Source organism: Oryctolagus cuniculus, chromosome 7 (genome assembly GCF_051225735.1).
Source record: "Oryctolagus cuniculus isolate XC-2025 breed Fujian yellow rabbit chromosome 7, ASM5122573v1, whole genome shotgun sequence".
Classification (NCBI taxonomy): domain Eukaryota; kingdom Metazoa; phylum Chordata; class Mammalia; order Lagomorpha; family Leporidae; genus Oryctolagus; species Oryctolagus cuniculus.
The window spans coordinates 129,409,361-129,479,713 of record NC_142873.1 but is presented as its reverse complement, the minus strand read 5'-3'; the positions used below and the strand labels follow the sequence as shown (position 1 = coordinate 129,479,713).

Genomic DNA, 70,353 nt, shown 5'->3' with positions numbered 1-70,353 from the left:
CTGGCCCTGATAAAGGGTCTGGTCACCAGTTGGTGAGTTCATCTGGCCCACAAATAGGGTCTGGTCACTAGCTGGGGTGTTCATCTGGCCCCCATAGAGGGTCTGATGGTCACCACTTGGGGCATTCATCTGGCCCCCATACAAGGTCTGGTCAGCAGTTGTCAAGTTCACCTGGCCCCCATAGAGGGTCTGGTCACCAGTTGGTGAGTTCATCTGGCCCACATACAGGTTCTGGTCACTAGCTGGGGTGTTCATCTGGCCCCCATAGAGGGTCTGATGCTCACCACTTGGGGCATTCATCTGGCTCCCATACAAGGTCTGGTCAGCAGTTGTCAAGTTCATCTGACCCCCATAGAGGGTCTGGTCACCAATTGGCGAGTTCACCTGGCCCCCATAGAGGGTCTGGTCACCAGCTGGTGAGTTCATCTGGCCCACATACAGGGTCTGGTCACTAGCTGGGGTGTTCATCTGGCCCACATAGAGGGTCTGATGGTCACCACTTGGGGCATTCATCTGGCCCCCATATAAGGTCTGGTCACCAATTGGCGAGTTCACCTGGTCCCCATAGAGGGTCTGGTCACCAGTTGGTGAGTTCATCTGACGCACATACAGGTTCTGGTCACTAGCTGGGGTGTTCATCTGGCCCCCATAGAGGGTCTGTTGGCCACAACTTGGGGCATTCATCTGGCCCCCATACAAGGTTTGGTCAGCAGTTGGCGTGTTCACCTGGCCTCCATAGAGGGCCTGGTCACCAGTTGGGGCACTCATTTGACCCCCATAGAGGGTCTGGTCACCAGTAGAGTTGCTGATCTGACCCCTATAGAATCTCTGGCCACCAGTGGTGTTGCTTTTCTGGGTCCCATCGAGGATCTGGTCACCACCGGGAGTCCTCCCATGCCGCTCTGTAAGAGTTGTCATCTGAGCTCCATGGATAGTCTGGTTCTCACTGGCGGTATTGATCTGATCATCACATGTCATCTGGATCATGCCGAGGGTCTTCAACTGGCCGTCTTCACTGGACACTGTCAGCTTGCCAGCAGTGCCAGCTGACTTCTGACCATCAGTCGGTGTCATCTTTGGAATGTCAGTGACACCTGTCATCTGGGAGTCTGCTGTGGGTTTGGTCTGATCAAAGGTTACTTCCTGGTCTGTGAAAAGAGTCTTTCTTTGGTCCTCAAGAGGCCTATCAAGGTCCATAACAGAGGGTTGTGTGGAGTTCTGGATGAGGACAGTCCCAGGGATGTTCGGACGCTCAGAAGGCACTGTGGGGGTCAAGGTCGGCATCGCCAGGCTCTGGGCTGACTCTTGTTGGCTTCCCTCACCACAGGCAGGCAGAGGCACTGCCGGTGTTTCTGCCTCTTCCTTATGTGGCTCACAGAGGTCCTGCAAATACTCCTCGATTTCCTCAAGTGTGGGAGGGGTGTACCTCTCTCTGTTGTTGTCTAGTAACTGAAATAGATATTCAGCTGTAGGATCCTGCACAAAAAAATTAGAAGGTCAAGAGTCCAGCCCCACTCAAATTCCTCACAGCCGTCTCCCTCCCTGCTGATCTCATCCTAGTCCAGCTCTTCCCCAGCCCTCGCCTTGAAGCCTGCAATCGCCTCAACTGGCCTGATACTAGAATGGACTCCAACCAGTGCACCCTCCACACAGGGAGTAACATTTCTAAAGCACACATTCTTTTAAAATTGTTGCCTCGTGTTTTATTTAAAAGACAGAGAGACAGGGACAGCGACTCAGAGAGCACATTTTTCATCTGCTGATTTCCTCCCCAGATGCTCACAAGAGCAGAGACTGGGTCAGGTGAAAATCAGGAACCTGGAACTCAAGCTAGGCCTCCCATCTGTGTGGCAGGGACTCGAGCACTGGAGTCATCGCTGCTGCCTCCTAGGGTGTGCGTGAGCAGGAGCTGGGAATGGAAGTGGAGCCAGGACTCCAACCCAGGCATGGTGCTGTGGGATGCAGGGGTCCCACAGCACTCTGCCTGTCCTCAAAATGCAAGCTCTTCCTAAGCTATTTCTATCTACCAGTGCAGCTAGGAGTCTAGAGGAATGCTCCACTATGCCCTGCCGAGATCTCACTCCAGGGACTCTTCCAAAGATGGCCCGCCGCCCCAGACGTCTTCCTGGGATTCAATGAAGTGGATGCACTTTCTAAGATTTTTACCTCATTTCTTTTCTTTCCTATCATGACTCCAGAAGACAACTTAATCTCATGTAAGAATCCAGAGGTCCACGGAGGTGAAGTGAGTTGGCCCAGGTGGAAGACTGTTAACCACCTCTCTGGCACCCAGCAGCTTGAGCTTCCTGAGAACCTAGCAGGGACTGAACTATGTCTCCCCCAGATTCCTAGGCTGAACCCTGATCCCCAGTGTGTTGGGTCTTTGGGAAGAGATTAGGCCACGAGAGGAGAGCTCTCATGAAAGAAGTGAGTGCCTTCAGGGAGGCAGAGACCAGAGTTCTTTACTTCCCCCACAGGAAGGTACAGTGAGAAGATGGCTGTCCACAAGACAGCCAGCAAGCCCTCACCAGCCAGCGAATCTGCTGGCACCTTGAACTTGGATGTCCCACACTCCAAAACTGTGGAGGAATAAATTTCTGTCACTTATAAGCCACCTAGTTTATGGGACTTTGTTTCAGCAGCCCAAACAGAACTCTCTTTTATTTAATGAACATAAATTTCCAAACTACAGCTTATGGATTACAATGGCTTCCCCTCCCCCATAACTTCTCTCCCACCTGCAGCCCTCCCCTTTCCTGCTCCCTCTCCCCTTCCCCTTCCATTCACATCAAGATTCATTTTCAATTCTCTTTATATACAGAAAATCAATTTAGTATATATTAAGTAAAGATTTCAACAGTTTGCACCCACACAGAAACACAAAGTGTTTGACTACTAGTTATAGCATTAAATCACAATGTATAGCACATTAAGGACAGAGATCCCACATGAGGAGCAAGCACACAGTGACTCCTGCTGTTGACCCAACAAATTGACACTCTAGTTTATGGTGCCAGTAACCACCCTAGGCTCCCGTCATGAGTTGCCAAGTCTATGGAAGCCTTCCGAGTTCACCAACTCTGATCATATTTAGACAAGCTCATAGTCAAAGTGGAAATTCTCTCCTCCATTCAGAGAAAGGCACCTCCCTCTCTTTTTTTTTTTTTTTTCAAGGGAAAGGTTTATTGGGGAATACCCAACAGACCGGAAAGCTGATTCCAGCCAAGACTGGAAGAAAAGTCACTCATCTTTTGTAGGTAGAGGGGTTTGAATGTAGAGAGGTTTTGAACAATTACACAGCATTAACTGGGAAAGAGGACCATCAGTACACACAGGTTGGGAGTAGAGCCATTGGTGGTAGAGTAGAGGTTATGATTACAAAGAAATGAGGCCCAAGTGCGCTAGACAGGGTCTAGAACAAAGGACAGAGTCATTATTAGAGGAGCTAAGAAAGGTGCTGTCTAGCATACAATTAAGTTTTCTGATTGAGAGGCAACTAGAACCTGACAGAAGGGGCTTGAGAGTAATCTGGTGGGCTTTAGGCCTTGGAAGTTAAGAGGCCCAGACCTATCAATCTCTCCACATGGGGACATCCTAAGGGAGGTGTGAACCTCCTAGGGGAAGGCACTCTGTTGACTTTCATTACTTAGCTGGCCTGGGAGGAGAGCTGGCCAGGTAAAGGCAGGTGGCATCTCCAACAGGAAATCTACAGTTCTGCCTGCAATGTTGCTGACCCTACTTGGCCGTCCCCTCAGCTGCGGTGGTCACTTTGGAAGCTGGGCTGAGTGAAGGGCTTTTCAGCTTAGAGCCAATAAGATCTGTGGCTCTGACCTAGGCATCCTTCGACTCCAGGGCAGGTCCATTTCAGTGATCCAACTCTTGGCAGAGCTGCCAGGGCTCTTCACAAGCTGACTTCTGCTGCAGTCCAGGCTTACCCCATTGAAAGCCACTGCAGTGGACTGGCCTGGTGGGTCTCCTTGAGGGCAGATCACTGTACAGAATAGCCATTAATAGGCCTGCCACCCATTGCTTCTGATGCCTGGCTTTCTTATCCTCCTGAGTTTTGTTAAAGCAGACCAGAGGATGCAAGTCAAGGGAGTGCCCAAGGCCCATCTCTAATCTTCAGTGGCCTAAACTACAAGTCTATAGTCACAGGCATGTTCTGTAGGAGTTTTCCTAAGGTAGACGATGCCCATGAGGAAAATAGTATTCTCACTTTAAAACTTTCTTTCCCTCTGGTCTAAAAGGGAGGTTTTTATCTACTTACTGTTTACTTCACTGCTGGCGAAATCAATCTGGCTAGGAAATGATCATTTAAGCTCTTATTTTGGCTATGCTATTACAGAAAAGTGTTAGCCATCTCTTTTATAAGGTCTAAAGATTAAATGGTGCATCCTACAGATTCCTTCATAATAGAATTAGTTTCCTACCTTGAAGAGAATAGAGAAATGAAAGAACAAGTGGGGCTTAGAATAGAGAAATAAGGGAGCAAGTCCTAGATCGCTTGCTGGCAATAGCAATATCACATGAAAACTTAGCAAACAGTTTCAACCATTAGATAACAACTTAAGAAAACATTTACCAGAAGGTCCAATGCCGTCTCTAAATTTTAAGAATCATGTATTTGGAAACGCCTCTTAAATATCTAACATGGTGTAGTTTGTTGAACCAGTCAACTTAAGCACACACACATAAAATGTTTTTAATTTCTTCCTACCAGCAAGTTTAAAACATGATACAGAGAATCAGGTCCCACGAATTAAAACGTATCTTTGATTAATTTTAGCAGCTTAAATTTACGGACACTCTTATTTATAAGCCAATTAAAATAAAACTCTTAATACAGAGTTTTATTTAATAAAAAAATAAAGAGCACCTTCTTATGCAAAGTAATGAATGCAAGATGAAATCACAAGAATTTGGAAAAAACTTAAGCGGTGAATGAAACCACAACCCGTCATGCCGAATATTATGGAATACAACAAAAGCTGCACCAGAGGGAAATGTCTAGCTATAAAGAAAATAAAAGCAAGAAAACTCCTACATCAACAACCTCACTACAATTTCAGGAACTAGCAAAACAGCAAACTAAACCCAAAGTTAGCAGAAAGAAATAATAAAATTAGAAGCGAGGCGAGGGCCATCACTCTAATGCCAGCAGCGCTCCAGCTCCCTGCTCATGAGCCGGCAAAGGCAGCGGAAGGTGATCCAAGTCCTTGGGCCCCTGCACCCATGTGGGAGCCCTGGATGGAGCCAACAGGGCCATCTGGGGAGTGAACCAGCAGACGGAAGATCTTTGTCCCGCCCTCTCTCTCTGTACCTGTCTTTCAAATGGAAAGAAGAAAGGGAGCCAGGAAAGAAGGAAAAAGAAGAGGAAAATAGAGAAAAAGCCTAGGAACCACAACAAAAGGCTTTCCCGTCGCTGCCTCCCCAGTCACTGCCGCGCCTCCTGAGTAAGGGTGTCTTAACCCAGCAGCCTCCCACGCCGCCAGGCCTCACGGAATAGTCACGGCAGGCAGCTGGCTTGGAAGTGTCCTTCCACCGTCCACAGCAGAGCGCACTGAAGCCCAGGGCCGAGGTGTGGCCTGGGGACTCCTGCCGAGCAGCCAGGCCCCAGCCCCGCAGCCAGGGGACGCCAGCACCACTGCCCTCAGCTGGCCCGCCTTCGCCTGGAGGAAGGTGTGCCCTCGGCCGGACCGGTACGTGCAAGTGCCCAGAAAGGATGGCCCGAGAGCCTGACGCGAATCGAGCGCCCTGCAGGACCCCTAACTTCGTAGGCAGCGTTGCACTGCTGGGCCCCCCACACGCCAACCGCAGCGTTTCCAGTCCCCTCCCCACTGTGACGCTAGAACCCTGGGCTGGCGAGTGTGGACGCAGACTCACCATAGTGGACGCAGAAAGAGCCCCTGGAGCAAACAGTGCGCTCTGTGGCAGAAACACAGCAGGGCAGGCTGGAGAAGCAGGAGCGGACCACCCACCGAGGCAGCCAGAATTGACCCTGTCAGCAGCAGGAGGTGCGGCCCTCCTTTTATAGCACTAGCGGGGCGGGCCGTGTGCACACCTGCTCCAGATTGGCTCCAGGCCCCGGCTACGCCTCCCAGGGGCGGAGCCCTGTGCTCCCGCCTCGCTTCTGCTAATTTCCCCCTGACTCTAGCTTGGTGATTAAGTCACTTGCCAAAGCCTATCTACCTGGCCTTGACCTTGATTTTGACCTCTGGCCTTGAGCTCCGGCCCCTCCCCCACAGCCCACCGTGAGTCTCCCATTGCAGCCCCAGGAGTGGGTTTTGTTGTGGCAGTCATCACGCACTGCGGGAACCGAAGATTGGCAAACAGGGTTTACCAGGAAGTCGGAGAGACCAGAGCTGACCTCCAGAGTTTTCTGTTACTATGTTCTGATCCTTATTTAAACACGCTCAAGGCCACAGCCTCTGAAACCAATCAACCCTTCAGTGACAGTGGAGTCCACCGCCTTCACCACGGCAGACTTAACCAAAATTACTTTGAGTGCCGGATCCTGTGGATTCGGTCAGGTCACCCTAAGAAATGCAATGCCGAGGCGGCACTGGGGTGCAGTGTGTACAGCTGCCGCCTCGGACACCTGCATTCCGTATACCCGTGAGTTCAGGTCCCAGTTACTCTACTTCCACTCCAGTTCCCTACTAAGGGCCTGGGGAAAGCAGTGGAAGATGGCCCACGTGCTTGGGCCCCTGCACCCGCGTGGGAGACCTGGAAGAAGATTCTCTCTTCGGCCTGACCCATCTTGGCCACTGCGGCAATTTGGGGAGTGAACCAGCATTGGAAGATCTCTCTCTCTCTGTAACTCTGACTTTCAAATAAATAACTAAGTCTATAAGAAAGGAAGGAAAATGTATTGTTTTCAAAGCTTTCTTCATTTGAAAGAGTTATATAGAGAGAAGGAGAGACGAAGAGAAAGGTCTTTCATTTGCTGGTTCACTCCCCAAATTGCCGCGACAACAGGCACTGTGCTGATCTGGAGGCAGGAGCCTAGAGCTTCATCCGGGTCTCCCACATGGGCACAGGGGCCCAAGCACTTGGACCATCCTCTGCTGCTTTCCCAGGTGTGTTAGTAGGGAGCTGGATGGGAAGTGGACAGCTGGGACTAGAATTGGCATCTACACCAAGCAATAGCTTAACCTGCTTCACCAAATGGCACATGCATATGAAGGGTTTCAAAAAAAAAAAAAAACTCTTCAGTACTAGGAACCTATTTTTAAAAAATATTCATTTATTTGGAAATCAGAGTTAGAGAGGGATAGAGAGTGGTGATCTTGCAAGCACTGGCTCACTCCCCAAGTGTCCACAACCGCCAGCACTGAGCCAGGCCCAAGCCAGGAGCCTGGTGAAGCAGCCAGGACTCTCACCTGCCCCCATATGGTGCCAGCATCCCTATGCCAGAATGCTAGCCTCAGTACGACTTTTAACTGGGATTTAGAAAGTACTGAAAAGTTCATCAAGTACATTAAAATTAAATCAAAGTTAATAAACAAGCAAAGAAAACCTCTGAAAGACTGCTTAGAGAGGAGTGTGAAAAATGGCTGATTTCCGGATTTTACCACCATAAGGAATAGACAGACAGCCATGTCACGCTAATTCAAGCAAGGCTCTGGGTTTTGTTGAAATAAAATGGCTAACTTAAAGGAATCGCGGTTGGAGGGGGAGGGACAAAGAGCAGCGCTGCTGGCTCCCTGTGGGCCTGGGGCTGGATTTGTAAACGTTATCGCCTAAGGCTGGCTGGTGCCTCCAACCCAACGACCCTGGCCTGCGGGACCGCCTCGGGGCACCGCGGGGCCCTCAGTACTGCGCCCAGCATGGCCCCTCGTCCGCGGCCCAGGACCAGGCTACTTCAAAGATGCTTCACAGAAAACGGGGCCCATGTCTTGAACACTGGCTCAGCCACGTTTCAGCGAAAGAAGCCATTTGTTAATCGTGGGACAGCAGCCCATGCTTGGCGGCAAAGTGCCCAAGACAAAGCGCCACTGGCGGTTAACCAAGCTGTCACCTCCACTGGGCCTTCTCCACGCCGCCACGCCGTAGAACCAAGGCAGATAGCGACGCGGACTTTGCGCCCTGGAGCCGGCGTCAGTGCGAAGCCCTCCACCAAAGAAAATCAAGTTTTAGATGAGGCCACAGAAGCGAAAGAGTGCATTACGTTTAACCGTGAAGAGCTGAAGATGGAAAAGGCTGCAATGCAACATGTCTGCAGCTCAGAAGCCTCGGGCTGAAGTTGGCCGGAATGGAAGGAAAAGTATCGACATAGTTTTGGTCCAAAGATTGTTTATTGGAAATTTTCAAAATTTGTATTTTGTTTAGCACATGTATCATTTTCATCCTTTCTCCAAGCTGTTTCCTTCCTGATCGTTGATCACCACTTTTTGAAAAAATAAGAAGAGGCAATTTTCAGAATTTCCTGAACATTTCTTGATATTTGATTTTTGTGTTCCTGAACAAATACGGGGAAGTGATTTTAGAAACTTCTCAGCTGTGACCTTTGGAGTCCCAGTTCACATCATGCAAGGTCATCAAGTGAATAGGATTAACATACAGCATACAGTTTTCTCAATAAACTGACCTGCAACAAGTTTTTTAAGTGAAATACCTAATTTCTTTAAAATTACCTGAGTTATATAATTTTATTATTTAGACTTATTTTTAAACACTTTTTTGTTTAATAAATGTGATTTTACAAAGTGCAACTTTTGTATTGTTGTGGCTTCTCCCCCCAACCTCCTTCCCTCCCACAGCCCTGCCCTTTCCCACACTCTCTCCCATCCCACCCTTCACTGAGTTTCATTTTCAATTACCTTCAGATACAGAAGATCAAATTATTCTAAGTGGAAACACAGGTGTGCAATTCAGTTGAAACATACTTTTAATAACTACATGTTGTACTTGTAAATTTCAGACAAAACCAAAAATTTTGTGAACCTGTCAAGTTATTGCACTACAAGACCTGGATCAATCAGAGTTTTCTGCCAGACTCCAATTATTAATAATGATTGTATTATTCTGAAATGATAATTCTGTTACTTAAATCGATCACTGACTGTAGGGTTTTGGCTAATGCAATCTTCAGATACTGCATAAGTATTGTTTATCCTGAGCTCCAAAAATGTAAAATTCAATGAGGAGGAGAAAGGGAAATTCACAGTTGTCAAGCAAAATCAATCTTCAAAGGATTTAAACCCATGTATTCTTGTCTATGTGTTCTTCATAATGCTCAAAGTGAGAGGGTAATTCTATCCCAGACTTGAAATAATTGCTCTAGGAGCCTGCATCGTGGCGTAGCAGGTAAAGTCACCACCTTCGGGACCAACATCCCATAGGGGTGCTGAATGGTGTCCTGACTTCTCCACTTCTGATGCAGCTCTGTGCTAATAGCCTGGAAAAAACAGCAAAAGATGGCCCAAGTTGTCTGGGCTCCTGCCACCCATGTAGGAGACCTGGAAGAAGCTCCTGGCTTTGGCTTGGCCCAGCCCTGGCCATTTCAGCCATCTGGGAGAGTGAACCAGCAGATGGAAAATCTCTCTCTCTCTCTCTCTCTGACTTGCAAATAAATGAATAAATCTTTAAAAAAAATGATTGCTCTAAAATAGTGCATCTCTGCATTTGCTTCAGTGTTTGTCAGTGTCACCTGGAGAGCTTATTAATGTCAAGACCCCTAGGTCCCACCTTGGAATTTGTGCCTCAGGGGTGTGGGCTGGGCAGGGAGAATTTGAACCTAATAAGCTCTGAAGGAGTGCTGCCACTGTGTGTCCGAAGATGGCTTCATGTATCTGCCCCAGAACAAGACTGATAATATTTTTAAGATTTATTTACGTGAAAGTCAGAGTTACACAGAGAAAGAAGGAGAGGCGGTTGGGGGGGGGTCTTCCATCCACTGGTTCACTCCCCAGTTGGCCGCCAACAGCCAGAGCTGCGCCAATCAGAAGCCAGGAGCTTTGTGCTGGTTTCCCACGTGGATGCAGGGACCCAAGGACCTGGGCCATCCTCCACTGGAATGGAATACGGTGTTGCCGCTGATCAACAGCACAGGCACAGGTGTAGCAGCCATTCTCCGTCTCCGTCACCTGGGGACTTTTCTGATGCTGCCTGTCTCTGGGCTCCTGCTCTCCCCGGCACCATGGCAGTGTTTGCCTGTGCCCTGCCCAGAAGTGTATTCATCTCATATGTTCTGCTTCCTTATCTTTTTGGGCATCCTGGAGCTATGCATCCTCAACAGGTCGAGGGAAAACATTTGCTGTGCTCCAAGTTCTCCCAGAGTTGCTAGCAGTGCAATGAGTTGCCTCATTCCCACTATGAGGGGAAAACGGTCAAGACAAAGACAAATTCAGAGTTGCTGTGAGGTTGTTCCACGAGTCATGTTCATGTGATGCCCTCCTGCTAGCACACGCTGCCTCTGCGGATTCTTCCTCCACATCCATAGCCTCCACGTGTCCATGACACAGGCAAGTGGAGAACATTCTAGCAAACACCTGAGCAGTCCTCTTCCCAAGCACCCAGGGCAGCACAGAGAAGCTCTCGTGGATTGGAGGAGACAGGGAGCAGTGTGGCACCCTGCTCTGGATCTGGGAATGACAATGGACATGCGTGGAAAGACTGTCGTAAACCAGGCAGTCCTCCCAGTCACTGGCTGAAGACGCGCCGGTGTTAGAATCTGTTAGATGAACTGTTTGGTTTCACTGATGTTTCCCTACTTTTTCTGTTCTCGTTTTGTTTGTCTCATGTAATCTTTATTACTTCTTTCCTCTTGCTAACCTGGAGTTTAATTTGCTCTTCTTTTTCTAAATCCTTCAAGTGTAAACTTTGTTTATTTGAGACTAACAGCTATGGATTTCTCCCTTAGCACTGGTTTTACTACAGCTCATAAGTTTTGATATCTTCTTTTCTTTAAAAATATTTATTTTTTATTTATTCGAAAAGCATGAGAGAGAAAGAGAGAGATAGAGATTGATTGATTGATTTCCATTTACTGGTTGGTGCCCCAAATGCTTACAACAGCTGCAGCTGGGCCATGCTGAAGGCAGGAGCCTGGAACCCAGTCCAGGTCTCTGACATGGGTGGCAGGGACCCGAGTACGTAAGCCATCAACAGGGTGCATATTAGCAGAAAGCTGGAGTTGGGAGCAGGGCTGGCACTGAAACAGAGGCACTCTGATATGGAATGTAGGTGCCTTAAGCAGCATCTGAACTGCTGTACCAAGTGCCTGCCCCAAACAGTATGTTTTCAATTTCTTGTGTAGCAAAGCAGGATTAAACACCAGAATTTTAACTCAGTATAGCCCAGCTTACCTCATCTCCTAGGACACAAGTATGCATCCTGGCTAAGTTGCTTCCTCGTATCCAAAGAGTGTTGGTCATTTCTGTTCATGCTTCTTGGTGAGTTGCAGCTTCCTTTACATCATTTTCTAGCAGACTTGTATTTTCCCAGCTTCCTACTTGAGATTTCAGCAAATATGAAATCTATTTTATATCTACTGCTTGAGGTCACCAGTAACCTAGTACTAGCAGAACTGACAACATTTCTAGGAGTTAGGCAAGCATCTATGTCTTTCTTATAGAAAAAAACTTTCTTTTTTAAGATTTATTTATTTATTTGAAAGACAGTTACAGAGAGGCAGAGAGAGAGAGAGAGAGAGAGAGGTCCTCCATTCACTCCCAAATAACTGCAATGGCTGGAGCTGAGCCAAAGCAAAGCCAGGAGCCAGGAGCTTCTTCTGGGTTTCCCATGCAGGTACAGGGGCCCAAGCACTTGGGCCATCTCCCACTGCTTTCCCAGGCCATAGCAGAGAGCTGGACCTGAATTGGAGCACCCAGAACTCAAACCGGCATCCATATGGGATGCTGGCACTGCAGCCAGTGGCTTTACCCACTACGCCATAGCGCCAGCCCAAAAACCTTTCTTTTCAACAATATTTGCCTTCTACTGGATAACAAGTATCTGACAAGAGATTAAAAATCAAAATGGGAAGAAGAAATAACTGAGCTGATTTACCCATTATATTTCTCCCAAGAGATGTTGGTAACAAAATGTTACTGTGAAAACACCCAGTTGTTGATCATTCAAGAAATGTTTCCCTGTATTAAAAAAAATTGTCCTATAATTGCTTGTTTGATCCACTGGTTGTTTAAGAGTGTGTTGCTTGGTATGATTCTAATTTTTTTTAAATTTGCTGAGACTTGCTTTATGGCCTAGTATGTGATCAATCCTAGAGAAGGTTCCATGCACTGCTGAGAAGAATGTGAAGTCTGCAGATGTAGGGTTGAAAGTTCTGTAGATATCTGTTAGATCCATTTGGGCAATAGTGTCAATTAAATCTGCTGTTTCCTTGTTGATCTTCTGTCCGGATGATCTGTCTATTTCTGAGAGTGGAGTATTGAAGTCCCCCAGTACTATTGTATTGGAATCTAAATCTCCCTTTAAGTCCCTTAACATATCTTTTAAATAGACCGGTGCCCTGTAATTAGGTGCATATACATTTATAATAGTTACATCTTCCTGTTGAATTGAACCCTTAATCATTATATAGTGTCCCTCTTTGTCTCTCTTAACAGTTTTTGTATTAAAGTTTATTTTGTCTGATATCAATATGGCTACACCTGCTTTTTTTTTGTTTCTGTTGGCATGAAATATCTTTTTCCAACCTTTCACTTTGAGTCTGCATGCATCTATGTTAGAGAGATATGTTTCTTGTAGGCAACAAATAGTTGGGTTGTGTTCTTTGAGACAATCAGCCAAACGGTGTCTTTTAACTGAAGAATTCAGACCATTAATGTTCAATGTGACTATTGATACGTAGTGACTTTGCCCTGCCATTTTCCCGGAGATATTTTCTAGTATATGCTTTGAGCTTCCCATGCTCTTTTACTGGTGGTTTTTCTTCCTTTACCTTCTTTCATATTGATGCCGTGTTTCTGTGTTTCTGAGTGTAGCACATCTTTAAGTATCTTTTGCAGGGCCAGACGAGTGGCCACAGTCTTTCAATTTCTGTTTGCTATGAAAGGTCTTTATTTCACCTTCATTCACAAATGAGAGCTTAGCAGGATATAATATTCTGGGCTGGCAATTTTTCTCTCTTAGCACCTGGGCTATGTCTCGCCATTCCCTCCTAGCCTGTAGTGTTTCTGGTGAGAAATCTGCTGTGAGTCTGATTGGAGATCCTCTGAGAGTAATCTGACGTTTCTCTCTTGCACATTTTAGGATCTTTTCTTTATGTTTCACTGTGGTAAGTTTAATTACCACGTGGCGTGGTGAGGATCTCTTTTGGTCATGTTTATTGGGGGTTCTATGAGCTTCCTGTACTAGGATGTCTCTGTCCTTCTCCAAACCCAGAAAGTTCTCTGCTAGTATCTCACTAAAAAGGCCTTCTAATCCTTTCTCTCTCTCCATGCCTTCAGGAACTCCTAGAACTCGAATGTTGGTTTTTTTTAATAGTATCCTGTAGATTCCCAACAATATTTTTTAGATTTCTAATTTCCTCTTCTTTTCTTTGGTTTGACTGTATGTTTTCCTGTGCTCTGTCTTCTAAGTCCGATATTCTCTCTTCTGCTTCACCCATTCTGTTTTTAAGGCTCTCTAATGTGTTTGTCATTTGATCTATTGAGCTCTTCATTTCATTTTGATTTCTCTTCACTATCACACTTTCCTGTTCTACTAGTTTCTGAGTTTCATTTTGATTCTTCCTTAAAATTTCATTTTCACGAGAGAGATTTTCAATCCTGTCCAATAAGGATTTCTGTAGTTCAAGGATTTGCTTTTGAAAACTTCTTATCATACATTTTTTGAAATCCGAATCTTGCATTTCTTCTATCTCATCATCTTCATAATCTTGGCTTGGGGTGTTTGGTTTATTTGGAGGCATCATAGTGTCATCGTTGATCTTGTTCCCTCGATTTCTGTGTTTGTTGCTTGGCATAGTTAATTCTTCTTGTCACTGTGCGTTTTTTTTTTTATATACTATGTCTGTGTTAAGTGGACTGCCTGCTGTTGGAGGAGTCTTGGAGGCTTGAGATGGGCGTGGCCTGAGAGCTCTGCTTGGTTCTTCCGGGTTACAGGTGTGCAAAGGTGAGACCCTCAGGTTATGCGTGGTAAATCTCTCTCTTTTTATTTATTTATTTATTTATTTATTTTATTTTATTTATTTATTCAGGAGTTAAGTAATACCGCACTGCACGGCTGTGCAGAATTGATGGTATTTAGCTTCCAATCTCTGGCTTCTACCCAAAGAGTCTGTGCATGCTCTGTTTCTCCTCTGGACTCCACACTGGGTTGCCTAGGCTACTGAATCCTAGTGACTCAGTTCCTTAGCTCTCCCCTGTTGTTATGTAAATCCAGAGTGGGGGCCTGCTCTTTGTCTCTTGCTCTCCTTTACAAGGTTGGCAGAGAGAGAAACTCGTCTGTACCAGTACCCCCACCATGTTTTTTCCTTCTCTCCTGTAGTCAGTCTGGCGAACTATCCCGCTCCCCTCTAGATTCTGACTGCCGTTTCCCCGCCCATGTCTCGGATTACTGAGCTCACCTCTCCTTCCAACGCCGATGTGTGGACTCGGAGCCCTGGGCGTCCCTGCTCTCCCCGCTGGTGTCTGTGTGACATCCACTCCCCTTCCTGCACTGGCGCGCAGACCCTGCGGCTCCCACGGCTCGGCTTCCGCGCGGTGGGCAACCTTATTCTCCCAGTAGGTCCTCTGAATCACAGCCACTTGATCCAGAAGAGTTTCCTCTGCAATTTTTTCCTGATCCTTTTTCTGAGGCTACCATAACTCCACTTTTATTAAACTAAATTTTCCCGGACTATCGGTGCGCGCCCTCCCTATTCCGCCATCTTGGCTCTGCCCCTCAGACGGAAAATTTCACTGTGCCTCTGCCACTCTGTAACTCTGCCTTTCAAATAAACAGGTCTCTTTTTTTTCTTTTTTTTAAAGTTTTTTGGGGCTGGCGCCGCGGCTCAATAGGCTAATCCTCCACCTAGCGGCGCCAGCACACTGGGTTCTAGTTCCGGTCGGTGTGCCGGATTCTTTCACGGTTGCCCCTCTTCTAGGCCAGCTCTCTGCTGTGGCCTGGGAGTGCAGTGGAGGATGGCCCAAGTGCTTGGGCCCTGCACCCCATGGGAGACCAGGAGAAGCACCTGGCTCCTGCCATTGGATCAGCGCGGTGCCCCAGCCGCAGCACGCCAGCCATGGTGGCCATTGGAGGCTGAACCAACGGCAACAGGAAGACCTTTCTCTCTGTCTCTCTCTCTCACTATCCACTCTGCCTGTAAGAAAGCAAAAGTTTTTTGGAAGTTCTTTTTGGGTATAAAATCAATTTATATTCTAATAATAAAATTCCCAGAACTTAAATCCATCCTAATATTTACAAAGTTTTTTTCTTTTCTCATGTATTTATTTGAGAGGCAGAGAGAGATCTCCCATCCTCTGGCTTATTCTGCTAATGGCTGCAATAGCCAGAGCTGGGCCAAACCAAAGCCAGGAACCTGAAACTCAGTCTGGGTCTCCCTCATGGGTTGCAGGGACCCAAGTACTTGAGCCATCATCTTCTGCCTCCCAGGGTGCATGTTAGCGGGACATCAGGATGGAAATTGGAGCTGGGACTCCAACAAGGCCCTCTGATATGGGATGCAGATGTCTTAACCCCTGGGCCAAATGCCCACCTCACTAGTTGTCTTTTTGTCATGTAAAATACTTTTCTTTCCAAGCAGCCAATTTTACCAACTCTCCAAGAGAGTCACAGTTAGAAAGCTTTCTCTAAGTTCTGGTTATGGTTAAGAACTCACCAATTGTTTTCTACTACTTGAATGTTTCTTATTTTACTTCCAAATGCCTGTTGCACTTGGAGGTGGCTTTTGTGTATGAAATGAGGTAGAGATCTAATTCTGGCTTTGTAGTTGTCCCAGCATAATTTCTAACTGTTCACCTTTGCTTCAGTGATTTAAGTTGTCACTCTAAACATCTAGGGGCTCCCCAAACACACTTGTGTCTGTCTGTCTGTCTACTTACTGCACAGTTGTTAGTCTATCCATCCATCAGTTCCACAGTATTCATCGACCTTGCAGCCCAGCCCAGCTGAGTGCCCACCATCCCACAACCTTCCCAATACAGACAGTGCAGGACTCGGCCTCCCACCCTCTGCTTACCACCCAGGCTTGTCTCCCCGGATCTTCCCAACACCACAGCCCTTCCGACTCAGATACTGTGTCCCACGCCTGCTGCCCACACCAGCATGTCTGTTCTCTCCCACAGCTCTCTCTCTGCCTGGACCAGATGGATGCAGTCACAGAGAATGAAGTTCTGCACTGTTATCTTGTAAGCCACACACTACCATGTTGACTAGTAAACCAAAGCCACCCAGAGAACTGCCAGGCTCCGCCATCACCGGCCTGCCAAGCTCGCATGCAAGCTGCATCCCAGCCCAGGCGCCTTCATTCAAAGGTCTCCTTATTGGGCCCTCAGCTGAGAAACCTCCCAGGGGCCTCCACCAAGGCTTCCTTATCAACAGCCTTGGCCAAGGTACCTACCTCCTGCCATCAAACTCGCCTTCGCCACTCCTGTCATTCTCCCCTCTTCCTCCTCTCCGGCCTGACTTCACTAGACAAGTAGGAATCCTCCTTCAGATAGGATTCTCCTGTCTGCACTGTCACTCAGAACATTAGTGAGCCAGCCCCTCTTCTTTTTGCCTCTTGCTTTTACCATGGGGCTGCGAGTAGATACGATCATTGCTTCCAGCTTGGCTCGCTGTCCTCACTGGCCATGACAACACCTAACTCTTGCAGACACTCATTTTGAAAACACATGTAACTTACACACATTTCTGTTTCAAAAGTTATTTATTTAAAGGGCAGAGTGACATTGTGTTTTCAGGAATTCTCTGAGACACAGAAGCAGGACATCGCCAGGACCTCCCAGCTCTGCTTTGTTCGGGTCTGACGTAGGGGACGCCATTTCCCCCTTGTGCTCGATCTTCTTCTCCAAAAGCATTGTCGACTACCCAATCTCAAGTGTGGTTTTGACTGTCCCTCGACACCAGGATGGACCTGTTCTGGTTCATTCGGGAATGGTTGGAAACTGAGTTGATGTCAAGCCTTTGCCCATGTTTGAGTGACAAGGTCCAGAAAAGTGGCTCGCAGAACCCAGGCTGCCTGGAGTTCATTAAAATCACTTGGGCCTGTTCCATGGGCATTGGCTATCCTCTCTCAGAGCTGGACCAGCATTATCCAGTTAGGAGTTGTACTTCAGAGACTTTCAAGGATCAGGTACAATGTTCAGAAATGACCATGCAAAGTAAAATTAATAGTCAAATGATAAATTCAGTTTGTAAAATGGTTTAAAATCATGAACTCAAGCCTGAAGGGGAACCAGCTAAATAAATCAAAGAACCGGGTGAGACTAACTGTAGCCACTCAGCCTACTCTCAGCTCCCCCAGAATTTACATGAGTCTAGCCATCTTGTCTGCCTACTAGAGAATTAAGACTAATTCTGTTACCTAAGACTACCTCAGCAAAGAAATTGAGTGAGTGTGTTGAGTGACAACAGCCATTGAAGTTGAATCTGTACGGGCATTTAATGTAAATTTCTAGTCATATTTGCATCAGTGACAAACTAGAATTCAGATGTCCAAACAAATCTTGTTTGGCTCTTGGATCTAAGAGGGAGCTCGTGAAATGATTAGCCTGATTATGTCTTATAACACAGTCCTCTTCCTAGCTAGAGAGTGGTAGCCACATATTAGGGGAAACCAGAAGTCAGGATCCAGTCCAACATCTAGAGAGAGAATAACTCTAAAACAACAGACAGGGTTACACTCTAACAGAAGACAGACATCGTTTTTCTCTAAACCACTTTTCTACAGTTTCCCCTAGTTTTACAAAAGAGAATAAGAGGTCTTTTGTTTATAAACTAAATTTAGTTTCAACAGACAAATCTGATTATTTACACAAGTGCTTCAAAAATAGCAATTAACTACATAGGAATCTCTGAATTAAAAATCTGTTGAATGGCATGGGCCTTGGGCTGAGCAGTTAAGATGCAAGTTGGGATATTCCCATCCCCTAGCAGAGTGCCTGGGCTTGAGTCTGACTGCACCTTCACTCCGGGCTTCCTGCTGGTGCACACCTGGGAGGCAGCAGGTGATGGCTCGAGCACTTGGGTCCCTGCCAGCCCAGGTAGCAGACCCAGGGCGAGTTTCCAGGTCCAGGCAGCAGCTAAGCCCAATCCAGGCTATCACAGGCATTCAGAGGGAGAATCAGTGGACAGAACTCCCACTGTCTGCCTTCTACATAAATAAAAATGAAAATAAACTTCTTTGGAGGCTGGGAAGCCAAACCCAGGCAGACTTCAGCCTTCCTCTGCTCTCATCCCATGCCCGTGCTCAAAACCTCAGTGACACAACCAACGTGGGTTGTTTTCTTTCTTTTTTTTAATTTAAAACCTTTAACAAGAGCTGATTGAAGTTCACTGTTTCAAAAATCAAGTTGCAAACTTTTACTGCAAATATAAAAATGAAGTTCTTAAAACATCTCAGCTTGATCAGACAGGAAACAATTTAAAACTCTTTAAAGGTGTACTGAAGAAAACTAGGCTTTTCTTCTTAAACACATTTGTTATTACCAAAAAGGGACATCTTCAGGAAAAAGATAATAAAAATCCCAAGCTGCCTTGACAATGTGCTCCAGTAATCAGGAAGGTGCAGCTCCAATTGTCTGTCCACTGCTGGGGTGGGGACAGCCGCGGGTGCTGGAGTCTCTGGCTCTGCTTTCGTTCCCGCCCCTCCTCTGGGCGTCGGTGGGAACCGTGGTGGGAGGCGGCCTTGGGTCAGCTGCTGGTGCTCCTCCGTCCTCTCCAGGCTGTCTTCGGTGAGGAGTGAGTCCTGCTCCCCATCCCTTGCCCATGGTCTCGCTGCTACGCCTTCTCCCGCCCCCTGCCCGCCGGCACCTTCCATCACTTCTGCACGGGAGGGTGGGAACACCCTGGGCCATGTCTTAGGGGCTGCACCTGCAGAGGGTAGCGAGAACCCCTATGCGTGGACCTTGTGTGCAACCGTACGGGCCCCACGCCAAGGGCTGAATCCACAAGGGTTCTCCCCACGGTGCAGGCGCGTCCTCAAGGGTTCTCCCCAGTGGCAGCATGGGCAGTGTCTACAAAAGTTCTCCCCATGGTGGGGGTCGCGTCCCAAAGTGTTCTCCCCAGGGCGGGGTCCGTGTCCACACAGGTTCTCACCCACGGCGCAAGCCGAGTTCACAAGAGTTCTCCCCGTAGCGGGGGATGTGTCCACAAGTGTTCTCCACAAGGCGGGGGCCGTGTCCACAAGGGTTCTCCCAAAGGCCCGACCGTATCTACACGGGTTCCTGGCCGCAGCACGTTGGCCGCCTTGCCCTGGAGCTGCACCAGGGTCTGCACCCTTTGCTGCCCACACCCCAGTATCGCCCCACACTGCCGAGACCCTCCCTGGGTAATTCTGCTTTATGCAGGCCGGGTACAAACACGCTTCCTCCGTGCTCTTCCCCTGGATGAACCAGAGCCGTTTCGCACATGGAACCAGTTCACTGGGTCCACCGCCCTGCGCGCTTGGTTTCAGGGGCGTCGTGATGATGGATGTGGGTCTCGGCCTCGCTGCTGGCGGCTGCGGCTCCTCCTGGGCGTGAGGGTGGCGCTGCTCGGGTGCTCACGGCTCTCTGGGGTCCGCTCTCTGCTGCTGCTAACTCGCTGTTTGGAATTATGCACTAGTAAAAAGAGAGAAGATCCTTATTGAACTTAGGCAAGTAAGTATATTGTCACAAAATAAGAATAGTCACAGTTTCAAATTTTGGCGGGACCAGACAGGGAAAAATAAAAAAGTTACCATTCTTCTCACAAGAATATTTATCGAATCCGTACAAGCTATAGATAGTTCAAGCGAAAAACTTTCCTTAAATTTAGAACACAGAACATCCTTAGAAAACCCACATCCTTGGGTATCTGTACCCACATGGGAGACCCAAAAGCTCCTGGCTCCTGTCTTCAGCCTGCCCTAGCCCCAGCCCAGGGCAGCCATTTGGGGAGTAAACCAGCAAACAGACGATTGCCTGCTGTCTCTGCTTCTCTTTTTGTAACTCTGCCTTTCAAGTATATAACATCTTTTTTTAAAAGATAAGTATTAAAAAAAGATCTTCATAGAAGCAACTTACATGGAATTACAGAGTTCTTGTAAGAGCTCTTCTAGGCGTAAGGACATTCAGGAGTCACGGCTCTGCTCTCAGACACGGAAGCACGAGGTCCCCTCCTTCATGACCTCCATGGTTTGGGTCTGATGTGACTGCACCTTGGCACGGGCAGCTTTCATGGCAGTTTTGCAAGTACAGCCAAGATCTAGAAGGATTCATAGCACCCTCATAAAAGCAGTTACCCTGCAAGAGGGGAACGAATGAAGACTGTTTCTGATTCTATGAAGTTCTGTTTGATTCAGTTTTTTGTATGAAAATCCACACATCTTAGAAAAAATAACAAATGTTTTAAAAAGCTTACCAATAATATTAAGCATGCACCGTGTTGGCACAGTGCTGATGATCAGGAAAGCAAAAATAATAAGGGAGAAATTTTCAGCCCTATGTATTTCCTCTCGGGCTGAGGAGTTCATAGTTCTGGGTGGAAATCATCTATGGACTTTCTGATGCTGTCGCAGGTGATCAGATCGCGCAAAGCTCTTGTCGCACTTGGTACACGTGTAGGGCCGCTCCCCAGAGTGCTTCCTCTTGTGTCTGCTGAGCTCGTCCACGCGGGAGAATCTCCATGGGCATCCTTCCTCACTGCATTCATAGGGCTTCTCCCCTGCAAGAGAGACAAGGAGAGACTCCTATCTCAGGGTCATGGCGGGCAGCGCTGTGGGAAGTGACCAAGAATAACAGGGTTTGGGGCATGTTGGGAGGAAGAGTCAGAGGAGAAATGCCTGGAGGGGGTGAGTAAAAAGGAGATGGAGGGACAGAGGAAAACCATGAAGGAGGAGAGGAAGAAAGGAAACGAGGAGAAGAAAGAAGAGGAACAAGAGTGAACGGAGGGCGTCCAGGGCTGTTAGTTCTAGAATGGGGTCCATGAAGCCACAGTCCCCGTAGAGGCAGGGTCAAGAACCTGCAGAAGGGGCCAAACATATTCCTTCCTTGTTCCATCACCTGCATACAATCCATGCCACAGAACAACTCTGGCCCACGAGCAGAGCCTGTCCTAGGACTACTTTATTCACCCTGTCCTTTCTTTTTTTTTTTTTAAGAGCTATTTATTTATTTGAAAGTCAGAGTTACACAAGAGAAAGAGAGAGAGGTCTTCATCCATTGGTTTGCTCCCTAATTGGCCACAATGGCCAGAGGCATAGTGGGTAAAGCCACTGCCTGAGACACTAGCATCCGATATGGGCACCAGTTTGCATCCTAGCTGCTCCAACTGCGATCCAGCTGCTTGCTAATGATCTAGAAGAGGCAGTGGCCCCTGCACCCATGTGGGAGACTCAGATGAAGCTCCTGGCTTTGGCCTGGCCCAGCCTTGGTCGTGGCAGCCTTCTAGCGGAGTGAACCAATAGATGGAAGATATCAGTCTTTCCCCATCTCTCTGTAACTCTTTCTAAATAAATAAATAAATAAACAAATTTAAAAGGCCCCAAACCCCTTACCCTATGTCTGGGTCCTCACTCACCTGTGTGTTTACGCTTATGGATCTGGAGGTAGGAAGACTTTGAATAAGATTTCCCACAGTCAGGATATGTACAGACATAAGGCTTCAAAAGCTCAGGATTCTTCGGAGGCTGATAGCGCTGGGTCTGTAGGTTCCAATTCTGCTTTTCTAAGAGTTGTCCTCGAACCAAAGAAGAACTTGAAAAGTACTCTGGAGGTTGTCCTTGCATCAAAAGGAAACTTGAAGCATATACAAATCCTGGGTGTGGCAATGAGAAGGACTGATGGGGCATCATTTGAGTCCCATAGACTTGGCTACTATTGGTCATCATCTGGCCCCCATAGAGGGAGCAGTTACCAGTGAAGGGCATCATCTGGCCCCCATAGAGAGTCTGGTCACCAGTTGGCAAGTTAATGTGGCCCACATATAGGGTCTTGTCACCAGTTGGAGAATTCATCTGGCCCCCATACAGGGTCTGGTCACTAGCTGGCGTGTTCATCTGGCCCACATACAGGGTCTGGTCACCAGTTGGTGAGTTCATCTGGCCCACATACAGGGTCTGGTCACTAGCTGGGGTGTTCATCTGGCCTACATACAGGGTCTGGTCAATAGCTGGGGTGTTCATCTGGCCCCCATACAAGGTCTGGTTAGCAGTTGGCAAGTTCATCTGACCCTCATAGAGGGTCTGGTCATCAGTTGGTGAGTGCATCTGGCCCACAAATAGGGTCTGGTCATTAGTAGTGGCGTTCAACTGGCCCTGATAGAGGGTCTGGTCACCAGTTGGTGAGTTTATCTGGCCCACATACAGGGTCTGGTCACTAGCTGGGGTGTTCATCTGGCCCCCATAGAGGGTCTGATGCTCACCACTTGGGGCATTCATCTGGCCCCCATACAAGGTCTGGTCAGCAGTTGTCAAGTTCACCTGGCCCCCATAGAGGGTCTGGTCACCAATAGGCGAGTTCACCTGGCCCCCATACAGGGTCTGGTCACCAGCTGGTGAGTTCATCTGGCCCACATACAGGGTCTGGTCACTAGCTGGGGTGTTCATCTGGCCCACATAGAGGGTCTGATGGTCACCACTTGGGGCATTCATCTGGCCCCCATATAAGGTCTGGTCACCAATTGGCGAGTTCACCTGGTCCCCATAGAGGGTCTGGTCACCAGTTGGTGAGTTCATCTGACGCACATACAGGTTCTGGTCACTAGCTGGGGTGTTCATCTGGCCCCCATAGAGGGTCTGATGCTCACCACTTGGGGCATTCATCTGGCTCCCATACAAGGGCTGGTCAGCAGTTGTCAAGTTCATCTGAACCCCATAGAGGGTCTGGTCACCAATTGGCGAGTTCACCTGGCCCCCATAGAGGGTCTGGTCACCAGCTGGTGAGTTCATCTGGCCCACATACTGGGTCTGGTCACTAGCTGGGGTGTTCATCTGGCCCACATAGAGGGTCTGATGGTCACCACTTGGGGCATTCATCTGACCCCCATATAAGGTCTGGTCACCAATTGGCAAGTTCACCTGGTCCCCATAGAGGGTCTGGTCACCAGTTGGTGAGTTCATCTGACGCACATACAGGTTCTGGTCACTAGCTGTGGTGTTCATCTGGCCCCCATAGAGGGTCTGATGGTCACAACTTGGGGCACTCATCTGACCCCCATAGAGGGTCTGGTCATCAGTAGAGTTGCTTATCTGACCCCTATAGAATCTCTGGCCACCAGTGGTGTTGCTCTTCTGGGCCCCATCGAGGATCTGGTCACCACCGGGAGTCCTCCCATGCCGCTCTGTAAGAGTTGTCATCTGAGCTCCATGGAGAGTCTGGTTCTCACTGGGGGTATTGATCTGATCATCCCATGTCATCTGGATCATGCCGAGGGTCTTCAACTGGCCGTCTTCACTGGACACTGTCAGCTTGCCAGCAGTGCCAGCTGACTTCTGACCATCAGTCGGTGTCATCTTCGGAATGTCAGTGACACCTGTCATCTGGGAGTCTGCTGTGGGTTTGGTCTGATCAAAGGTTACTTCCTGGTCTGTGAAAAGAGTCTTACTTTGGTCCTCAAGAGGCCTATCAAGGTCCGTAACAGAGGGTTGTGTGGAGTTCTGGATGAGGACGGTCCCGGGGATGTTCGGACACTCAGAAGGCACTGTGGGGGTCAAGGTCGGCATCGCCAGGCTCTGGGCTGACTCTTGTTGGCTTCCCTCACCACAGGCAGGCAGAGGCACTGCCGGTGTTTCTGCCTCTTCCTTATGTGGCTCACAGAGGTCCTGCAAATACTCCTCGATTTCCTCAAGTGTGGGAGGGGTGTACCTCTCTGTTGTTGTCTAGTAACTGAAATAGATATTCAGCTGTAGGATCCTGCACAAAAAAAAAATTAGAAGGTCAAGAGTCCAGCCCCACTCAGATTCCATACAGCTGTCTCCCTCCCTGCTGATCTCATCCTAGTCCAGCTCTTCCCCAGCCCTCGCCTTGAAGCCTGCAATCGCCTCAACTGGCCTGATACTAGAATGGACTCCAACTAGTGCACCCTCCACACAGGGAGTAACATTTCTAAAGCACACATTCTTTTAAAATTGTTGCCTCGTGTTTTATTTAAAAGACAGAGAGACAGGGACAGCGACTCAGAGAGCACATTTTTCATCTGCTGATTTCCTCCCCAGATGCTCACAAGAGCAGAGACCGGGTCAGGTGAAAATCAGGAACCTGGAACTCAAGCTAGGCCTCCCATCTGTGTGGCAGGGACTCGAGCACTGGAGTCATCGCTGCTGCCTCCTAGGGTGTGCGTGAGCAGGAGCTGGGAATGGAAGTGGAGCCAGGACTCCAACCCAGGCATGGTGCTGTGGGATGCAGGGGTCCCACAGCACTCTGCCTGTCCTCAAAATGCAAGCTCTTCCTAAGCTATTTCTATCTACCAGTGCAGCTAGGAGTCTAGAGGAATGCTCCACTATGCCCTGCCGAGATCTCACTCCAGGGACTCTTCCAAAGATGGCCCGCCGCCCCAGATGTCTTCCTGGGATTCAATGAAGTGGATGCACTTTCTAAGATTTTTACCTCATTTCTTTTCTTTCCTATCATGACTCCAGAAGACAACTTAATCTAGTGTAAGAATCCAGAGGTCCACGGAGGTGAAGTGAGTTGGCCCAGGTGGAAGACTGTTAACCACCTCTCTGGCACCCAGCAGCTTGAGCTTCCTGAGAACCTAGCAGGGACTGAACTATGTCTCCCCCAGATTCCTAGGCTGAACCCTGATCCCCAGTGTGTTGGGTCTTTAGGAAGAGATTCGGCCACGAGAGGAGAGCTCTCATGAAAGAAGTGAGTGCCTTCAGGGAGGCAGAGACCAGAGTTGTTTACTTCCCCCACAGGAAGGTATAGTGAGAAGATGGCTGTCCACAAGGCAGCCAGTAAGCCCTCACCAGGCAGCGAATCTGCTGGCACCTTGAACTTGGATGTCCCACTCTCCAAAACTGTGGAGGAATAAATTTCTGTCACTTATAAGCCACCTAGTTTATGGGACTTTGTTTCAGCAGCCCAAACTGAACTCTCTTTTATTTAATGAACATAAATTTCCAAACTACAGAAAATGGATTACAATGGCTTCCCCCCACCCATAACTTCTCTCCCACCTGCAGCCCTCCCCTTTCCTGCTCCCTCTCCCCCTCCCCTTCCATTCACATCAAGATTCATTTTCAATTCTCTTTATATACAGAAAATCAATTTAGTATATATTAAGTAAAGATTTCAACAGTGTGCACCCACACAGAAACACAAAGTGAAACATACTAGTTATAGCATGAAATCACAATGTATAGCACATTAAGGACAGAGATCCCACATGAGGAACAAGCACACAGTGACTCCTGTTGTTGACCCAACAAATTGACACTCTAGTTTATGGTGCCAGTAACCACCCTAGGCTCCCGTCATGAGTTGCCAAGTCTATGGAAGCCTTCCGAGTTCACCGACTCTGATCATATTTAGACAAGCTCATAGTCAAAGTGGAAGTTCTCTCCTCCATTCAGAGAAAGGCACCTCCCTCTCTTTTTTTTTTTTTCAAGGGAAAGGTTTATTGGGGAACACCCAACAGACCGGAAAGCTGATTCCAGCCAAGACTGGAAGAAAAGTCACTCATCTTTTGTAGGTAGAGGGGTTTGAATGTAGGGAGGTTTTCAACAATTACACAGCATTAACTGGGAAAGAGGACCATCAGTACACACAGGTTGGGAGTAGAGCCATCGGTGGTAGAGTAGAGGTTATGATTACAAAGAAATGAGGCCCAAGTGCGCTAGACAGGGTCTAGAACAAAGGACAGACTCATTATTAGAGGAGCTAAGAAAGGTGCTGTCTAGCCTACAATTAAGTTTTCTGATTGAGAGGCAATTAGAACCTGACAGAAGGGGCTTGAGAGTAATCTGGTGGACTTTAGGCCTTGGAAGTTAAGAGGCCCAGACCTATCAATCTCTCCACATGGGGACATCCTAAGGGAGGTGTGAACCTCCTAGGGGAAGGCACTCTGTTGACTCTCATTACTTAGCTGGCCTGGGAGGAGAGCTGGCCAGGTAAAGGCAGGTGGCATCTCCAACAGGAAATCTACAGTTCTGCCTGCAATGTTGCTGACCCTACTTGGCCGTCCCCTCAGCTGCGGTGGTCACTTTGGAAGCTGGGCTGAGTGAAGGGCTTTTCAGCTTAGAGCCAATAAGATCTGTGGCTCTGACCTGGGTGTCCTTCGACTCCAGGGCAGGTCATTTTCAGTGATCCAACTCTTGGCAGAGCTGCCAGGGTTCTTCACAAGCTGACTTCTGCTGCAGTCCAGGCTTACCCCATTGAAAGCCACTGCAGTGGACTGGCCTGGTGGGTCTCCTTGAGGGCAGATCACTGTACAGAATAGCCATTAATAGGCCTGCCACCCATTGCTTCTGATGCCTGGCTTTCTTATCCTCCTGGGTTTTGTTAAAGCAGACCAGAGGATGCAAGTCAAGGGACTGCCCAAGGCCCATCTCTAATCTTCGGTGGCCTAAACTACAAGTCTATAGTCACAGGCATGTTCTGTAGGAGTTTTCCTAAGGTAGACGATGCCCATGAGGAAAATTGTATTCTCACTTTAAAACTTTCTTTCCCTCTGGTCTGAAGGGGAGGTTTTATCTACTTACTGTTTACTTCCCTGCTGGCGAAATCAATCTGGCTAGGAAATGATCATTTAAGCTCTTATTTTGGCTACGCTATTACAGAAAAATGATAGCCATCTCTTTTATAAGGTCTAACGATTAAATTGTGCATCCTACAGATTCCTTCATAATAGAATTAGTTTCCTATCTTGAAGAGAATAGAGAAATGAAAGAACAAGTGGGGCTTAGAATAGAGAAATGAGGGAGCAAGTCCTAGATCGCTTGCTGACAATAGCAATATCACATGAAAACTTAGCAAACAGTTTCAACCATTAGATAACAACTTAAGAAAACATTTCCCAGAAGGTCCAATGCCGTCTCTAAATTTTAAGAATCATGTATTTGGAAACGCCTCTTAAATATCTAACATGGTGTAGTTTGTTGAACCAGTCAACTTAAGCACAAACATATAAAATGTTTTTAATTTCTTCCTACCAGCAAGTTTAAAACATATGATACCGAGATTCAGGTCACACGAATTAAAACGTATCTTTGATTAATTTTAGCAGCTTAAATTTACGGACACTCTTATCTATAAGCCAACTAAAATAAAACTCTTAATACAGAGTTTTATTTAATAAAAAAATAAAGAGCACCCTCTTATGCAAAGTAATGAATGCAAGATGAAATCACAAGGATTTGGAAAAAACTTAAGCGGTGAATGAAACCACAACCCGTCATGCCGAATATTATGGAATACAACAAAAGCTGCACCAGAGGGAAATGTCTAGCTATAAAGAAAATAAAAGCAAGAAAACTCCTACATCAACAACCTCACTACAATTTCAGGAACTAGCAAAACAGCAAACTAAACCCAAAGTTAGCAGAAAGAAATAATAAAATTAGAAGCGAGGCGGGAGCCATCACTCTAATGCCAGCAGCGCTCCAGCTCCCTGTGCATGAGCTCACAAAGGCAGCGGAAGGTGAACCAAGTCCTTGGGCCCCTGCACCCATGTGGGAGCCCTGGATGGAGCCAACAGGGCCATCTGGGGAGTGAACCAGCAGACGGAAGGTCTTTGTCCCGCCCTCTCTCTCTGTACCTGTCTTTCAAATGGAAAGAAGAAAGGGAGCCAGGAAAGAAGGAAAAAGAAGAGGAAAATAGAGAAAAAGCCGAGGAACCACAACAAAAGGCTTTCCCGTCGCTGCCTCCCCAGTCACTGCCGCCCCTCCTGAGTAAGGGTGTCTTAACCCAGCAGCCTCCCACGCCACCAGGCCTCACGGAATAGTCACGGCGGGCAGCTGGCTTGGAAGTGTCCTTCCACCGTCCACAGCGGAGCGCACTGAAGCCCAGGGCCGAGGCGTGGCCTGGTGACTCCTGCTGAGCAGCCAGGCCCCAGCCCCGCAGCCAGGGGACGCCAGCCCCACTGCCCTCAGCTGGCCCGCCTTCGCCTGGAGGAAGGTGTGCCCTCGGCCGGACCGGTACGTGCAAGTGCCCAGAAAGGATGGCCCGAGAGCCTGACGCGAATCGAGCGCCCTGCAGGACCCCCAACTTCGTAGGCAGCGTTGCACTGCTGGGCCCCCCACACGCCCGCCACAGCGTTTCCAGTCCCCTCCCCACCGTGACGCTAGAACCCTGGGCTGGCGAGTGTGGACGCAGACTCACCATAGTGGACGCAGAAAGAGCCCCTGGAGCAAACAGTGCGCTCTGTGGCAGAAACACAGCAGGGCAGGCTGGAGAAGCAGGAGCGGACCACCCACCGAGGCAGCCAGAATTGATCCTGTCAGCAGCAGGAGGTGCGGCCCTCCTTTTATAGCACTAGCGGGGCGGGCCGTGTGCACACCTGCTCCAGATTGGCTCCTGGCCCCGGCTACGCCTCCCAGGGGCGGAGCCCTGTGCTCCCGCCTCGCTTCTGCTAATTTCCCCCTGACTCTAGCTTGGTGATTAAGTCACTTGCCAAAGCCGATCTACCTGGCCTTGACCTTGATTTTGACCTCTGGCCTTCAGCTCCGGCCCCTCCCCCACCGCCCACCGTGAGTCTCCCATTGCAGCCCCAGGAGTGGGTTTTGTTGTGGCAGTCATCACGCACTGCGGGAACCGAAGATTGGCAAACAGGGTTTACCGGGAAGTCGGAGAGACCAGAGCTGACCTCAAGAGTTTTCTGTTACTATGGTCTGATCCTTATTTAAACATGCTCAAGGCCACAGCCTCTGAAACCAATCAACCCTTCAGCGACAGTGGAGTCCACTGCCTTCACCGCGGCAGACTTAACCAAAATTACTTTGAGTGCCGAATCCTGTGGATTCGGTCAGCTCACCCTAAGAAATGCAATGCCGAGGCGGCACTGGGGTGCACAGCTGCCGCCTCGGACACCTGCATTCCGTATACCCGTGAGTTCAGGTCCCAGTTACTCTACTTCCACTCCAGTTCCCTACTAAGGGCCTGGGGAAAGCAGTGGAAGATGGCCCACGTGCTTGGGCCCCTGCACCCGCGTGGGAGACCTGGAAGAAGATTCTCTCTTCGGCCTGACCCATCTTGGCCACTGCGGCAATTTGGGGAGTGAACCAGCATTGGAAGATCTCTCTCTCTCTGTAACTCTGACTTTCAAATAAATAACTAAGTCTATAAGAAAGGAAGGAAAATGTATTGTTTTCAAAGCTTTCTTCATTTGAAAGAGTTATATAGAGAGAAGGAGAGACGAAGAGAAAGGTCTTTCATTTGCTGGTTCACTCCCCAAGTTGCCGCAACAACAGGCACTGTGCTGATCTGGAGCCAGGAGCCTAGAGCTTCATCCGGGTCTCCCACATGGGCACAGGGGCCCAAGCACTTGGGCCATCCTCTGCTGCTTTCCCAGGTGTGTTAGTAGGGAGCTGGATGGGAAGTGGACAGCTGGGACTAGAATTGGCATCTATACCAAGCAATGGCTTAACCTGCTTCACCAAATGGCACATGCATATGAAGGGTTTCAAAAAAAAAAAAAAAAAAACTCTTCAGTACTAGGAACCTATTTTAAAAAAATATTCATTTATTTGAAAATCAGAGTTAGAGAGGGATAGAGAGTGGTGATCTTCCAAGCACTGGCTCACTCCCCAAGTGTCCACAACCGCCAGCACTGAGCCAGGCCCAAGCCAGGAGCCTGGTGAAGCAGCCAGGACTCTCACCTGCCCCCATATGGTGCCAGCATCCCTACGCCAGAATGCTAGCCTCAGTACGACTTTTAACTGGGATTTAGAAAGTACTGAAAAGTTCATCACGTACATTAAAATTAAATCAAAGTTAATAAACAAGCAAAGAAAACCTCTGAAAGACTGCTTAGAGAGGAGTGTGAAAAATGGCTGATTTCCGGATTTTACCACCATAAGGAATAGACAGACAGCCATGTCACGCTAATTCAAGCAAGGCTCTGGGTTTTGTTGAAATAAAATGGCTAACTTAAAGGAATCGCGGTTGGAGGGGGAGAGACAAAGAGCAGCGCTGCTGGCTCCCTGCGGGCCTGGCGCTGGATTTAAAAACGTTATCGCCTAAGGCTGGCTGGTCCTCCAACGCAAGGACCCTGGCCTGCGGGACCGCCTCGGGGCACCGCGGGGCCCTCAGTACTGCGCCCGGCATAGCCCCTCGTCCGCGGCCCAGGACCAGGCTACTTCAAAGATGCTTCACGGAAAACGGGGCCCATGTCTTGAACACTGGCTCAGCCACGTTTCAGCGAAAGAAGCCATTTGTTAATCGTGGGACAGCAGCCCACGCTTGGCGGCAAAGTGCCCAAGACAAAGCGCCACTGGCGGTTAACCAAGCTGTCAGCTCCACTAGGCCTTCTCCACGCCGCCACGCCGCAGAGCCAAGGCAGATAGCGACGCGGACTTTGCGCCCTGGAGCCGGCGTCAGTGCGAAGCCCTCCACCAAAGAAAATCAAGTTTTAGATGAGGCCACAGAAGCGAAAGAGTGCATTACGTTTAACCGTGAAGAGCTGAAGATGGAAAAGGCTGGAATGCAACACGTCTGCAGCTCAGAAGCCTTGGGCTGAAGTTGGCCGGAATGGAAGGAAAAGTATCGACATAGTTTTGGTCCAAAGATTGTTTTATTGGAAATTTTCAAAATTTGTATTTTGTTTAGCACATGTATCATTTTCATCCTTTCTCCAAGCTGTTTCCTTCCTGATCGTTGATCACCACTTTTTGAAAAAATAAGAAGAGGCAATTTTCTGAATTTCCTGAACATTTCTTGATATTTGATTTTTGTGTTCCCGAACAAATACGGGGAAGTGATTTTAGAAACTTCTCAGCTGTGACCTTTGGAGTCCCAGTTCACATCATGCAAGGTCATCAAGTGAATAGGATTAACATACAGCATACAGTTTTCTCAATAAACTGACCTGCAACAAGTTTTTTAAGTGAAATACCTAATTTCTTTCAAATTACCTGAGTTATATAATTTTATTATTTAGACTTATTTTTAAACATTCTTTTTTATTTAATAAATGTGATTTTATAAAGTGCAACTTTTGTATTGTTGTGGCTTCTCCCCCCAACCTCCTTCCCTCCAACTGCCCTGCCCTTTCCGACACTCACTCCCATCCCACCCTTCACTGAGTTTCATTTTCAATTACCTTCAGATACAGAAGATCAAATTATTCTAAGTGGAAACACAGGTGTGCAATTCAATTGAAACATACTTTTAATAACCTCATGTTGTACTTGTAAATTTCAGACAAAAACAAAAATTTTGTGAACCTGTCAAGTTACTGCACTACAAGACCTGGATCAATCAGAGTTTTCTGCCAGACTCCATTATTAATAATGATTGTATTATTCTGAAATGATAATTCTGTTACTTAAATCGATCACTGACTGTAGGGTTTTGGCTAATGCAATCTTCAGATACTGCATAAGTATTGTTTATCCTGAGCTCCAAAAATGTAAAATTCAACGAGGAAGAGAAAGGGAAATTCACAGTTGTCAAGCAAAATCAATCTTCAAAGGATTTAAACCCATGTATTCTTGTCTATGTGTTCTTCATAATGCTCAAAGTGAGAGGGTAAGTCTATCCCAGACTTAAACTAATTGCTCTAGGAGCCTGCATCGTGGTGTAGCAGGTAAAGTCTCCACCTTCGGGACCAACATCCCATAGGGGTGCTGAATGGTGTCCTGACTTCTCCACTTCTGATGCAGCTCTGTGCTAATAGCCTGGAAAAAACAGCAAAAGATGGCCCAAGTTGTCTGGGCTCCTGCCACCCATGTAGGAGACCTGGAAGAAGCTCCTGGCTTTGGCTTGGCCCAGCCCTGGCCATTTCAGCCATCTGGGAGAGTGAACCAGCAGATGGAAAATCTCTCTCTCTCTCTCTCTCTGACTTGCAAATAAATGAATAAATCTTTTAAAAAAATGATTGCTCTAAAATAGTGCATCCCTGCATTTGCTTCAGTGTTTGTCAGTGTCACCTGGAGAGCTTATTAATGTCAAGACCCCTAGGTCCCACCTTGGAATTTTGCCTCAAGGGTGTGGGCTGGGCAGGGAGAATTTGAACCTAATAAGCTCTGAAGGAGTGCTGCCACTGTGTGTCCGAGGATGGCTTCATGTATCTCTGCCCCAGAACAAGACTGATAATATTTTTAAGATTTATTTACGTGAAAGTCAGAGTTACACAGAGAAAGAAGGAGAGGCCAGGGGGGGGGGTCTTCCATCCACTGGTTCACTCCCCAGTTGGCCGCCAACAGCCAGAGCTGCGCCGATCAGAAGCCAGGAGCTTTGTGCTGGTTTCCCACGTGGATGCAGGGACCCAAGGACCTGGGCCATCCTCCACTGGAATGGAATACGGTGTTGCCGCTGATCAACAACACAGGCACAGGTGTAGCAGCCATTCTCCGTCTCCGTCACCTGGGGACTTTTCTGATGCTGCTTTTCTCTGAACTCATGCTCTCCTGGGCACCATGGCATTGTTTGCCTGTGCCCCACCCAGAAGCGTATTCATCTCATATGTTCTGCTTCCTTATCTTGCTTGGGCATCCTGGAACTATGCATCCTCAACAGGTCGAGGGAAAACATTTGCTGTGCTCCAAGTTCTCCCAGAGTTGCTAGCAGTGCAATGAGTTGCCTCGTTCCCACTATGAGGGGAAAACGGTCAAGACAAAGACAAAGTCAGAGTTGCTGTGAAGTTGTTCCACGAGTCATGTTCATGTGATGCCCTCCCGCTAGGACATGCTGCCTCTGCGGATTCTTCCTCCACATCCATAGCCTCCACGTGTCCATGACACAGGCAAGTGGAGAACATTCTAGCAAACACCTGAGCAGTCCTCTTCCCAAGCACCCAGGGCAGCACAGAGAAGCTCTCGTGGATTGGAGGAGACAGGGAGCAGTGTGGCACCCTGCTCTGGATCTGGGAATGACAATGGACATGCGTGGAAAGACTGTTGTAAACCAGGCAGTCCTCCCAGTCACTGGCTGAAGACGCGCCGGTGTTAGAATCTGTTAGATGAACTGTTTGGTTTCACTGATGTTTCCCTACTTTTTCTGTTCTCGTTTTGTTTGTCTCATGTAATCTTTATTACTTCTTTCCTCTTGCTAACCTGGAGTTTAATTTGCTCTTCTTTTTCTAAATCCTTCAAGTGTAAACTTTGTTTATTTGAGACTAACAGCTATGAATTTCTCCCTTAGCACTGGTTTTACTACAGCTCATAAGTTTTGATATCTTCTTTTCTTTAAAAATATTTATTTTTATTTATTCGAAAAGCATGAGAGAGAATGAGAGAGATAGAGATTGATTGATTGATTTCCATTTACTGGTTGGTGCCCCAAATGCTTACAACAGCTGCAGCTGGGCCATGCTGAAGGCAGGAGCCTGGAACCCAGTGCAGGTCTCTGACATGGGTGGCAGGGACCCGAGTACGTAAGCCATCAACAGGGTGCATATTAGCAGAAAGCTGGAGTTGGGAGCAGGGCTGGCACTGAAACAGAGGCACTCTGATATGGGATGTAGGTGCCTTAAGCAGCATCTGAACTGCTGTACCAAGTGCCTGCCCCAAACAGTGTGTTTTCAATTTCTTGTGTAGCAAAGCAGGATTAAACACCAGAATTTTAACTCAGTATAGCCCAGCTTACCTCATCTCCTAGGACACAAGTATACATCCTGGCTAAGTTGCCTCCTAGTATCCAAAGAGTGTTGGTCATTTCTGTTCATGCTTCTTGGTGAGTTGCAGCTTCCTTTACATCATTTTCTAGCAGACTTGTATTTTCCCAGCTTCCTACTTGAGATTTCAGCAAATATGAAATCTATTTTATATCTACTGCTTGAGGTCACCAGTAACCTAGTACTAGCAGAACTGACAACATTTCTAGGAGTTAGGCAAGCATCTATGTCTTTCTTATAGAAAAACCTTTCTTTTTTTAAGATTTATTTATGTATTTATTTGAAAGGCAGTTACAGAGAGGCAGAGAGAGAGAGAGAGAGAGAGAGAGAGGTCCTCCATTCACTCCCAAATGACTGCAATGGCTGGAGCTGAGCCAAAGCAAAGAAAGCCAGGAGCCAGGAGCTTCTTCTGGGTTTCCCATGCAGATACAGGGGCCCAAGCACTTGGGCCATCTCCCACTGCTTTCCTAGGCCATAGCAGAGAGCTGGATCTGAAGTGGAACATCCCAGACTCAAACCGGCATCCATATGGGATGCTGACACTGCAGCCAGTGGCTCTACCCACTACACCATAGCGCCAGCCCAAAAATCTTTATTTTCAACAATATTTGCCTTCTACTGGATAACAAGTATCAGACAAGAGAATTAAAAATCAAAATGGAAGAAGAAATAACTGAGCTGATTTACCCATTATATTTCTCCCAGGAGATGTTGGTAACAGAATGTTTCTTTAGCGTAACTGTGGAAACACCCAGTTGTTGATCATTCAAGAAATGTTTCCCTGTATTAAAGAAATTTTGCCATGATTTTTTGTTTGATCCACTGGTTGTTTAAGAGTGTGTTGCTTAATTTCCATACATTTTTCAGTTTTCCAGGTTTTTGTTGTTGTTGTTGTTGTTATTGATTTGTGACTTCATCCCATCGTGGTCAGACAATATACTTTGTATCATCTCCATTTTTATTTATTTCTAAAAGGTGTACTTATTTATTTAAAAGGCAAAGCAACAGAGAGGGGAAGAGACAGAGAAAGAGAGATCTACCAGTCTCCAAATAGCCACAACAGCCAGGATTGGCCAAGCCAAAACCAGAAGCCAGAAACTCCATCCTGGATCCCATGTGGGTGGAAGGAGCCCAAGTCCTTGGGCCATCACCCACTGCCTTCCCAGGAGCATCAACAGGGAGCTAGATCAGAAGTGTAACAGCCTGGACTCTAACAAGCACTCTAGATGGGATGCAGGCGTTGTGAGCTGGGGCTTAGCTCTCTGTGCCACAATGCCAACCCCATATCTATTCTCAAAAAGCCTCTTGAGGGGGCCGGCGTAGTGAGATAAGCTGCTGCCCACGGCACCGGCCTCTCCTGTGGGTACCGAGTCTAGTTGGAGGATGACCCAAGTTCTTGGACTCCTGCACCCACGGAGGAGACCTGGAAGAAGCTCCTGGCTCCTGGCTTCATCCTGGCTCAGCCATGGCTGTTGTAGCCATTTGGGGAGTGAACCAGCAGATGGAAGATCTCTCTGTCTTTGTATTTCTCTCTCTTTTTGCAACTCTGCCTTTCAAGTAAATAAAATAAATCTTAAAAAAAAGTCTATTGAGAGTAGCCTTGAGGAGGTCTGCTGTTTTTGCGTGGAGTGATCTGTGTATGTTATATGCCTAGTGGGTTTATTGTGCTGTTGAGGTCCTCTGTTTCTTTACTTACCTTCTGCCTGCTTGTCCTATCATTACTAAGAGTGAACTAATGAAGTCTCTAGTGATTATTGTAGAATGATATCTCACTTCCATTTGGCTAGTTTTTGCTTCATGTATTTTGATGCTCTAATATTAAGGAAGTAAATTCTATTTGTTTTGTCTTTTTCTGTTCTGAAACATTATTTCACTTATTTTGATCTCCTTCTTTGTCTTCTGTATACTATTTCTGATTTCTTTCTTTCTTTCTTTCTCTCTTCTTCTTCTTCTTCTTCTTCTTTTTGAGAGGCAGAGTGGACAGCGAGAGAGAGAGAGACAGAGAGACAGGTCTTCCTTTGCCATTGGTTCACCCCCCAGTGGACGCTGCAGCTGGCACACTGTGATGATCCGAAGCCAGGACCAGGTGCTTCTCCTGGTCTCCCATGCGGGTGCAGGGCCCAAGCACCTGGGCCATCCTCCACTGCACTCCCGGGCCACAGCAAAGAGCTGGCCTGCAAGAGGGGCAACCAGGACAGAATCCAGCGCCCCGACAGGGACTAGAACCGAGTGTGCCGGTGCCTCAGGCAGAGGATTAGACTATGGAGCCACGGGGCCAGCCTACTTTTCTGATTTCAAGTCTGTTTTGTCTGAAGTTAGTATAGCAAGCCCTACTCTTCTCTTTATGCTTTGGTTGGAATATTGTTTTTTCACCCATTTGCTTCAAACAATTTGTCTGTATCTAAAGTAAGTCTCTTGTAGTTAGAATATATTTGAGTTGTTGTTTAATCCTTTCTTTCAATCACTGCTTTTAATTCACGAGTTCAATCCATTTACTTCCAAAGTACAAGGAACTTCAACAAGGTTTTAGAAAATGGAATTAAAAGATCAGTTCATTTTGGGGCCAGCGCTGTAGTGCAGCAGGTAAAGCTGCCTGCAGTGCTGGCATCCCATATGGGAGCTGGTTGGAGTCCCAGCTGCTCCACTTCTGATGCAGCTCTCTGCTATGCCTGGGAAAGCAGTGGAAGATGGCCCAAATTCTTGGGCCCCTGCACCCTCATGGGAGACCTGGAAGAAGCTCTATTTCCTGGCTTCGGATAGGTGGAGATCTGCCCATTGAGGACATCTGGGTTTTGAGCCAGCAGATGGAAGACCTCTCTCTCTCTCTCTCTCTTTCTCTCTCCCTCTGCCTCTGCCTCTGCCCAGCCAGGAGCCAGAGAGCAGTCTCCAGGGAGGAAGCTCCAGGCCAGACATGTTGGCTCTAGACTGGGGAGGAGTGCTATGTGGAGCTGGAAGCCGAGGTGGGGTGGGTTTCACTGGATTCTCTCTCTCTCTCTCTCTCCCCAAGGACACAGAGTGGTCAATGTGCATGTTGGACATATTTCCATCTTCCGGAAGCAGTGGAGTGAATGAACCTTGTAGCTATGGCCTGCCCAGCACTCAACACTTCACTCAGGGCACAGACATGTTGGGGGCCCCCTTGCTGCCTGCTGAGGCACCCATGCTGGGTGAGGGAGGAGTGGGGTCGTAGGTTGGCATGAACCTGCAGGAGCATGGCATGAGCTACAGCTCCCAGGCCACTCTCCCTTCTCCCCAGATGATTTATGACCAGGGGGTGCTGCCCCCTCAGCCAGGCATGATGATGCCTCAGATGATGCCCTTAGAGCCCAGGATTCCAGAGGTAAACATGCCCTCCAGTGGGAGTCTAGGGCTGCCCCCTAGCGGACTGCCAGTGTCTGTGTGCAACGGGATCCCAGTGATGTCCCACAAGCACACAGGTGAATGTGGTGGGGGGTGGGAATCGGGCAGGGGTGGAGGAGTCTGGGCTTTGGGTTTCTGTAATGGTTTGGGATTAGCCCACAAACAGACATCTAATTTAAGATTTGTTGGACAGGGAGAATGAAGAGAGGGGGAGAGGTTTTCAGCCACTGGCTGACTCCCCAAATGGCCATAACAGCTGGGGCTGGGCCAGGCTGAAACCAGGAGCCCAGAACTCCACCTGGGTCTCCCATGTGGGAGTCCTTGTGCCATCCCCTGCTGCCTTCCCAAAGGCACTAGCAGAGAGCTAGACAGGAGGTGGAGCAGCTGGGACTTGAACCAGGGCCCAAATATGGGATGCCGGCACCAGCATTGCAAGCACTGGTTTAACCTGGTTTTAGCCCCAGCACTAGCCCTTCATTTTTAAGCCTGGAACCAAGCGATGTAGGCCCACTGACTTGTGTGCCTAATGACCGCCAAGATGATGGGGAGGTTACTGCTGCTGTGTTGCCCCCTCACTGCGTTCCTGTATCTTCCCTTCTGATTCCCCACCCTTCTCTGCCTCGTGTAGTTGGACCCCTTCCTTCCCACCCGCTGGTCTGTTCTTAATTTCATCTCTCTTGCCACCCCCTAGGTGACAGGCTCTATAAATGCCTGTGGGAAGGCTGTAACTGGTCTTTCTTCCGATCTGACGAGCTCACACGACACTCACGGGTACACGCCAGATACCGACCACACAGATGTGAGCAGAGCGGCCAACAGTTCATGAGGTCTGACCATCTCAGACAACACCAAAGGATTCCTCAGCGGATGCCAGGATCTCAGACCCGCAGGCTGACGGCGAACAGATGGATAATATTCTTCTTCCTGGCCTTTAGGTCAATGTCCTCTTCTGTACGCAAATCCTGCCTACCCCTGCCCAGCTCATGTCCTTGGTAGGTGTAGGCTTGGATGATGACAGAGAAGATTATAAGGCTAATTTAAAGTCCAAATGCAGCTCTGGACTCAGTCAGGGTCCCCTCAAAAACCTCCACAACGATTTCGATGCCCTCACCTCTTTGGAGCCACCTGCTTCTGCAAATGTGAGACAGGTGGAACGTGGAGCACAGCAGAGACTGGAGCTCATTGAAAGGTTCATCATCTCATGTCACTCCCCAGCTTGAAAGCCCTCAGCGACTGTTTCGCCTGCTGAACAAAACCTGACTTCTTTTTCCTGATCGCTCAGTTTCCAGAGCCAGACCATGTTGAAGCCCTGAGCGTAGCACTTCCTAGTCCTGTGCCTTTGGGAAAGATCTTGGATCACTATGCTTTATTTCCTGTTCTGGAAACTGAGAAACCCAGCAGTGGACTGTGTTGGACCTGTCATATGGACAGCGTCAGATCCTCTCTGGCACTCACCTGCCACACGTATAGAGTTTTTGTGTTGTCACATTTCAGACACGGATGGCATGCCCCACCGCAGGGCATGGAAGGCAGAGTCCTCCTGAGCAACTGCTAGCAACGTGGGACTGCAGGGACGTTAACAGCCATGGGTGCAATTTGACTAAAGGGAATGGAAAGTAGCAGAGAGCCAGGCAGATCAGTTCTGCCTTCTTCCTGTCTTTCCACACATTTCTGCAAGGCCTGGTAGCTCCAGAACAGTGCAGCCTCTGGGGAGACCTGAGGTAGCTGCTGGACATACCTGCTGTGCCTCTCAAGGTTGCCGAGCTGGGCGATGGAGCCCCTTGTGATACCTCCCATATTCCACTTCTACTTTCCCAGTTCTGATGCACCTCCCAAATAAAACATAACTGATTTATCATAATCTCGATTTATCATCCGCATAATCTTTCTCAGATTCTCTCTGGCATTCACCAGCCACCAGTATTTCATTCAGGCTTTGGACTGTTTCTAGTTGACTTATGCATGAGGGGGCAGAGGGACATTAAACTGGAGCCGAGAAGGACCACTCCCTCTGTAGCTCCTCGTTCTTGGCCACCTGGCTCAGGTTCCTGGACTACCAAGTACCAGATGTTCAGGGGCCTAGCCTGCCCTGCTCTCTCTCTCTCTCTCAGGTTGAAGGGATAATGCCTACCATGACAACTCAGCTGGGTGGCATTGAACCTCATTTGTGGACTCAGCAGGCCATTTTACTGACCAGCAAGCTAATGGTGAGAAAGGAACTGGGCCGAGGTAGCAGTTGTCAGGGCTGGAATCGCATGCAGGCTGTGTCTGCCCCAGGGGTGAGTCTCTTCCCCAGGAGGGGGTGCTTTCTCTAGGTGTTACCTGAGCCAGCTTGGCACTAACACTGCCGGGGATGGCACAGAGGTGAGGGAGGCCTGGCTTCTGCGTTCAGCGGCCCATCTGGGTCCAGGGGTCATAGGAGAGAGGGCCCCCTTCAGGAGAGTCAGAGGCTCTGAAGGAGGTGACTCTGGTGTCTAGTTAGAGTGTGCCGTTTAGTCATTCCTCAAACGTTGGAATACACGGAGCAGGGGAATGAAGAGGGGAGAGCATTCCGGGTCGAGAACCTTGGACCCAGCAGCGGGGAGCTCACGGGAGAGTCAGCCTGCAAGCGTCTGCAACACAAAGAGCATCAAGCCTTCAGAGACCTGCACCAAGGAACATGGAGACAAGGAGGTGCCTGAGTCGGACCTGGAAGGCTCCTGGAGTTAGCCATGTCCCCCACCTCCTGCACATAAACCCTTGGTCATACCCCGTGTGGGACACTGGGGGTCAGAGGTACACGATGGTGCCCTACCTCTGTTGCACAGCAGCAAGACCAGGGACAAAAATTCTCAGTGTGCTCAGTGCTGCCAAGGAGAGGAGCCAAGCTCCCACCCCACACTGATCCCATCCTGTGTGGCTGTCTTGGTCTGAGCCATTAGTGGCCTCGATGTACCTGGGGCGAGCCAGTTGGAGTCCCAGCTGCTCTACTTCTGATCCAGCTCCCTGCTGATGGTGCCTGGGAAAGCAGCAGCAAAGGGCTCCATCTTTGGGCTCCTGTGCAATTGTGGGAGACTAGGATGGAGTTTGGAACTCCAGTCTTTTGGAGAGTAAAGGAGCAGATGGAAGATCTCTCCCTCTCTCTGCGGAAATCTGCCTTTCAAATAAAAATTTTTTAAAAGTAAGCTTAGTTACAGGTGTGTTTAGTGCAATGGCTTAAGTCATCTCTTGGGATGCCTGCATCCTCTATCAGAGCGCCTGGGTCAAGTCTGGGCTACTCTTTCCAATCCAGCTTCCTACGAATGCACATTCTGGGAGGCAGCAGATGAGGCCCACGTACTTGTGTCTCTATGACTCGCATGGGAGACATAGATTGAGTTCTTGGCTCCCGGCTTCAGTGTGGCCCACACCTGGCTGTTGCAGGCATTTGAGGGAATACACCAGTGGCTAGATGATCTCTGTCTCTCTGCCTATCAAATAAGGTGAGAATGCTCTCCCAGCCCAGTGCAATGAAAATAAATGAATCAAATAAAAAAGTGACAGTAAATAGAATTTTTAAAACTTCAAATAAGTTTAGGGGTAGGCGTTTGGCATAGAGATTAAGACATGTCTGCTGAAAAGTATTCTAGGGTCGGCACTGTGGTGTAGTGGGGACAGCCACTGCCTGCATTGCCGGCATCCCATATGGGTGCCAGTTTGAGACATGGCTGCTCCACTTCTGATCCAGCTCTCTGCTATGGCCTGCGAAAGCAGTAGAGACCTATAGCCCAGGGTTTGGGCCCCTGTACTCGTGTGGGAGACCTGAAGGGAGCTCCTGGCTCCTAGCTTCAGATGAGTCCAGTTCCAGCTGTTGTGGCCATTTGGGGAGTGAACTAGTGGATGGAAAATTTCTCTGTGCCTCTGCCTCTGTAACTCTGTCTTTCAAATAAAAAGAATTTTTTTCTTTTTAAAAGTCTTTTGGAAGTATTTTTTGGGGTATAAAATCAATTATTTATATTCTAACTGGCGCTGCAGCTCAATAGGCTAATCCTCCGCCAAGCGGTGCTGGCACACCGGGTTCTAGTCCTGGTTGGAGCGCCAGATTCTGTCCTGGTTGCCCCTCTTCCAGGCCAGCTCTCTGCTGTAGCCTGGGAGTGCAGTAGAGGACGGCCCAAGTGCTTGTGCCCAGCACCCCATGGGAGACCAGGAGAAGCACCTGGCTCCTGCCATCGGATCAGGGCAGTGTGCCAGCTGCAGCGCGCCAGCTGTGGCGGCCATTGGACGATAAACCAAAGGCAAAGGAAGACCTTTCTCTTTCTGTCTCTCTCTCTCACTGTCCACTCTGCCTGTCATAAAAAAAAAAAGACTGATGCAGTCACAGAGAAGGAAGTTCTGCACTGTATCCTTGTAAGCCACACACTACCATGTTGACTAGTAAACTAAAGCCACCCAGAGAACTGCCAGGCTCCGCCATCACCGGCCTGCCAAGCTCGCATGCAAGCTGCATCCCAGCCCAGGCGCCTTCATTCAAAGGTCTCCTTATTGGGCCCTCAGCTGAGAAACCTCCCAGGGGCCTCCACCAAGGCTTCCTTATCAACAGCCTTGGCCAAGGTACCTACCTCCTGCCATCAAACTCGCCTTCTCCACTCCTGTCATTCTCCCCTCTTCCTCCTCTCCGGCCTGACTTCACTAGACAAGTAGGAATCCTCCTTCAGATAGGATCCTCCTGTCTGCACTGTCACTCAGAACATTAGTGAGCCAGCCCCTCTTCTTTTTGCCTCTTGCTTTTACCATGGGGCTGCGAGTAGATACGATCATTGCTTCCAGGTTGGCTCGCTGTCCTCACTGGCCATGACAACACCTAATTCTTGCAGACACTCATTTGGAAAACACATGTAACTTACACACATTTCTGTTTCAAAAGTTATTTATTTAAAGGGCAGAGTGACATTGTGTTTTCAGGAATTCTCTGAGACGCAGAAGCAGGACATCTCCAGGACCTCCCAGCTCTGCTTTGGTTCGGGTCTGACATAGGGGACGCCATTTCCCCCTTGTGGTCCATCTTCTTCTCCAAAAGCATTGTCGACCACCCAATCTCAAGTGTGGTTTTGACTGTCCCTCGACACCAGGATGGACTTGTTCTGGTTGATCCGGGAATGGTTGAAAACTGAGTTGATGTCAAGTCTTTGCCCATGTTTGAGTGACAAGGTCCAGAAAAGTGGCTTGCAGGCCCAGGTTGCCTGGAGTTCATTAAAATCACTTGGGCCTGTTCCATGGCATTGGCTATCCTCTCTCAGAGCTGGGCCAGCATTATCTAGTTAGGAGTTGTACTTCAGAGACTTTCAAGGATCAGGTACAATGTTCAGAAATGACCATGCAAAGTAAGATTAATAGTCAAATGATAAATTCAGTTTGTAAAATGGTTTAAAATGATGAACCCAAGCCTGAAGGGGAACCAGCTAAATAAATCAAAGAACTGGGTGAGACTTACTGTAGCCACTCAGCCTACTCTCAGCTCCCCCAGAATTTACATGAGTCTAGCCATCTTGTCTGCCTACTAGAGAATTAAGACTAATTCTGTTACCTAAGACTACTTCAGCAAAGAAATTGAGTGAGTGTGGTTGAGTGGCAACAGCCATTGAAGTTGAATCTGTACGGGCATTTAATGTAAATTTCTAGTCATATTTGCATCAGTGACAAACTAGAACTCAGATGTCCAAACAAATCTTGTTTGGCTCTTGGCTATAAGAGTGAGCTCGTGAAATGATTAGCCTGATTATGTCTTATAACACAGTCCTGTTCTAAGCTAGAGAATGGTAGCCACATATTGGAGGAAACCAGAAGTCAGGATCCAGTCCAACATCAAGAGAGAGAATAACTCTGAAACAAGAGACAGGGTTACACTCTACCAGCAGACAGACATCGTTTTTCTCTAAACCACTTTTCTACAGTTTCCCCTAGTTTTACAAAAGAGAATAAGAGGTAATTTGTTTATAAACTAAATTTAGTTTCAAAAGACCCAATCTGATTATTTACACAAGTGCTTCAAAAATAGCAATTACCTACATAGGAATCTCCGAATTAAAAATCTGTTGAATGGCATGGGCCTTGGGCTGAGCAGTTAAGATGCAAGTTGGGATATTCCCATCCCCTAGCAGAGTGCCTGGGCTTGAATTCTGACTGCACCTTCAGTCCTGGCTTCCTGCTGGTGCACACCTGGGAGGCAGCAGGTGATGGCTCGAGCACTTGGGTCCCTGCCAGCCCAGGTAGCAGACCCAGGGCGAGTTTCCAGGTCCGGGCTGCAGCTCAGCCCAAGGCCCATCTCTAATCTTCGGTGGCCTAAACTACAAGTCTATAGTCACAGGCATGTTCTGTAGGAGTTTTTCTAAGGTAGACGATGCCCATGAGGAAAATTATATTCTCACTTAAAACTTTCTTTCCCTCTGGTCTGAAAGGGAGGTTTTTTCTACTTACTGTTTACTTCGCTGCTGGCGAAGTCAATCTAGCTATGAAATGATCATTTAATCTCTTATTTTGGTTATGCTATTACAGAAAAATGTTAGCCGTCTCTTTTATAAGGTCTAAAGATTAAATTGTGTGTCATACAGATTCCTTCATAATAGAATTAGTTTCCTACCTTGAAGAGAATAGAGAAATGAGCTGGCGCCGCGGCTGACTAGGCTAATCTCCGCCTTGGGGCGCCAGCACACCAAATTCTAGTCCCGGTTGGGGAGCCGGATTCTGTCCCGGTGGCTCCCCTTCCAGGCCAGCTCTCTGCTGTGGCCAGGGAGTGCAGTGGAGGATGGCCCAAGTGCTTGGGCCCTGCACCCCATGGGAGACCAGGATAAGTACCTGGCTCCTGCCATCAGATCAGCAAGGTGCACCGGCTGCAGCACGCCGGCGCCGGCGGCCATTGGAGGGTGAACCAATGGCAAAGGAAGACCTTTCTCTCTGTCTCTCTCTCTCTCACTGTCCACTCTGCCTGTCAAAAAAAAAAAAAAAAAAAAGAATAGAGAAATGTAAGAACAAGTTGGGCTCAGAATAGAGAAATGAGGGAGCAAGTCCTAGATCGCTTGCTGACAATAGCAATATCACATGAAAACTTAGCAAACAGTTTCAACCATTAGATAACAACTTAAGAAAACATTTCCCAGAAGGTCCAATGCCGTCTCTAAATTTTAAGAATCATGTATTTGGAAACGCCTCTTAAATATCTAACATGGTGAAGCTTGTTGAACCAGTCAACTTAAGCACACACATATAAAATGTTTTTAATTTCTTCCTACCAGCAAGTTTAAAACATATGATACCGAGATTCAGGTCACACGAATTAAAACGTATCTTTGATTAATTTTAGCAGCTTAAATTTACGGACACTCTTATCTATAAGCCAACTAAAATAAAACTCTTAATACAGAGTTTTATTTAATAAAAAAATAAAGAGCACCCTCTTATGCAAAGTAATGAATGCAAGATGAAATCACAAGGATTTGGAAAAAACTTAAGCGGTGAATGAAACCACAACCCGTCATGCCGAATATTATGGAATACAACAAAAGCTGCACCAGAGGGAAATGTCTAGCTATAAAGAAAATAAAAGCAAGAAAACTCCTACATCAACAACCTCACTACAATTTCAGGAACTAGCAAAACAGCAAACTAAACCCAAAGGTAGCAGAAAGAAATAATAAAATTAGAAGCGAGGCAGGAGCCATCACTCTAATGCCAGCAGCGCTCCAGCTCCCTGTGCATGAGCCTGCAAAGGCAGCGGAAGGTGACCCAAGTCCTTGGGCCCCTGCACCCATGTGGGAGCCCTGGATGGAGCCAAGAGGGCCATCTGGGGAGTGAACCAGCAGACGGAAGGTCTTTGTCCCGCCCTCTCTCTCTGTACCTGTCTTTCAAATAGAAAGAAGAAAGGGAGCCAGGAAAGAAGGAAAAAGAAGAGGAAAATAGAGAAAAGGCCGAGGAACCACAACAAAAGGCTTTCCAGTCGCTGCCTCCCCAGTCACTGCCGTGCCTCCTGAGTAAGGGTGTCTTAACCCAGCGGCCTCCCACGCCGCCAGGCCTCACGGAATAGTCACGGCAGGCAGCTGGCTTGGAAGTGTCCTTCCACCGTCCACAGCAGAGCGCACTGAAGCCCAGGGCCGAGGTGTGGCCTGGGGACTCCTGCCGAGCAGCCAGGCCCCAGCCCCGCAGCCAGGGGACGCCAGCACCACTGCCCTCAGCTGGCCCGCCTTCGCCTGGAGGAAGGTGTGCCCTCGGCGGGACCGGTACGTGCAAGTGCCCAGAAAGGATGGCCCGAGAGCCTGACGCGAATCGAGCGCCCTGCAGGACCCCCAACTTCGTAGGCAGCGTTGCACTGCTGGGCCCCCCACATGCCAGCCGCAGCGTTTCCAGTCCCCTCCCCACCGTGACGCTAGAACCCTGGGCTGGCGAGTGTGGACGCAGACTCACCATAGCGGACGCTATGTGCTGCCACTGTGTGTCTGAGGATGGCTTCGTGTAACTCTGCTCCTGAACAAGACTGATAATATTTTCCTTTTTTTTAAACTTTTTTTAATGAATATAAATTTCCGAAGTACAGCTTATAGATTACAATGGTTCCCGCCCATAATGTCCCTCCCACCCACAACCCTCCCCTTTCCCACTCCCTCTCCCCTTCTATTCACATCAAGATTCATTTTTGATTCTCTTTATATACAGAAGATCAGGTTAGCATACATTAAGTAAAGATTTCAACAGTTTGCTCCCACACAGAAACATAAAGTGAAAAATACTGTTTGAGTACTAGTTATAGCATTAAATCTCAATGTACAGCACACTAAGGCCAAAGATCCTATATGAGGAGTAAGTGCACAGTGACTCCTCTTGTTGACTTAACAAATTGACACTCTTATTTATGGCATCAGTAATCACCCTAGGCTCTTGTCATGTGCTGCCAAGGCTATGGAATCCTTTTCCTTCCTCTTGCTAACCTGGAGTTTAATTTGCTCTTCTTTTTCTAAATCCTTCAAGTGTAATTTTCTTTTATTTGAGACTAACAGCTTTGAATTTCTCTCTTAGCACTGGTTTTACTACAACTTATAAGTTTTGATATCTTCTTTTCTTTAAAAATATTTGTTTCAATTTATTAGAAAAGCATGATTGATATATATGTGTATATATATACATATATACATACACACATATATACATACATACATATATATATATATATATATTGATTTCCATTTACTGGTTGGTGCCCCAAATGCTTACAACTGCTGGGGCTGGGCCATGCTGAAGGCAGGAGCCTGGAACCCAGTCCAGGTCTCTGACATGGGTGGCAGGGACCCGTGTACGTAAGCCATCAACAGGGTGCATATTAGCAGAAAGCTGGAGTTGGGAGCAGGGCTGGCACTGAAACAGAGGCACTCTGATATGGGATGTAGGTGCCTTAAGCAGCATCTGAACTGCTGTACCAAGTGCCTGCCGCAAACAGTGTGTTTTCAATTTCTTGTGTAGCAAAGCAGGATTAAACACCAGAATTTTAACTCAGTATAGCCCAGCTTACCTCATCTCCTAGGACACAAGCATGCATCCTGGCTAAGTTGCCTCCTAGTATCCAAAGAGTGTTGGTCATTTCTGTTCATGCTTCTTGGTGAGTTGCAGCTTCCTTTACATCATTTTCTAGCAGACTTGTATTTTCCCAGCTTCCCACTTGAGATTTCAGCAAATATGAAATCTATTTTATATCTACTGCTTGAGGTCACCAGTAACCTAGTACTAGCAGAACTGACAACATTTCTAGGAGTTAGGCAAGCATCTATGTCTTTCTTATAGAAAAAACTTTCTTTTTTTAAGATTTATTTATTTATTTATTTATTTGAAAGACAGTTACAGGGAGGGAGGGAGGGATGGAGGGAGGGAGGGAGAGAGATCGAGAGTGGGAGCGAGAGAGAGAGAGGTCCTCCATTCTCTCCCAAATGACTGCAATGGCTGGAGCTGAGCCAAAGCAAAGACAGGAGCCAGGAGCTTCTTCTGGGTTTCCCATGCAGGTACAGGGGCCCAAGCACTTGGGCCATCTCCCACTGCTTTCCCTGGCCATAGCAGAGAGCTGGACCTGAAGTGGAGCACCCAGGAGTCAAACCGGCGCCCATACGGGATGCTGGCACTGCAGCCAGTGGCTCTACCCACTACACCATAGCACCAGCCCCAAAACCTTTATGTTCAACAATATTTGCCTTCTACTGGATAACAAGTATCTGACAAGAGAATTAAAATCAAAATGGGAAGAAGAAATAACTAAATAACTTATCTGATTTACCCATTATATTTCTCCTAGGAAATGTTGGTAACAGAATGTATCTTTAGCATAACTGTGAAAACACTCAGTTGTTGATCATTCATGAAATGTTACCCTGGCCGGCGCCGCAGCTCACTAGGCTAATCCTCTGCCTAGCGGCGCCGGCACACCGGGTTCTAGTCCCAGTTGGGGCGCCGGATTCTGTCCCGGTTGCCCCTCTTCCAGGCCAGCCCTCTGCTGTGGCCAGGGAGTGCAGTGGAGGATGGCCCAGGTCCTTGGGCCCTGCACCCGCGTGGGAGACCAGGAGAAGCACCAGGCTCTTAGTTTCAGATCTGCGTGGTGCACTGGCCACAGCGCGCCAGCCGCAGCAGCCATTGGAGGGTGAACCAACGGTAAAGGAAGACCTTTTTCTCTGTCTCTCTCTCTCTCACTGTCCACTCTGCCTGTCAAAAAAAAAAAGAAATGTTTCCCTATATTAAAGAAATTTTCCTGTGATTTCTTGTTTGATCCACTGGTTGTTCAAGAATGTGTTGCTTAATTTGCATACACTTTTCAGTTTTCCAGGTTTTTGTTGTTGTTGTTGTTGTTATTGATTTGTGACTTCATCCCATTGTGGTCAGACAATATACTTTGTATCATCTCCATTTTTATTTATTTCTAAAAGGTGTACTTATTTATTTAAAAGGCAAAGCAACAGAGAGGGGAAGAGACAGAGAAAGAGAGATCTACCACTCTCCAAATAGCCACAACAGCCAGGATTGGCCAAGCCAAAACCAGAAGCCAGAAACTCCATCCTGTATCCCATGTGGGTGGAAGGAGCCCAAGTCCTTGGGCCATCACCCACTGCCTTCCCAGGAGCATCAACAGGGAGCTAGATAGGAAGTGTAACAGCCTGGACTCTAACAAGCACTCTAGATGGGATGCAGGTGTTGCGAGCTGGGGCTTAGCTCTCTGTGCCACAATGCCAGCCCCATATCTGTTCTCAAAAAGCCTCTTGAGGGGGCCAGCGTAGTGAGATAAGCTGCTGCCCACAGCACCGGCCTCTCCTGTGGGTACCGAGTCTAGTTGGAGGATGACCCAAGTTCTTGGACTCCTGCACCCACGGAGGAGACCTGAAAGAAGCTCCTGGCTCCTGGCTTCATCCTGGCTCAGCCATGGCTGTTGTAGCCATTTGGGGAGTGAACCAGCAGACAGAAGATCTCTTTGTCTTTGTATTTCTCTCTCTCTTTTAGCAACTCTGCCTTTCAAATAAATAAAATAAAATCTTTAAAAAAAAAGTCTATTGAGAGTAGCCTTGAGGAGGTCTGCTGTTTTTGCGTGGAGTGATCTGTGTATGTTATATGCCTAGTGGGTTTATTGTGCTGTTGAGGTCCTATGTTTCTTTACTTACCTTCTGCCTGCTTGTCCTATCATTCTAAGAGTGAACTAATGAAGTCTCTAGTGATTATTGCAGAATGATATCTCACTTCCATTTGGCTAGTTTTTGCTTCATGTATTTTGATGCTCTAATATTAAGGAAGTAAATTCTATTTATTTTGTCTTTTTCTGTTCTGAAACATTATTTCACTTATTTTGATCTCCTTCTTTGTCTTCTGTATACTTTTTCTGATTTCTTTCTTTCTTTCTTTCTTTCTTTCTTTCTTTCTTCTTCTTCTTCTTCTTCTTCTTCTTCTTCTTCTTCTTCTTCTTCTTCTTCTTCTTCTTCTTTTTTGACAGGCAGAGTGGACATCGAGAGAGAGAGAGACAGAGAGACAGGTCTTCCTTTGCCGTTGGTTCACCCCCCAGTGGATGCTGCAGCTGGCACACTGTGATGATCTGAAGCCAGGAGCCAGGTGCTTCTCCTGGTCTCCCATGCGGGTGCAGGGCCCAAGCACTTGGGCCATCCTCCACTGCACTCCTGGGCCACAGCAGAGAGCTGGACTGGAAGAGGGGCAACCAGGACAGAATCCAGCACCCTAACAGGGACTAGAACCCAGTGTGCCAGCACCACAGGCACAGGATTAGACTATGGAGCCACAGGGCCAGCCTACTTTTCTGATTTCAAGTCTCTTTTGTCTGAAGTTATTATATCAAGCCCTACTTTTTTCTTTATGCTTTGGTTGGAATATCGTTTTTTTCACCCATTTGCTTTCAAACAATTTGTGTCTGTATCTAAAGTAAGTCTCTTGTAGTTAGAATATATTTGAGTTATTGTTTAATCCTTTCTTTCAAGCACTGCTTTTAATTCACGAGTTCAATCCATTTACTTCCAAAGTACAAGGAACTTCAACAAGGTTTTAGAAAATGGAATTAAAAGATAAGTTCATTTTGGGGCCAGCGCTGTAGTGCAGCAGGTAAAGCTGCCTGCAGTGCTGGCATTCCATATGGGCGCTGGTTGGAGTCCCAGCTGCTCCACTTCTGATGCAGCTCTCTGCTATGGCCTGGGAAGCAGTGGAAGATGGCCCAAATTCTTGGTCTCCTGCACCCACATGAGAGACCCAGAATCAGCTTCTGGCTCCTGGGTTCGGATTGGCCCAGATAGCGCTGTTGTGACCATTTGGGGAGTGACCCAGCAGATGGAAGACCTCTCTCTCTCTCTCTCTTTCTCTACCTCTGCCTCTGCCTCTCTGAAACTCTGCCTTTCAAATAAATAAATCAAGCCTTTTTTAAAAAAAAGTTCATTTTACTGCAAAAGATTTTAAATCCAGGAGTGGGCATTGTGACGCAGTGGATTAAGCTACTTCTTGGGATGCTTGCATTGGAGTGCTGGATTGTATCCCAGCTACTCAACTTCTGAGGTAGTGTTCCTGCTAGGAGGAATACTGGGAGGCAGAAAATGATGGCTTCAGTGTTTGGCTCCCTGCCACCCATATGGGAGAGAGATCATGGAGTTCCTGGAGTTCCATGGAGTTCCTGGCTCCATGTTTTAGCATGGCCCAGCCCTGGCTGTTGCAGGCATCTGGGGAGTGAAACAATGGATGGGAGATCTGGATTAAGTTCCCTGTTCCTGGCTGCAGCCTGGCTCAGGTCTGACTGTTGCCAACACTTGTTGACTGAACTAGCTGATGGAATGTCTCTTTCTGTCTGTGTCTGTCTCTCTGTACCCAAGTGTCTGCGTCTGTCTCAAGTACCCAAGTACTTGAGCCATCACCTGCTTTCCTCCAGGGTGCAAATGTAGGAAGCTGGGATCAGAAGCAGAGTTAGAACTGAAACCCAGGCACTCTCATATGGGATAGAAGCATCCAGGGGAGTCTTTTTCTTTCTTTATTTTTTAAAAAGATTTATTTCATTTATTTGAAAGACAGAGTTGTAGAGAGGTAGAGACAGAGAGAGAGGTCTTCCATCATCTGGTTCACTCCCCAGATGGCCGCAACGGCTGGAGCTGCGCCAATCCAAAGCCAGGAGGCAGGAGCATCCTCCAGGTCTCCCACGTAGGAGCAGAGGCCCAAGGATTTGGGACATCTACCACTTTCCCAGGCCACAGCAGACAGCTGGATCAGAAATGGAGCAGTGGGACTCGAACCGGCACCATCTGGCATGCCGGCACTGCAGGCAGGGACTTTCCCCACTACACCACAGCACCAGCCCCCAAGAGGAGTCTTCACTTTCTTGCCAAACACTCACCCTGAGACACGGATACCTTAACCAGTGTCTGCAGTGCTAGACAAAACACCTGCCCCATGATGCTCACATTGGTTCTCATTTGATTTGATTTTCTTTTAAGAGGTTGGTTAAGCTCGCTTACATTCATTGTACAACTGATCTGTTTGGTCTCAGTTGTATTGTTCCACAATAGTATCTCTTGTGGGTTTTCTGCTTTTCCTTCACTCTGTTCTGTTTTCTTTGCCTGTTTTCTATTTGAATCAGAGGTGCTGAACCACAATGAAAGGCACAACATAGCAGACTTGTCCTAAGAGACTGAGGCTCTGCCGAATTCGTGTTTGTAAGCCAGCCACCTTGGTGTCTGATCCCGTCGGAGGGCTACAGGGACAGCAGGAAGGAAGTGAAGACGGATGTGAGGTTAGGAAAGCGAGGAGGGATGAATGGCAACCTTTGAGGACAAGCAAGATTGGCTGGGCATCTTCATGGTGCAGGTGATCTGCAGGATGGACTGGTTCTCTTCACCATGGGCAGCATCACTCTTGGCCTGGATTCTGGAATCTGAAGGAGGACATTGGGCAGGGCTAGAGCAGCTGGGGGTACTGCTTTGTGAAGGTAGAGACCTTCCCAAAGGAAGCGCAGAACAGGAACAATGAGGGCCACTGTAACAACTCTCACCTGACACTTCAGAGTGCAACAGTGTTGATTCTTCTCCACCTGCCAAGTAGCTTCTACTTTTCCTTTATGACTAAGCCTTGAGATTTTGTGTTTGTGCATGTGTGTGTGTGTGTTTGTGTATGTATTTAAATTGTTTTCTAATTCTTGCCCTTTTGTGAAATAATAAGTTCAGTTCCCATTTTTCTTTAGGTAATATTTATTGTTGTCAAACTAGCTTGTAGTATCTAGTACTGTGGCATAAAATGTAAAGCTGCAGCCTGCAACACGAGCATCCTACGTGGGCACTGGTCACACCCTGGCTGCTCCACTTCTGATCCATCTTGCTGCTAAGGGTCTGGGAAAAGTAGCAAAATATGGCCAAGTCTTTGGGCCCCTGCACCCTTGTGGGAGACCTGGAAGAAGCTCTGGCTCCTGGCTTCGGATAGGTGCAGATCTGCCCATTGAGGACATCTGGGAGCTGAGCCAGCAGATGGAAGACCTCTCTCTCTCTCTCTCTCTCTCCCTCTGCCCAGCCAGGAGCCAGAGAGCAGTCTCCAGGGAGGAAGATCCAGGCCAGACATGTTGGCTCTAGACTGGGGAGGAGTGCTATGTGGAGCTGGAAGCCGAGGTGGGGTGGGTTTCACTGGATTCTCTCTCTCTCCGCAAGGACACAGAGTGGTCAATGTGCATGTTGGACATATTTCCATCTTCCGGAAGCAGTGGAGTGAATGAACCTTGTAGCTATGGCCTGCCCAGCACTCAACACTTCAGTCAGGGCACAGACATGTTGGGGGCCCCCTTGCTGCCTGCTGAGGCACCCATGCTGGGTGAAGGAGGAGTGGGGTCCCAGTTCGGCATGTCCCTGCAGGAGCATGGCATGAGCTACAGCTCCCAGGCCACTCTCCCTTCTCCCCAGATGATTTACGACCAGGGAGTGCTCCCCCCTCAGCCAGGCATGATGATGCCTCAGATGATGCCCTTAGAGCCCAGGATTCCAGAGGTAAACATGCCCTCCAGTGGGAGTCTAGGGCTGCCCCCTAGCGGACTGCCAGTGTCTGTGTGCAACGGGATCCCAGTGATGTCCCACAAGCACACAGGTGAATGTGGTGGGGGTGTGAGTGGGGCAGGGGTGGAGGAGTCTGGGCTTTAGGTTTCTGTAATGGTTTGGGATTAGCCCACAAACAGACATCTAATTTAAGATTTGTTGGACAGGGAGAATGAAGAGAGGGGTAGAGGTTTTTAGCCACTGGCTGACTCCCCAAATGGCCATAACAGCTGGGGCTGGGCCAGGCTGAAACCAGGAGCCCAGAACTCCACCTGGGTCTCCCATGTGGGAGTCCTTGTGCCATCCCTGCTGCCTTCCCAAGGACACTAGCAGAGAGCTAGACAGGAGGTGGAGCAGCTGGGACTTGAACCAGGGCCCAAATATGGGATGCCGGCACCAGCATTGCAAGCACTGGTTTAACCTGCTGGGCCTCGTAGCTCCAGCTCTAGCCCTTCACCTTTTAAGCCTGGCACCAAGCGATATAGGCCCACTGACTTGTGTGCCTAATGACCGCCAAGATGATGGGGAGGTTACTGCTGCTGTGTTGCCCCCTCACTGCGTTCCTGTATCTTCCCTTCTGATTCCCCACCCTTCTCTGCCTCGTGTAGTTGGACCCCTTCCTTCCCACCCGCTGGTCTGTTCTTAATTTCATCTCTCTTGCCACCCCCTAGGTGACAGGCTCTATAAATGCCTGTGGGAAGGCTGTAACTGGTCTTTCTTCCGATCTGACGAGCTCACACGACACTCATGGATACACACCAGATACCGACCACACAGATGTGAGCAGAGCGGCCAACAGTTCATGAGGTCTGACCATCTCAGACAACACCAAAGGATTCCTCAGCGGATGCCAGGATCTCAGACCCGCAGGCTGATGGCGAACAGATGGATAATATTCTTCTTCCTGGTCTTTAGGTCAACGTCCTCTTCTGTACGCAAATCCTGCCTACCTCTGCCCAGCTCATGTCCTTGGTAGGTGTAGGCTTGCATGATGACAGAGAAGATTATAAGGCTATTTTAAAGTCCAAATGCAGCTCTGGACTCAGTCAGGGTCCCCTCAAAAACCTCCACAACGATTTCGATGCCCTCACCTCTTTGGAGCCACCTGCTTCTGCCAATGTGAGACAGATGGAACGTGGAGCACAGCAGAGACTGGAGCTCATTGAAAGGTTCATCATCTCATGTCACTCCCCAGCTTGAAAGCCCTCAGCGACTGTTTCGCCTGCTGAACAAAACCTGACTTCTTTTTCCTGATCGCTCAGTTTCCAGAGCCAGACCATGTTGAAGCCCTGAGCGTAGCACTTCCTAGTCCTGTGCCTTTGGGAAAGATCTTGGATCACTATGCTTTATTTCCTGTTCTGGAAACTGAGAAACCCAGCAGTGGACTGTGTTGGACCTGTCATATGGACAGCGTCAGATCCTCTCTGGCACTCACCTGCCACACGTATAGAGTTTTTGTGTTGTCACATTTCAGACACGGATGGCATGCCCCACCGCAGGGCATGGAAGGCAGAGTCCTCCTGAGCAACTGCTAGCAACGTGGGACTGCAGGGACGTTAACAGCCATGGGTGCAATTTGACTAAAGGGAATGGAAAGTAGCAGAGAGCCAGGCAGATCAGTTCTGCCTTCTTCCTGTCTTTCCACGCATTTCTGCAAGGCCTGGTAGCTCCAGAACAGTGCAGCCTCTGGGGAGACCTGAGGTAGCTGCTGGACATACCTGCTGTGCCTCTCAAGGTTGCCGAGCTGGGCGATGGAGCCCCTTGTGATACCTCCCATATTCCACTTCTACTTTCCCAGTTCTGATGCACCTCCCAAATAAAACATAACTGATTTATCATAATCTTGATTTATCATCCGCATAATCTTTCTCAGATTCTCTCTGGCATTCACCAGCCACCAGTATTTCGTTCAGGCTTTGGGCTGTTTCTAGTTGACTTATGCATGAGGGGGCAGAGGGACATTAAAGAGGAGCCGAGAAGGACCACTCCCTCTGTAGCTCCTTGTTCTTGCCCACCTGGCTCAGGTTCCTGGACTACCAAGTACCAGATGTTCAGGGTCCTAGCCTGCCCTGCTCTCTCTCTCTCTCAGGTTGAAGGGATAATGCCTACCCTGACGACTCAGCTGGGTGGCATTGAACCTCATTTGTGGACTCAGCAGGCCATTTTACTGACCAGCAAGCTAATGGTGAGAAAGGAACTGGGCCGAGGTAGCAGGTGTCAGGGCTGGAATCGCATGCAGGCTGTGTCTGCCCCAGGGGTGAGTCTCTTCCCCAGGAGGGGGTGCTTTCTCTAGGTGTTGCCTGAGCCAGCTTGGCACTAACACTGCCAGGGATGGCACAGAGGTGAGGGAGGCCTGGCTTCTGCGTTCAGCGGCCCATCTGGGTCCAGGGGTCATAGGAGAGAGGGCCCCCTTCAGGAGAGTCAGAGGCTCTGAAGGAGGTGACTCTGGTGTCTAGTTAGAGTGTGCCGTTTAGTCATTCCTCAAACGTTGGAATACACGGAGCAGGGGAATGAAGAGGGGAGAGCATTCCAGTTCGAGAACCTTGGACCCAGCAGCAGGGAGCTCACAGGAGAGTCAGCCTGCAAGCGTCTGCAACACAAAGAGCATCAAGCCTTCAGGGACCTGCACCAAGGAACATGGAGACAAGGAGGTGCCTGAGTCGGACCTGGAAGGCTCCTGGAGTTAGCCATGTCCCCCACCTCCTGCACATAAACCCTTGGTCATACCCCGTGTGGGACACTGGGGGTCAGAGGTACACGAAGGTGCCCTACCTCTGTTGCACAGCAGCAAGACCAGGGACAAAAATTCTCAGTGTGCTCAGTGCTGCCAAGGAGAGGAGCCAAGCTCCCACCCCACACTGATCCCATCCTGTGTGGCTGTCTTGGTCTGAGCCATTAGTGGCCTCGATGTACCTGGGGCGAACCAGTTGGAGTCCCAGCTGCTCTACTTCTGATCCAGCTCCCTGCTGATGGTGCCTGGGAAAGCAGCAGCAAAGGGCTCCATCTTTGGGCTCCTGTGCAATTGTGGGAGACTAGGATGGAGTTTGGAACTCCAGTCTTTTGGAGAGTAAAGGAGCAGATGGGAGATCTCTCCCTCTCTCTGCGGAAATCTGCCTTTCAAATAAAAATTTTTTAAAAGTAAGCTTAGTTACAGGTGTGTTTAGTGCAATGGCTTAAGTCATCTCTTGGGATGCCTGCATCCTCTATCAGAGCGCCTGGGTCAAGTCTGGGCTACTCTTTTCAATCCAGCTTCCTACGAATGCACATTCTGGGAGGCAGCAGATGAGGCCCACGTACTTGTGTCTCTATGACTCGCATGGGAGACATAGATTGAGTTCTTGGCTCCCGGCTTCAGTGTGGCCCACACCTGGCTGTTGCAGGCATTTGGGGGAATACACCAGTGGCTGGAAGATCTCTGTCTCTCTGCCTATCAAATAAGGTGAGAATGCTCTCCCAGCCCAGTGCAATGAAAATAAATGAATCAAATAAAAAAGTGACAGTAAATAGAATTTTTAAAACTTCAAATAAGTTTAGGGGTAGGCGTTTGGCATAGAGATTAAGACATGTCTGCTGAAAATATTCTAGGGTCGGCACTGTGGTGTAGCAGTGACAGCCACTGCCTGCAGTGCCGGCATCCCATATGACTGGCAGTTTGAGACATGGCTGCTCCACTTCTGATCCAGCTCTCTGCTATGACCTGGGAAAGCATTAGAGACCTATAGCCCAGGGTTTGGGCCCCTGTACTCGTGTGGGAGACCTGAAGGGAGCTCCTGGCTCCTGGCTTCAGATGAGTCCAGTTCCAGCTGTTGTGGCCACTTGGGGAGTGAACTAGTGGATGGAAAATTTCTCTGTGCCTCTGCCTCTGTAACTCTGTCTTTCAAATAAAAAGAATTTTTTTCCCTTTTAAAAGTTTTTTGGAAGTATTTTTTGGGTATAAAGTCAATAATTTATATTCTGGCTGGCGCTGCGGCTCAATAGGCTAATCCTCCGCCAAGCGGTGCTGGCACACCGGGTTCTAGTCCTGGTTGGAGCGCCGGATTCTGTCCCGGTTGCCCCTCTTCCAGGCCAGCTCTCTGCTGTAGCCTGGGAGTGCAGTAGAGGACGGCCCAAGTGCTTGTGCCCAGCACCCCATGGGAGACCAGGAGAAGCACCTGGCTCCTGCCTTCAGATCAGCGCAGTGTGCCGGCTGCAGCGCGCCAGCTGTGGCGGCCATTGGACGATAAACCAAAGGCAAAGGAAGACCTTTCTCTTTCTGTCTCTCTCTCACTCACTGTCCACTCTGCCTGTCATAAAAAAAAAAAGACGGATGCAGTCACAGAGAAGGAAGTTCTGCACTGTATCCTTGTAAGCCACACACTACCATGTTGACTAGTAAACTAAAGCCACCCAGAGAACTGCCAGGCTCCGCCATCACCGGCCTGCCAAGCTCGCATGCAAGCTGCATCCCAGCCCAGGCGCCTTCATTCAAAGGTCTCCTTATTGGGCCCTCAGCTGAGAAACCTCCCAGGGGCCTCCACCAAGGCTTCCTTATCAACAGCCTTGGCCAAGGTACCTACCTCCTGCCATCAAACTCGCCTTCTCCACTCCTGTCATTCTCCCCTCTTCCTCCTCTCCGGCCTGACTTCACTAGACAAGTAGGAATCCTCCTTCAGATAGGATCCTCCTGTCTGCACTGTCACTCAGAACATTAGTGAGCCAGCCCCTCTTCTTTTTGCCTCTTGCTTTTACCATGGGGCTGCGAGTAGATACGATCATTGCTTCCAGGTTGGCTCGCTGTCCTCACTGGCCATGACAACACCTAACTCTTGCAGACACTCATTTGGAAAACACATGTAACTTACACACATTTCTGTTTCAAAAGTTATTTATTTAAAGGGCAGAGTGACATTGTGTTTTCAGGAATTCTCTGAGACGCAGAAGCAGGAGATCTCCAGGACCTCCCAGCTCTACTTTGGTTCGGGTCTGACGTAGGGGACGCCATTTCCCCCTTGTGCTCGATCTTCTACTCCAAAAGCATTGTCGACCACCCAATCTCAAGTGTGGTTTTGACTGTCCCTCGACGCCAGGATGGACCTGTTCTGGTTGATCCGGGAATGGTTGGAAACTGAGTTGATGTCAAGTCTTTGCCCATGTTTGAGTGACAAGGTCCAGAAAAGTGGCTCGCAGAACTAGGCTGCCTGGAGTTCGTTAAAATCACTTGGGCCTGTTCCATGGGCATTGGCTATCCTCTCTCAGAGCTGGGCCAGCATTATCCAGTTAGGCGTTGTACTTCAGAGACTTTCAAGGATCAGGTACAATGTTCAGAAATGACCATGCAAAGTAAGATTAATAGTCAAATGATAAATTCAGTTTGTAAAATGGTTTAAAATGATGAACCCAAGCCTGAAGGGGAACCAGCTAAATAAATCAAAGAACTGGGTGAGACTTACTGTAGCCACTCAGCCTACTCTCAGCTCCCCCAGAATTTACATGAGTCTAGCCATCTTGTCTGCCTACTAGAGAATTAAGACTAATTCTGTTACCTAAGACTACCTCAGCAAAGAAATTGAGTGAGTGTGGTTGAGTGGCAACAGCCATTGAAGTTGAATCTGTACGGGCATTTAATGTAAATTTCTAGTCATATTTGCATCAGTGACAAACTAGAATTCAGATGTCCAAACAAATCTTGTTTGGCTCTTGGATCTAAGAGGGAGCTCGTGAAATGATTAGCCTGATTATGTCTTACAACACAGTCCTGTTCTAAGCTAGAGAGTGGTAGCCACATATTGGAGGAAACCAGAAGTCAGGATCCAGTCCAACATCAAGAGAGAGAATAACTCTAAAACAACAGACAGGGTTACACTCGACCAGCAGACAGACATCGTTTTTCTCTAAACCACTTTTCTACAGTTTCCCCTAGTTTTACAAAAGAGAATAAGAGGTAATTTGTTTATAAACTAAATTTAGTTTCAAAAGACCCAATCTGATTATTTACACAAGTGCTTCAAAAATAGCAATTAACTACATAGGAATCTCCGAATTAAAAATCTGTTGAATGGCATGGGCCTTGGGCTGAGCAGTTAAGATGCAAGTTGGGATATTCCCATCCCCTAGCAGAGTGCCTGGGCTTGAGTGCTGACTGCACCTTCAGTCCTGGCTTCCTGCTGGTGCACACCTGGGAGGCAGCAGGTGATGGCTCGAGCACTTGGGTCCCTGCCAGCCCAGGTAGCAGACCCAGGGCAAGAATACAGGTCCGGGCTGCAGCTCAGCCCAATCCAGGCTATCACAGGCATTCAGAGGGATAATCAGTGGACAGAACTCCCACTGTCTGCCTTCTACATAAATAAAAATGAAAATAAACTTCTTTGGAGGCTGGGAAGCCAAACCCAGGCAGACTTCAGCCTTCCTCTGCTCTCATCCCATGTCCGTGCTCAATGCCTCAGTGACATAACCAACGTGGGTTGTTTTCTTTTTTTAATTTAAATCCTTTATTAAGAGCTGATTGAAGTTTCACTTTTTCAAAAATCAAGTTGCAAACTTTTACTGCAAATATAAAAGTAAAGTTCTTAAAACATCTCAACTTGATCAGATAGGAAGCAATTTAAAACTCTTTAAAGGTGTACTGAGAAAAACTAGGCTTTTTTCTCTTAAACACATTTGTTATTTCCAAAAAGGGACATCTTCAGGAAAAGATAATAAAAATCCCAAGCTGCCTTGACAATGCGCTCCAGTAATCAGGAAGGTGCAGCTCCAATTGTCTGTGCACTGCTGGGGTGGGGACAGCCACCGGTGTTGGAGTCTCTGGCTCCCCTTTCATTCCTGCCCCACCTCTGGACGTTGGCGGGAACCTTGGCGGGAGGCAGCCTTGGGTCAGCTGCTGGTGCTCCTCCGTCCTCTCCAGGCTGTCTTCGGTGAGGAGTGAGTCCTGCTCCGCAGCCCGCGCCCATGGTCTCGCTGCTCGGCCTTCTCCCACCACCTGCCCGCCAGCACCTTCCATCACTTCTGCACGGGAGGGTGGGAACGCCCTGGGCCACGGCCTAGGGGCTGCACTTGCAGAGGGTAGCGGGGACCGGGTCCTTCCTTCTTTTCCCCACTCCCACTCTTCTGGGATTCTGCCACTCACAGCATGGACCCCTACGCTTGGACCTTGTGTGCAACAGTGCGGGCCCCACACCAAGGGCCGCATCCACAAGGGTTCTCCCCACGGTGCAGGCCGCATCTACAAGGGTTCTCCCCAGTAGCAGCATGGGCAGTTTCTACAAAGGTTCTCCCCAAGGTGGGGACCGCATCCAAAAGGGTTCTTCCCAAGGCGGGGTCCGTGTCCACACAGGTTCTCAGCCACGGCGCAAGCCGAGTTCACAAGAGTTCTCCCCGTGGCGGTGGATGTGTCCACAAGTGTTCTCCACAAGGCGGGGGCCGTGTCCACAAGGGTTCTCCCCAAGGGGCGACCGCATCTACAAGGGTTCCTGGCCGCAGCACTTTGGCTGCCTTGCCCTGGAGCTGCACCAGGGTCTGCACCCTTTGCTGCCCACACCCCAGTATCGCCCCACACTGCTGAGACCCTCCCTGGGTAATTCTCCTTTATGCAGGCTGGGTACAAACACGCTTCCTCCGTGCTCTTCCCCTGGATGAACCAGAGCCTTTCGCACATGGAACCAGTTCACTGGGTCCACCGCCCTGCGCGCTTGGTTTCAGGGGCGCCGTGCAGATGGATGCGGGTCTCGGCCTCGCTGCTGGCGGCTGCGGCTCCTCCTGGGCGTGAGGGTGGCGCTGCTCGGGTGCTCATGGCTCTCTGGGGTCCGCTCTCCGCTGCTGCTAACTCGCTGTTTGGAATTATGCACTAGTAAAAAGAGAGAAGATCCTTATTGAACGTAGGCAAGTAAGTATATTGTCACAAAATAAGAATAGTCACAGTTTCAAATTTTGGCGGGACCAGACAGAGAAAAATAAAAATGTTGCCATTCTTCTCACAAGAATATTTATCGAATCGGTACAAGCTATAGATAGTTCAAGCGAAAAACTTTCCTTAAATTTAGAACACAGAACATCCTTAGAAAACCCACATCCTTGGGTATCTGTACCCACATGGGAGACCCAAAAGCTCCTGGCTCCTGACTTCAGCTTGCCCTAGTCCCAGCCCAGGGCAGCCATTTGGGGAGTAAACCAGCAAACAGACGATTGCCTGCTGTCTCTGCTTCTCTTTAGTAACTCTGCCTTTCAAGTACATAACATCTTTTTTTAAAAGATAAGTATTAAAAAAAAGATCTTCATAGAAGCAACTTACATGGAATTACAGAGTTCTTGTTAGAGCTCTTCTAGGCGTAAGGATCTTCAGGAGCCACGGCTCTGCTCTCAGACACGGAAGCACGAGGTCCCCTCCTCCATGACCTCCATGGTTTGGGTCCGATGTGACTGCACCTGGGCACGGGCAGCTTTCATGGCACAGTTTTGCAAGTACAGCCAAGATCTAGAAGGATTCATAGCACCCTCATAAAAGCAGTTACCCTGCAAGAGGGGAACGAATGAAGACTGTTTCTGATTCTATGAAGTTCTGTTTGATTCAGTTTTTGTATGAAAATCCACACATCTTAGAAAAAATAACAAATGCTTTAAAAAGCTTACCAATAATATTAAGCATGCACCGTGTTGGCACAGTGCTGATGATCAGGAAAGCAAAAATAATAAGGGAGAATTTTTCAGCCCTATGTATTTCCTCTCGGGCTGAGGAGTTCATAGTTCTGGGTGGAAATCATCTATGGACTTTCTGATGCTGTCACAGGTGATCAGATCGCGCAAAGCTCTTGTCGCACTTGGTACACGTGTAGGGCCGCTCCCCAGAGTGCTTCCTCTTGTGTCTGCTGAGCTCGTCCACGCGGGAGAATCTCCATGGGCATCCTTCCTCACTGCATTCATAGGGCTTCTCCCCTGCAAGAGAGACAAGGAGAGACTCCTATCTCAGGGTCATGGCGGGCAGCGCTGTGGGAAGTGACCAAGAATAACAGGGTTTGGGGCACGTTGGGAGGAAGAGTCAGAGGAGAAATGCCTGGAGGGGGTGAGTAAAAAGGAGATGGAGGGACAGAGGAAAACCATGAAGGAGGAGAGGAAGAAAGGAAACGAGGAGAAGAAAGAAGAGGAACAAGAGTGAACGGAGGGCGTCCAGGGCTGTTAGTTCTAGAATGGGGTCCATGAAGCCACAGTCCCCGTAGAGGCAGGGTCAAGAACCTGCAGAAAGGGCCAAACATATTCCTTCCTTATTCCATCACCTGCATACAATCCATGCCACAGAACAACTCTGGCCCACGAGCAGAGCCTGTCCTAGGACTACTTTATTCACACTGCCCTTTTTTTTTTTTTTAAGAGCTATTTATTTATTTGAAAGTCAGAGTTACACAAGAGAAAGAGAGAGAGGTCTTCATGCATTGGTTTGCTCCCTAATTGTCCACAATGGCCAGAGCCATAGTGGGTAAAGCCACTGCCTGAGACACTAGCATCCCATATGGGCACCAGTTTGCATCCTAGCTGCTCCAACTGCGATCCAGCTGCTTGCTAATGATCTAGAAAAGGCAGTGGCCCCTGCACCCATGTGGGAGACTTGGATGAAGCTCCTGGCTTTGGCCTGGCCCAGCCTTGGTCGTGGCAGCCTTCTAGCGGAGTGAACCAAGAGATGGAAGATATCAGTCTTTCCCCATCTCTCTGTAACTCTTTCTAAATAAATAAATAAATAAATAAACAAATTTAAAAGGCCCCAAACCCCTTACCCCTGTCTGGGTCCTCACTCACCTGTGTGTTTACGCTTATGGATCTGGAGGTAGGAAGACTTTGAGTAAGATTTCCCACAGTCAGGATATGTACAGACATAAGGCTTCAAAAGCTCAGGATTCTTCGGAGGCTGATAGCGCTGGGTCTGTAGGTTCCAATTCTGCTTTTCTAAGAGTTGTCCTCGAACCAAAGAAGAACTTGAAAAGTACTCTGGAGGTTGTCCTTGGATCAAAAGGAAACTTGAAGCATATACAAATCCTGGGTGTGGCAATGAGAAGGACTGATGGGGCATCATTTGAGTCCCATAGACTTGGCTACTATTGGTCATCATCTGGCCCCCATAGAGGGAGCAGTTACCAGTGAAGGGCATCATCTGGCCCCCATAGAGAGTCTGGTCACCAGTTGGCAAGTTAATCTGGCCCACATATAGGGTCTGGTCACCAGTTGGAGAATTCATCTGGCCCCCATACAGGGTCTGGTCACTAGCTGGGGTGTTCATCTGGCCCACATACAGGGTCTGGTCACCAGTTGGTGAGTTCATCTGGCCTACATACAGGGTCTGGTCAATAGCTGGGGTGTTCATCTGGCCCCCATACAAGGTCTGGTTAGCAGTTGGCACGTTCATCTGACCCTCATAGAGGGTCTGGTCATCAGTTGGTGAGTGCATCTGGCCCACAAATAGGGTCTGGTCATTAGTAGTGGCGTTCAACTGGCCCTGATAGAGGGTCTGGTCACCAGTTGGTGAGTTCATCTGGCCCACATACAGGGTCTGGTCACTAGCTGGGGTGTTCATCTGGCCCCCATAGAGGGTCTGATGGTCACCACTTGGGGCATTCATCTGGCCCCCATACAAGGTCTGGTCAGCAGTTGTCAAGTTCACCTGGCCCCCATAGAGGGTCTGGTCACCAGCTGGTGAGTTTATCTGGCCCACATACAGGGTCTGGTCACTAGCTGGGGTGTTCATCTGGCCCCCATAGAGGGTCTGATGGTCACCACTTGCGGCATTCATCTGGCCCCTATATAAGGTCTGGTCACCAATTGGCGAGTTCACCTGGTCCCCATAGAGGGTCTGGTCACCAGTTGGTGAGTTCATCTGACGCACATACAGGTTCTGGTCACTAGCTGGGGTGTTCATCTGGCCCCCATAGAGGGTCTGATGCTCACCACTTGGGGCATTCATCTGGCTCCCATACAAGGGCTGGTCAGCAGTTGTCAAGTTCATCTGAACCCCATAGAGGGTCTGGTCACCAATTGGCGAGTTCACCTGGCCCCCATAGAGGGTCTGGTCACCAATTGGCGAGTTCATCTGGCCCACATACTGGGTCTGGTCACTAGCTGGGGTGTTCATCTGGCCCCCATAGAGGGTCTGATGGTCACCACTTGGGGCATTCATCTGACCCCCATATAAGGTCTGGTCACCAATTGGCAAGTTCACCTGGTCCCCATAGAGGGTCTGGTCACCAGGTGGTGAGTTCATCTGACGCACATACAGGTTCTGGTCACTAGCTGGGGTGTTCATCTGGCCCCCATAGAGGGTCTGATGGTCACAACTTGGGGCACTCATCTGACCACCATAGAGGGTCTGGTCACCAGTAGAGTTGCTGATCTGACCCCTATAGAATCTCTGGCCACCAGTGGTGTTGCTCTTCTGGGCCCCATCGAGGATCTGGTCACCACCGGGAGTCCTCCCATGCCGCTCTGTAAGAGTTGTCATCTGAGCTCCATGCAGAGTCTGGTTCTCACTGGGGGTATTGCTCTGATCATCCCATGTCATCTGGATCATGCCGAGGGTCTTCAACTGGTCGTCTTCACTGGACACTGTCAGCTTGCCGGCAGTGCCAGCTGACTTCTGACCATCAGTCGGTGTCATCTTCGGAATGTCAGTGACACCTGTCATCTGGGAGTCTGCTGTGGGTTTGGTCTGATCAAAGGTTACTTCCTGGTCTGTGAAAAGAGTCTTACTTTGGTCCTCAAGAGGTCTATCAAGGTCCGTAACAGAGGGTTGTGTGGAGTTCTGGATGAGGACGGTCCCGGGGATGTTCGGACGCTCAGAAGGCACTGTGGGGGTCAAGGTCGGCATCGCCAGGCTCTGGGCTGACTCTTGTTGGCTTCCCTCACCACAGGCAGGCAGAGGCACTGCCGGTGTTTCTGCCTCTTCCTTATGTGGCTCACGGAGGTCCTGCAAATACTCCTCGATTTCCTCAAGTGTGGGAGGGGTGTACCTCTCTCTGTTGTTGTCTAGTAACTGAAATAGATATTCAGCTGTAGGATCCTGCACAAAAAAAAAATTAGAAGGTCAAGAGTCCAGCCCCACTCAAATTCCTCACAGCCGTCTCCCTCCCTGCTGATCTCATCCTAGTCCAGCTCTTCCCCAGCCCTCGCCTTGAAGCCTGCAATCGCCTCAACTGGCCTGATACTAGAATGGACTCCAACCAGTGCACCCTCCACACAGGGAGTAACATTTCTAAAGCACACATTCTTTTAAAATTGTTGCCTCGTGTTTTATTTAAAAGACAGAGAGACAGGGACAGAGACTCAGAGAGCACATTTTTCATCTGCTGATTTCCTCCCCAGATGCTCACAAGAGCAGAGACCGGGTCAGGTGAAAATCAGGAACCTGGAACTCAAGCTAGGCCTCCCATCTGTGTGGCAGGGACTCGAGCACTGGAGTCATCGCTGCTGCCTCCTAGGGTGTGCGTGAGCAGGAGCTGGGAATGGAAGTGGAGCCAGGACTCCAACCCAGGCATGGTGCTGTGGGATGCAGGGGTCCCACAGCACTCTGCCTGTCCTCAAAATGCAAGCTCTTCCTAAGCTATTTCTATCTACCAGTGCAGCTAGGAGTCTAGAGGAATGCTCCACTATGCCCTGCCGAGATCTCACTCCAGGGACTCTTCCAAAGATGGCCCGCCGCCCCAGACATCTTCCTGGGATTCAATGAAGTGGATGCACTTTCTAAGATTTTTACCTCATTTCTTTTCTTTCCTATCATGACTCCAGAAGACAACTTAATCTCATGTAAGAATCCAGAGGTCCACGGAGGTGAAGTGAGTTGGCCCAGGTGGAAGACTGTTAACCACCTCTCTGGCACCCAGCAGCTTGAGCTTCCTGAGAACCTAGCAGGGACTGAACTATGTCTCCCCCAGATTCCTAGGCTGAACCCTGATCCCCAGTGTGTTGGGTCTTTAGGAAGAGATTCGGCCACGAGAGGAGAGCTCTCATGAAAGAAGTGAGTGCCTTCAGGGAGGCAGAGACCAGAGTTCTTTACTTCCCCCACAGGAAGGTACAGTGAGAAGATGGCTGTCCACAAGGCAGCCAGCAAGCCCTCACCAGGCAGCGAATCTGCTGGCACCTTGAACTTGGATGTCCCACTCTCCAAAATTGTGGAGGAATAAATTTCTGTCACTGTTAAGCCACCTAGTTTATGGGACTTTGTTTCAGCAGCCCAAACTGAACTCTCTTTTATTTAATGAACATAAATTTCCAAACTACAGAAAATGGATTACAATGGCTTCCCCTCCCCCATAACTTCTCTCCCACCTGCAGCCCTCCCCTTTCCTGCTCCCTCTCCCCCTCCCCTTCCATTCACATCAAGATTCATTTTCAATTCTCTTTATATACAGAAAATCAATTTAGTATATATTAAGTAATGATTTCAACAGTGTGCACCCACACAGAAACACAAAGTGAAACATACTGTTTCACTACTAGTTATAGCATGAAATCACAATGTATAGCACATTAAGGACAGAGATCCCACATGAGGAGCAAGCACACAGTGACTCCTGTTGTTGACCCAACAAATTGACACTCTAGTTTATGGTGCCAGTAACCACCCTAGGCTCCCGTCATGAGTTGCCAAGTCTATGGAAGCCTTCCGAGTTCACCGACTCTGATCATATTTAGACAAGCTCATAGTCAAAGTGGAAGTTCTCTCCTCCATTCAGAGAAAGGCACCTCCCTCTCTTTTTTTTTTCAAGGGAAAGGTTTATTGGGGAACACCCAACAGACCGGAAAGCTGATTCCAGCCAAGACTGGAAGAAAAGTCACTCATCTTTTGTAGGTAGAGGGGTTTGAATGTAGAGAGGTTTTCAACAATTACACAGCATTAACTGGGAAAGAGGACCATCAGTACACACAGGTTGGGAGTAGAGCCATCAGTGGTAGAGTAGAGGTTATGATTACAAAGAAATGAGGCCCAAGTGCGCTAGACAGGGTCTAGAACAAAGGACAGACTCATTATTAGAGGAGCTAAGAAAGGTGCTGTCTAGGCTACAATTAAGTTTTCTGATTGAGAGGCAACTAGAACCTGACAGAAGGGGCTTGAGAGTAATCTGGTGGGCTTTAGGCCTTGGAAGTTAAGAGGCCCAGACCTATCAATCTCTCCACATGGGGACATCCTAAGGGAGGTGTGAACCTCCTAGGGGAAGGCACTCTGTTGACTTTCATTACTTAGCTGGCCTGGGAGGAGAGCTGGCCAGGTAAAGGCAGGTGGCATCTCCAACAGGAAATCTACAGTTCTGCCTGCAATGTTGCTGACCCTACTTGGCCGTCCCCTCAGCTGCGGTGGTCACTTTGGAAGCTGGGCTGAGTGAAGGGCTTTTCAGCTTAGAGCCAATAAGATCTGTGGCTCTGACCTGGGCATCCTTCGACTCCAGGGCAGGTCCATTTCAGTGATCCAACTCTTGGCAGAGCTGCCAGGGCCCTTCACAAGCTGACTTCTGCTGCAGTCCAGGCTTACCCCATTGAAAGCCACTGCAGTGGACTGGCCTGGTGGGTCTCCTGGAGGGCAGATCACTGTACAGAACAGCCATTAATAGGCCTGCCACCCATTGCTTCTGATGCCTGGCTTTCTTATCCTCCTGGGTTTTGTTAAAGCAGACCAGAGGATGCAAGTCAAGGGACTGCCCAAGGCCCATCTCTAATCTTCGGTGGCCTAAACTACAAGTCTATAGTCACAGGCATGTCCTGTAGGAGTTTTCCTAAGGTACACGATGCCCATGAGGAAAATTGTATTCTCACTTTAAAACTTTCTTTCCCTCTGGTCTAAAAGGGAGGTTTTTATCTACTTACTGTTTACTTCGCTGCTGGCGAAATCAATCTGGCTAGGAAATGATCATTTAAGCTCTTATTTTGGCTATGCTATTACAGAAAAGTGTTAGCCATCTCTTTTATAAGGTCTAACGATTAAATGGTGCATCCTACAGATTCCTTCATAATAGAATTAGTTTCCTATCTTGAAGAGAATAGAGAAATGAAAGAACAAGTTGGGCTTAGAATAGAGAAATGAGGGAGCAAGTCCTAGATCGCTTGCTGACAATAGCAATATCACATGAAAACTTAGCAAACAGTTTCAACCATTAGATAACAACTTAAGAAAACATTTCCCAGAAGGTCCAATGCCGTCTCTAAATTTTAAGAATCATGTATTTGGAAACGCCTCTTAAATATCTAACATGGTGTAGTTTGTTGAAGGAGTCAACTTAAGCACACACACATAAAATGTTTTTAATTTCTTCCTACCAGCAAGTTTAAAACATATGATACCGAGATTCAGGTCACACGAATTAAAACGTATCTTTGATTAATTTTAGCAGCTTAAATTTACGGACACTCTTATCTATAAGCCAATTAAAATAAAACTCTTAATACAGAGTTTTATTTAATAAAAAAGTAAAGAGCACCCTCTTATGCAAAGTAATGAATGCAAGATGAAATCACAGGATTTGGAAAAAACTTAAGCGGTGAATGAAACCACAACCCGTCATGCCGAATATTATGGAATACAACAAAAGCTGCACCAGAGGGAAATGTCTAGCTATAAAGAAAATAAAAGCAAGAAAACTCCTACATCAACAACCTCACTACAATTTCAGGAACTAGCAAAACAGCAAACTAAACCCAAAGGTAGCAGAAAGAAATAATAAAATTAGAAGCGAGGCAGGAGCCATCACTCTAATGCCAGCAGCGCTCCAGCTCCCTGTGCATGAGCTCACAAAGGCAGCGGAAGGTGAACCAAGTCCTTGGGCCCCTGCACCCATGTGGGAGCCCTGGATGGAGCCAACAGGGCCATCTGGGGAGTGAACCAGCAGACGGAAGGTCTTTGTCCCGCCCTCTCTCTCTGTACCTGTCTTTCAAATGGAAAGAAGAAAGGGAGCCAGGAAAGAAGGAAAAAGAAGAGGAAAATAGAGAAAAAGCCGAGGAACCACAACAAAAGGCTTTCCCGTCGCTGCCTCCCCAGTCACTGCCGCGCCTCCTGAGTAAGGGTGTCTTAACCCAGCAGCCTCCCACGCCGCCAGGCCTCACGGAATAGTCACGGCAGGCAGCTGGCTTGGAAGTGTCCTTCCACCGTCCACAGCAGAGCGCACTGAAGCCCAGGGCCGAGGCGTGGCCTGGGGACTCCTGCCGAGCAGCCAGGCCCCGGCCCCGCAGCCAGGGGACGCCAGCCCCACTGCCCTCAGCTGGCCCGCCTTCGCCTGGAGGAAGGTGTGCCCTCGGCCGGACCGGTACGTGCAAGTGCCCAGAAAGGATGGCCCGAGAGCCTGACGCGAATCGAGCGCCCTGCAGGACCCCCAACTTTGTAGGCAGCGTTGCACTGCTGGGCCCCCCACATGCCAGCCGCAGCGTTTCCAGTCCCCTCCCCACCGTGACGCTAGAACCCTGGGCTGGCGAGTGTGGACGCAGACTCACCATAGTGGACGCAGAAAGAGCCCCTGGAGCAAACAGTGCGCTCTGTGGCAGAAACACAGCAGGGCAGGCTGGAGAAGCAGGAGCGGACCACCCACCGAGGCAGCCAGAATTGACCCTGTCAGCAGCAGGAGGTGCGGCCCTCCTTTTATAGCACTAGCGGGGCGGGCCGTGTGCACACCTGCTCCAGATTGGCTCCTGGCCCCGGCTACGCCTCCCAGGGGCGGAGCCCTGTGCTCCCGCCTCGCTTCTACTAATTTCCCCCTGACTCTAGCTTGGTGATTAAGTCACTTGCCAAAGCCGATCTACCTGGCCTTGACCTCTGGCCTTGAGCTCCGGCCCCTCCCCCACCGCCCACCGTGAGTCTCCCATTGCAGCCCCAGGAGTGGGTTTTGTTGTGGCAGTCATCACGCACTGCGGGAACCGAAGATTGGCAAACAGGGTTTACCAGGAAGTCGGAGAGACCAGAGCTGACCTCCAGAGTTTTCTGTTACTATGGTCTGATCCTTATTTAAACACGCTCAAGGCCACAGCCTCTGAAACCAATCAACCCTTCAGTGACAGTGGAGTCCACCGCCTTCACCACGGCAGACTTAACCAAAATTACTTTGAGTGCCGGATCCTGTGGATTCGGTCAGCTCACCCTAAGAAATGCAATGCCGAGGCGGCACTGGGGTGCAGTGTGTACAGCTGCCGCCTCGGACACCTGCATTCCGTATACCCGTGAGTTCAGGTCCCAGTTACTCTACTTCCACTCCAGTTCCCTACTAAGGGCCTGGGGAAAGCAGTGGAAGATGGCCCACGTGCTTGGGCCCCTGCACCCGTGTGGGAGACCTGGAAGAAGATTCTCTCTTCGGCCTGACCCATCTTGGCCACTGCGGCAATTTGGGGAGTGAACCAGCATTGGAAGATCTCTCTCTCTCTGTAACTCTGACTTTCAAATAAATAACTAAGTCTATAAGAAAGGAAGGAAAATGTATTGTTTTCAAAGCTTTCTTCATTTGAAAGAGTTATATAGAGAGAAGGAGAGACGAAGAGAAAGGTCTTTCATTTGCTGGTTCACTCCCCAAATTGCCGCGACAACAGGCACTGTGCTGATCTGGAGCCAGGAGCCTAGAGCTTCATCCGGGTCTCCCACATGGGCACAGGGGCCCAAGCACTTGGACCATCCTCTGCTGCTTTC

General features: G+C 48.6%; 3 protein-coding genes across 3 annotated transcripts in view; all 3 read right to left on the bottom strand.

Annotated features, from left to right (window-relative positions):
• The window catches only part of LOC100347417 (uncharacterized), a 7,872-nt gene extending 1,823 nt beyond the window's left edge, over positions 1-6,049 (bottom strand). Inside the window, exons 1-2 of the mRNA XM_089337403.1 lie at positions 5,884-6,049; positions 1-1,476 (exon numbers count right to left, since the gene is read on the bottom strand). The exon at positions 1-1,476 is cut by the window's left edge and continues 730 nt beyond it. Coding sequence (XP_089193529.1) covers positions 1-1,476; positions 5,884-5,886 — 1,479 coding nt within the window. The 5' untranslated portion in view covers positions 5,887-6,049. The remainder of the gene's footprint in view (positions 1,477-5,883) is intronic.
• A 12,629-nt stretch (positions 6,050-18,678) lies between these two features.
• LOC138850366 (uncharacterized) lies at positions 18,679-28,555 on the bottom strand. The gene is made up of 4 exons (XM_089337402.1): positions 28,413-28,555; positions 21,673-24,005; positions 20,178-20,817; positions 18,679-19,733 (listed from the first exon to the last, which is right to left on the bottom strand). The coding sequence occupies exons 2-3, from the start codon at positions 23,813-23,815 to the stop codon at positions 20,642-20,644; spliced, it is 2,319 nt and encodes a 772-aa protein (XP_089193528.1). The 5' UTR covers positions 23,816-24,005; positions 28,413-28,555; the 3' UTR covers positions 18,679-19,733; positions 20,178-20,641.
• Positions 28,556-60,988: 32,433 nt separating this feature from the next.
• LOC149125729 (uncharacterized) lies at positions 60,989-64,269 on the bottom strand. The gene is made up of 2 exons (XM_089299401.1): positions 62,508-64,269; positions 60,989-61,652 (listed from the first exon to the last, which is right to left on the bottom strand). Exons 1-2 carry the CDS (start codon positions 64,267-64,269, stop codon positions 61,501-61,503), a joined length of 1,914 nt encoding a protein of 637 aa, XP_089155527.1. The 3' UTR covers positions 60,989-61,500.
• Between the last annotated feature and the right edge of the window lie 6,084 nt (positions 64,270-70,353).

Bases quoted from the DNA above. Each gene is read 5' to 3' on its own strand.
- LOC138850366 (XM_089337402.1), bottom strand. From the start codon at position 23,815: ATGCCGACCTTGACCCCCACAGTGCCTTCTGAGTGTCCGAACATCCCC. The intron at 20,818-21,672 runs GTGAGTGAGGAC...TCTCTCTTGCAG, and splicing joins CCATAAGCGTAAACACACAG to GGGAGAAGCCCTATGAATGC.
- LOC149125729 (XM_089299401.1), bottom strand. From the start codon at position 64,269: ATGATCCAGATGACATGGGATGATCAGAGCAATACCCCCAGTGAGAAC. The intron at 61,653-62,507 runs GTGAGTGAGGAC...TCTCTCTTGCAG, and splicing joins CCATAAGCGTAAACACACAG to GGGAGAAGCCCTATGAATGC.